Genomic DNA, 72089 nt, shown 5'->3' with positions numbered 1-72089 from the left:
TGAATGCGCAATGCATGATAATTAAATTTTCATAATGTAACTATGATATGAAAACGATTTATTTTGAAGAATATATATGCAAGTGATGTGAATGCATGATTTGTGAAAATATGGTTGAGATAACAAGAAGTTTTTCCATAGTTTGCAAAGATATTTTTTGTCTACTCTTATCCATCTTATTAAAAATTATTTAGCAAAGAAAAACAATAATGTTGACATTGGCTCTTTTTCTTGTTCCTTTTCTTTTGCTTTTGCTTTTTTTTTTAATGTATGCCTTCACTTGATAAGAGATATACACATTAAGGTTATTTCTCAACCATATTAGGTTTGGTGCGGAGTTATTTTTGTTAGATGTATATGATATGCTAGCTTAGAAAACTATAAAAGTAATTCATAACATTGTACATCTTGCTTGATTAAACTGCTTCATAAACTCAACATTGTAACTGACAAGAAGGCCGGATACAAGAAAACGAATTTAACATTAGGAGCAATGGAGGGTGAAAATCATGATTTTGCAATAAAGCTTGATGATGAATAAAAGTTAGCAGGCTCCCTTTTTAAAGAAAAGGAAACCAATAGTTCATGGATATTTTGTCAAATCTTTAGAACAATAAGAGATTGAATTTTTTTTTAATTGAAGTTTGGGGTAAGAGATTATAATAAAATGAATAGAAGAGTAGTAGTGATCCAATTTCTTTCGACAAATAACTTTGAGAATTAGTTGCGTGACTCCCCAAGAGTTTATCTCATGTACCTCACTCATTTAAGCTTAACTAGAGACATTTGATGAAATCATCTTTCTAGCCACATGTTATTCTTCGCGGAAATGTTGTTGCAATCCACTTTTGAATTTAAAAGACCGTCTTTTTAGTCTTAGCTCGAAGTGTAGTTTTTCGCATGAATCCACTTCTTGAATGTAAATGACCGCTCCTTTTAGCCTTCAATTTCAAAATGAAGTTATTTATGGAATGTTGTCTAACAACCCACTTTGTGCAGGGAATGACCCTCGAAATTGAAAGGTTTCGAGTGTGAGAAATGGGGCCTTCTTAGTTTGAAGACGATCTTTGTTTCAAAGTTTTGTATAATGTAGTTACAATTTTTCCTCGATGTAGCATTGCTTGACTTTGCCCCAGTTTGAAGATTTGTAAAGAGGACCTTGAAGCCTTTGAAACTGGTGTTGTTGATCTATGTTGATTGCCCCAGTCATTGAACTAAAGCATTGTCATGACCTTAGACAAACTTTTTTTTTCTTTTTTTTTTTGGCCAAACACAACCTTTTTTACAAACAAAACATGGTGAAATCACATATAAAAAACTTGACCACAAGTCGCCTTTTGCAACCCTGACCATTATTTCTTTGCCAATGCTGCTTCAGTATCATGATCAAACTGATACCAAGTAAAACTCATCAAAGGAGACTAATATCTTGAGACTATTTGTCAGGTCGCTAACTTCCAAATTCTCAAAATTATTATCTTTGGTCTTGGAATCACTTTTTACTCAAAATAAAAGAACAAACGAAGGATTACGCTTGAATAACAAGACGAAAGAGAGTCGGGAAGAAAATTTTATATATGAATAACATGCAGTCAAAATAGGGAGATGTTTGTACAATTACATAAAGGGATCGGATCCCGCAGCAGAAGCGCGTGAACGCGTGTGCTTCGAACTTGTTTTAGAATTACAACAAAGAAAAGACATAAGCATGAGTAAAGGAAGTTAGTGATACATACCTTTGAAGACACCTCTTCAATGTAGACACCAACGTCACTACAAAGTCTTCCTCACTATCCTCTGGATATTAAGAACTCGATTTGTGGGAACCATCTTATAATTGAAAAAAAAAATTGAGATATCGAGAGATAGATTTTCTCGTTAAAGTTTCGGAAACTCTATTAACCGACGTTCGTTCGACCGAAAAAGAAATGGGAGAACCTCCCTTTATAGGGAATGAGTGACGGGGAAGTCACCGCTTCCCCACTCAATTCCCCACTTCCCACCTTAAGGTGGGAAGTGGGAAAACCTCCCCAATTTCCACCACATCCCATTTTCTTTTTCCTTTTTTTTTTCTTTTTTTCTTTTCATTTATTTTAATTAAAACAATTTTAATTAAAATAATAATTAATTAAATCTAATTTAATTAATTATAAAAAAAATTATTAATTTAATTTAACCAAATTAATATATCACATTAATTTAATTAAATCATATTTAATTAAATTAAAGTTAAATTAATCAACTATATTAGAACCAAATTCTAATATTTATCTCTCTCATAATTTTGAATCCAATTCAAAATTAACTTTATATTATAATGTATCAATATACATTATATTAATTGCATTTCATACAATTAACTTTAATTCCCTTTAATTAAATTGAACAATTCAAATTCTTTTCAAGACTAAATGTTCTAAATATCCTTTACAAGTTAGCAAGGGGACCTAATGGACCTATAGATCAGAAGCTCCAATGATACTAGATTAATTGATTAAACTCATTAACCAAATTAATCAACATTTGTTAACTGTCAACCACTCCATTAAAGATCCACAGATGCACTCTTCTCAGTATAGAATATATTAATTATTTTGTGGTTCGGTCTTATACAAACTCATTGTATAGGATACCTTCATCGTATGACTCCACACGAACGACCTGGATCAAGTCATTTGTAACTATTACAAAGTGGACCGTATCCATAGTGTTACCAAGATAAGGTATCCAACTTTATCCATATACTATAGACCCTTTAGGTTACTACTGGAATATTATCCACCTGTATATCGAATATATACTGTATATATATACACTGTATATATATACACTGTATATCTGTTATATACTGTTCCAGTTACATGACATAGCCTCGGATGTTAGTTTATTCGATTTGGGTTCATGCAATTCTAAGAGAAACATCAATAACAACTTTATTGAATGAATATTTGTTTTGTGTTTACAAACAACGAGTTTAAGGCATAAAACCCAATACTACAAGTACCAATTCATGAAACAGTAAATCATAAGAATCCAATGTTATTTTATTACCTTCAAAGTTCTCAAAGTAACACTAGGTAGATAATTTTGGACGTTTACCACACAATTAGATGTGGCAGGCTTAGCAAAAGGCTTTTATGGTAAGTAAACATATATTGATATTCATCACAAAAATTATATGTGACAGACTGAGCAAAGGATTTTTGCAGTAAATGGTCAACTCTCAATGTTGACCATATTTACCATTTATCATTAGGTTAGGGTCAAGGTAGATTATACTCAAAGCAGGCGAGGCTCAAGGTTTTATAGGGAGTGAGTAATTTTTGGTACTCACCTCAAAAAGCATGTTTGCCCCATCATGGAAATTTAGTAGTTTACTAGTTTACACATAAGAAGGAATATGGAGGTCACATAAAGCTGCTTTGAGTTAGGGTTTAGCCTGAGAATAAAACTTGGTAAAATTGTTGGGTTTTGAAAAAAATTATATCTCATTGAGGACCTTAAAGACATTCACAATTTTTTCATTTTTTTTTCATTTTTCACAACTTTTTTATTTTATTTTTTTTCACTTCTTTTTTCATTTTCTCCAAATGACTTACAATGATTGTTTTACGACTCTTGCTAAAGTATTAACTAACAAGAATGATAAGGATAGACCTTACAAAATTATTATTGAAAATCTCAAAATATGTAATTTCGATTTTATCAAAAGGATTTAAAAAAAAAAAATTTTTAACAAATGATATGATATACAGTGATGTATGAATGAATGAATGTATGACTTTGATTTTGACTTTTTTCTTTTAAGAAAAATAGCTCAATTTCCACATACTCGCATTCTTTTGACAAGTACTTAGCTAAAACATGTAATTTCGATTTTATCAAGAGGATTTTTAAAGAAAACATTTTTTGTTTTTTTTTTTTAACAAATGATATGATATGCAGTGATGTATGAATGAATGAATGTATGACTTTGATTTTAACTTTTTTCTTTTAAGAAAAATAGCTCAATTTTCACATACTCGCATTCTTTTGACAAGTACTTAGCTAAATCATGGGTGAGTAAAATTTCATTTTTAACATTAGCAAGCGATGAGTCGTTTGCTATCTTTCAATCTTGGCAATCCTAAAGATGGCTTCAAAGAAGAAATAAATTTTATTGACAATGGGAAAATATTAAATCCACATAGATTCTCATAGTTTGTAAACTTACTACTTCATGTATGGACCATCTTCTTTTGAAAACCTAAGTCATCCTGCCTTCATTATAACTTGCACTTTAGCTTTAGTGAAGTACAGTTCTCAGTTGAATGATCTACAGCTCATGCATGGTAATCACAGCGAACTTGCGGGTCGTACCACTTTGGATAAGGCGGTTGCAATGGTTCTACGGGTACAGGAGCTAATAAATGACTTTGAAATAATTGGGATAACAGCTCAGTATAGGATATTGGGATTTGATGAAAGCTCTCTCACTTTAACTGCCTTCGACAATTATGATTGTCTGATAATGTTGGCAATCTTAGTTGTGGGTCATACTACAAGCCAACAAGTTTTTAGGTACGGTAGAAGGATTGTATATCGCAGATCTTTGTTGGTGTCTCCACTTGTGCTTCGAAATTACTGTCTGGACTTTATTTTTCCTTTTAATAAAGCTTCTATTATTTTTAGGATGTGGCTCTTTATCAATTAAAGGCACTAGCAGTTGTTCGGCTGCATCTCTCCATCTTTGAGCATATTCTTTTCCTGGTCCTTTCTTTTCCATTCCCTGCTGAGCATGTGTCATACCTATGTCGTGCTTGTATTGATTTAGAAAGGAAATTTCTTCAGTTTCTTCAACATTCCTATTGGTAACATTATTTTTCCTTTTACCTAGTAAATTATTTGAGTCATTTGATATTTGTCCATCTTGGAATGTAAATTCAACTTGACAGATTGTAGGAGCTTGTTGATCTTCCTTGGAAAGCTGAGCTTCATGTGACGAATTATGTTGCGGGAAGCCCACTGCTGTCTGACAAATAGGTGGGTCCACCCTAGGTGATGAATTAATATGAGGTTCGACTAAATTTGAGAAATGTCCCAAACTGTAACACTATTCTTTAAGACATTGAAAATTTCTGTGACTTGCCCCTGGATCTTGTTGATGTCTTGTCTCATCTTCTTTATCTCTACATTATGCACCTCTATGACCTATTCTTAAATATCGTCTCTTATTTTCTTTAGCTCGGCCTTCAATTCTTCCATGACTCGTTCGTGGATTTCATTTCTAATTTTCTTTAGCTCAGCGTTGAGTTCTTCCATGTTATGCTGCTTTATGTATATTGTATATAAATAATAGTAAATATGTGGTAATTGAGCTATTTTTTCTAAGAGTTCGTGTTAATTATGATGTAATGGAGAATGCACATATTTTGATTTTTTTAAGATAGAAATTGATATGCATGAGACGATGTGATGCAAATGTTGGATCACAAATTAGGAGGAACTTTAAATGATTATGTGAAACAATACCTACAAAAATATTGCTTTTTTTTTAATATATATACTTGGACATATGAAATGATGCATGAGAACGATAAATTTTTAAATTTATGATATAGACATGTAAAATGATGCACGCAAAAGATACATTTTTTTTTTAATTTATGTTATGGATATGTAGAATGATGTATATTGCAAAAGATAGATATTTTTTTAATTTACGCTATGGACATGGAGGATGATGCATGAGAAGAATAGGTTTTTTTTTAGTTTATTTTCTTTGAGAAGAAAAAAAATTTATCTAAATATGCTACAAATTGCTCCAAGATAAATTAGTACGTTATAAATGCATGCAGATGTAATGGTAGACTACCCTAAGAGAGGGAAGCATGAATATGTACATAAAATTAAACTCTAGGGTTATAAAGTCGAACTCCTAAGTTTTCAAGAGAAGTGAATAAATTTGAAAGTTTTTGCGTGCCTACTATAGGAACATTCATAACCCCTTTGAAAGGCAACACTTCTATACAAAACTTAAACAAATAGCTAGGAAGAAATAAGGTAAATGATTTTTTATTCTTTTTTTTATTTAAAAAAAAAGTGGTTCATTTAAAACCTTATAGTTAAAACTCTAAATTGACCCTAATTTTTTATTTTCTTAAAATAAAGAATATGTCATGAACAACATAACAATTCACATAAAATGTAATATGAATATGGTGTGAAGTTATGTACTAATGCATCCTAGAGGATAATGACCCTCAAATCTTCCATATGCTTTGGCAGTATGGTCGACTTGAGTGGAGAATTTCAATGCTTTGGCAGTATGGTCGACTTGAGTGGAGAATTTCATGCACCTGCATGGGAACCAAATTCCACGAAGGTCTCACTACTCAGCCTCCGATATAATCCTAAAGGTAAAGTTCGGGTAGGAGACTTGTGAATGTGTGTGAGATGCAAAATAAAATCATAATACGATTAAATGGAAAAAAAACAACAAAAATGGATCCAAAACATATTACAATAGGATAATAAATGACAAAATAAATGGCTTGACTCTCTTAATATCCCAAGCGGAGTCGCCAAGTTGCCGCAACGTCATCGTGACGCGGAGCAACCGACGTCATCCCCTAAAGGGTCTCTTTCGAGATAAAGGTTTGGAGTCACCATCAATTATCTACGAGGTGTGATTGATCACCTATTTAAAAAAACAAGGTCTACGAAAAACAGATTGTTGGTTCAGGAGTCGACTGGGCTGAACGTAGGAAAGGTGTTAGTACCCTACAACACCCATTTGAAAATGGTACCATATTTTATCATAAGTTGTCCTATTATTTGGTCCAAAGAAAAATATTTTTTTTGTTTTATTTAAATGTCTCATACTTTATTACTTCATATTTACTATAAAATATGAACTAATAATTATAAGTGGCACGAAGACCATTAGAAAATTTTATCACCTCGGGAATATTGGAAAGTTCCAAATTTCGTCGTTGGAGTTTTAAAAATAATTATTTAGTAAAAGCAATGATAAAAAAAAATAATAATTTTACGTTTGAGGCATGCAAGGAATCGAACTTGAGTCATATTTATTAATATCCAAATCCCTTGTCAAGTGTCAACACCTTAGAATAACTTAAGTTTATTTTTTAGAACTTAAACTTTTATTTTTAAACTTTGTTAAAAAAAAACTCTAAACGAAATCTTTTATTTAAAATATTTATTTAGTAAAAAACAATGATAAAAAAATTAAATAAAAATAACTTTGTTATGAGGCAAGCAAAGATTTAGACTTGAGTCATAGATAATAACATTTATGTCCCTTACCACTATGTCAATACCCTAAGATGCAAACTTTGGTTTCTTTTAAAAATATAAACTTTTAATTTGTTTTTTTTTAAATAAAAAAACCTACGATTTTAACGAGATTCTTTAAAACAAAAACTTTTATTTCCTAATTTAACCAAAAAAAAAATCAAATTTACTTCAACCAAATTTTATTTGCTAAAAACTGATTTTTTATTAAGATTATTTTCAAAATCACAACCACCAAACTCGTTTAAAAAGATTTCAATATTCTATTTATAAAAACCAAACTTTGGTTTCTTTTAAAATTATAAAACTTTTAATTTGTTTTTTGAAAATAAAAAAATCTTATGAATTTAAAGAGATTCTTTAAAAGAAAACTTTTATTTCCTAATTTAACAAAAAAAAAATCAAATTTTCTTAAACCAAATTTTATTTGCTAAAAATTGATTTTTACTAAGATTTTTTTCAAAACCATAACCACCAAACTTGTTTAGAAAGATTTCAATCCTCTATTTATAAAAACTAAAATATCTTCAAATCCTATCTTTTTATTTCCTCCTTTTAAATCTCTGCAGAATATGATTCTTTTTTAAATTAAAACAAAACTCAATGTCATAAATAAAATAAAAAAGAGAGGGTGGAACATATGTTTCAAACATTAACCCAATGATGAAACTCAAACATAACTTAGTTGCAATCATGGTTCTTGTTTTCTTCAAGTTCATGCAAAATCTAACCAAGAAAATAAACGTAGTTAGCTAAGAAAAATTTGGTTCCACAGCATTTGAAGTAACAGTTGAATAAATAAATAAAATAGTTAACAAATTTATCGAACTTTTGTGAAATATGGGCATTCAAGTTTGTCACGCGAGAGTTAGCTCGTCTCACATTAAGACTACATCAAAACATAAAATCAGACATAAACCCATAAACAACATATAGAAGTATATTGTTCAATGTTACCTCCTATATTACAACTTCATCCTTCAACTACAACTTATAATTGTTGGGGGGAGGGGTGTCACTCATTATTTGCAATTCAGGGTATTTTAAATCAAACACGATAGTACATCTCAATTATACTAGTGAAACATATAATTCTTAACCTTATATGTATCGGTACCTGTTACACATTAGCAATCATCGACAATCTTGGAATATGACTTGACAAGTTAGAATTTAGCTCTCAAATATGAAAAATATACCCGACTATGGCAGTTAAAACAAATTCTAAACCATCTAAATTTTCACAAATACCAAAAAAAAATCACAAAATAAATTAACCATCATACTTCATGAATCAAAGTCTTAAAAACAATCAAAATTTCATTATCAAAGTTTTATTCAACACCCAAAGAACCATAGATCTTCCATAATCACAAACAAATAATTAACCTCTTGGGACCACAAATAATCCATATATCAAAATAGAACATATTCAATTCAAATATTCCATAAATACTTTCAAAATAAAAAATACGTATACAAGTTTAGAATATAAACAATCCAAAATAACTTAGAAATTCAGAACATACAAACTCACAAAAAATCAAAATACCCAAAAATTTAAAAGCAATAAACAGTGCGAAATACCGAGTAATTTTCAGACACAATCTCAAAAACTATGCTCACACACCTGATTCACTTACTGGCGATTCTTCTCGTCGTGGATTTGAATGTGTCGGATCTACTCGCACCTGCTCGCTGAATAGTCATCGGAGGAGCTCGTGCCACCACTGTTTGCTACTATTGTGTCCAACTGCCGTAGGGAGGAATGCTGTGACTGGGCTTTCGCGTTGTGGGTTTTGCGCGCCATTGGGTCTATCGTCGCGGTTCGTCTGGGCAATTAGATCTACAGGAGACGAGTTTTGTGCTATGTTCGTTGGGTTGCACCGCCACGCGATCTTCTGGCCATTGTTGGATGTTCGCCTGCCAGAGTGGAGCGAGATAGTGATAGTAGCGTTGGTGATTTATTAGAGAGAATAATATGAAGAAGAGGGGAAGAAGATTGAGATGGAGAAAAAGGGGGAGATGGCTGGATGGTATGAGAGAGGGGGCAAGAAGGAAGAAAATAGGGTTTTCTAGGTGGAGAGAGGGATTGAGGTAATTAAAAGTAAAAACAAAATGATTTTTTTTAATTAGAAATAAATTTTGCTAACGAGAAGACCCATCAATTCTTTCTTTTGTCATGGTACATCTAAATCTAACAGATTTAATTTATAAAACATTACAATCCATTTTTAATTTTTTAATTATTTAATTTTATATTTAAAAAAAATATATTTAATTTTAAATTAAATTAGTAAAAGAAAATTTATTGTAAATAAATAATGGATAATAATATCAAATAAAGTGTAAAGATTTTTTAAAACTTCAATATAAAAATAAAATTGATTGATATTAAATAAAATGATATAGAGTAGAACTAAAACTATTTTAAGCAAGTACTCAAAAAAAACTATTTTAAATAATATAATACAGTTTTAAATTAATTATCAATATATTAATTTATTTTGTATTCAAAATATATATATATATATCATCTTATTCTAGTAATATCTTATGTCTGATTTCGATTTCAGATAAAAGTAAACAACTTGATTTTCGATTTCGATTTCAATTTTAATTTCAAACAAACAATGTTAACATCAAAAAACAATTGACATTGTCTTAAACAAACCAAAATAACTCAAAATAACCACATAACACATGAAAAACTCACAAAATCCATAAACATAAATATCTAAATAAAGAAACTGAGTATTTCGAAAATGGGAAACAAGTGTGTGAAGCCTTGCATAATATTTTTTAAGATTCATCGAAATTTTATGACCTTTCGTGACGTTAAAAAATCATTATAAAGTACCAAAAATCCACTATATGTAAATATGGCAATCGGAAGTCCTTTTGCACCAAAAATGGTCAACACATTTCGTGACGGTTAGAGAAACGTACTTTTTGACGACCATTTCGTAATGGTCAGAGAAATGTCACGAAAAGTCAAAAATTCGGAAAACTCCGTCATTTCCTACAAAAAACGCACCTCAACCTAAACGTTAAGAAAAACCAACTTTTTTTACGACCATTTTGTGACGGTTAGAGAAACATCACGAAAAGTCAAAAATTCGGAGCACTCCGTCATTTCCCACCAAAAACGCTCCTCAACTTAAACGTCACGAAAAACCACTTTTTGACGACCATTTCGTGACGATTAGAGAAACGTCACGAAAAGTCAAAAATTCGGAACACTCCATCATTTCCCACAAAAAACGTGCCTCAACCTTAAAACATCACGAAAAACCAACTTTTTGCCGACCATTTCATGACAGTTCAAATACGTCACGAAAGGTAAAAAGAACCCGGAAATCTCCGTTTTTCCCTCCAAAAATGCATATTTTACCTTTCGTGACGTTTTTTTTAATAATCTTCAACAATATTTTACTGTTTATAAGCGTACAAAAACTCAAAATTCTAGTAGTGGTCAAGCTTGGAGAAAAAGAAAAAGTCAAACCGGGAGAAAAAGAAAAAAAATGATTTACTTGTGCACTTTTCAAAAAGAAAAAAAAATTATCTTTTAAAACTGTTTTATTTACCTTAAAAAAAAAAGAAAACTCCCTAATTTTAAAACAAAATCTATTGATTAAAATCTTTTCTTTTCAAGAACTTATTTATAACATATTTTAAAATGTTTTGCTTTTTATTTTGAAAGGTTTTATTTCTTCAAAACAAACCTTTAAGAAAAAAAAACATTTTATTAAAAAGAAGTATATGTATTGGATTTCGCTGTACCGTTGGGTTCTGCCACCAAAATGCAAAGTTAGTCGATCTGGGTTCACTAGAGTTGGTGTTGGAGGTCATCGAGATCATTTTAATGTAAGTCGTCGGATCTGCTACTCATCGTTTGGTTGGTTTTCAAAGGAGGATGAATGAGAAATGAAAAAAAAAAGGATGACTATGGAAGAGAATAGTGGGATTTGAGGGAGAGAGAAAATGGTGGCCATGGGAGGAAAATTTTGATAAGAGAAACAAAGATAAAAAAAATATATCTCTTTTACTTCTATTATGTGTCTGTCTGTATTCCCCTCTTCCCCTCTTTACGTGCTCTGTGTGTGTGCGCCCGAAGGATAAAAAAGTCACGTGGCTTTGACGATAAAAATAGGGAAGGGAGAATGACATGTTACTTGGAAAAAATAAAAGGAGATAAAAAAAGAGAAAAAAAATCTTTTCATAATGTTTTTTAAAAATAAAATCTTAATTTTACAATAATAATAATAAAAAAAACCAAATTCTTTTCGAAACAGAATCTACTTTTAATATTTAATTTAATTAAAACTTGACATTAAAATTTATGTTATTTTTAACTATAAACTTATGTTATTATTAATCAAGTAATTAAAAATTAAACTTAACAAAAAAATAATAATTAAAAATGAGCCGATCCAAATACGGTGCATCTATATTATTTGTTATATTTGTAAACAAAATTCTGGCTTGAGATTGCATGAATTCAAGATTGAGATTTATCCCATTTAATTTCATTCGACCCAACTATATATAAAACAAACTTGGCCTAGCTCATGCGAAATTTATGCAATCTCAATTGAGATTCAGGCCCGAGAATTGTTCTTATTTAATTTCAACAAACCCAAATTAGAAAAAGGTTGAGATTGCATGAATCCCAACCAAGATTTTTGCAATTTCACCTAGATTCAAGTTTGAGATTTATGTCAATTTTGATTTCAAGAACCCAAACAAGAAAAATCGATCGAAATTCAAGCCCGAGTCCAGATTTACACAATCTCAACGGGATTCAAATTCGAGATTTATGATCATTTTAAATTCAACTAACCCAAATAAAAAAGATTATGTGAGATTAAGGGCGATCTATTTCGATCCCCATATTAATTGTAAATTATTCTTTGGTTTCGTCAAAACACGATCGACTCCCATTTTTCCAACTGTGAAATATCTCTTCCATTTTTTTTTTTTAACGGAAACTTAAGAAATTAGAAGAAAGCGACGAAAATAAAAAAGAAAGTAGAAAAATAATATAAACAAAATAAAAGAGAAGAAGGAAAATTAAGAAAAAAAGGGTATAATAGTCCTGTCATCTAGCTTGAAATTTAAAAAATGCTTTACGATGGATCATAAAAAGATTTTTTGAAAATCTAGGTCATTTAAATAGGTTGAAAACTTTTTTAGGTCATATGTGTTAGTTTCCTCGAGAGTCCTTCGCATTCTCCTTCACAAGTTAAAATACATTTTAAAGATATCAAACATTCTCGTCCAACGCCTCCATCGAAACCACCTCATTCTTCCTTCCTCTCGACGGCCGATAAAAGTGATCCCTGCATTTCAATTAACCCTCTTTTGGAATTGAAAATCTTCAAGAAGGAACAAACCCCAACATTTCCCCAACCCCGACCTTCCATACCTTCCGGAACAAACAACTTTGAACGCTTTCCTTTCTTTACTTCCACTACGATTACACAACACTCTCCCCTAAATGTTAACCTCCAGTTGAAACCAATAAAGCACTCCAATTTCGATCTTGACCCAACCACCTCGAAGCAGTTCTTAACCCTTGCTATCAAACTCAAAGATTTGCCCCTATACAATTCCTCTATCACAATCTTCTTACCACTATCGTCCAGCTGAAAAATAAACCTTTTCCTCACCACCCTCATTTAGAGGGGTAAGCTATTATCCACCCTCATAAACCCTGAGAACACCTTCTAAAATTACGTGGTCTACATACTTTAATATTTTAGTTGCAGAAAATGATGACTCTGAGAAGGGACAAAAAGGCAAAACCCGAGTGAAGCGAGACACAGTTAATAAATAAATAAAATAAATATATATATCATAAATTAATATAATAAACATACATAAAAAATGTCAAAACTATAAAAGATTTTTTTTATTATTTTTTATTTTTTAATAAATAAGGAAAGAGTAAAACATCAAATAAAAGAGAGAAAATAAGTGATTAAAGGAAAAAATGAAAAGAATTAGAGACGAGCGGCAGACTTATTGAATTGATTTGAAGAAATAAAAGAAAGAAGCAGAGGCGAATCCCCTCGAGAGGTCTGAGACCGCAAACAAGGAAGAAGTGGCCGGCGAACACGGAGGCGTTTGCAAAGGAAGAGTCGCCGGCGAAGGATGGAGGTGATGGCAGTGAAGAATGCTTGAAGACGAAGGAGCAGACGACGAACAAGGATGGGTATCGATTTTTAGGGTTCTGTCGTTGTTTTGTAGAATTTGGGAGTTTTCTAAATTGTTAAAAAAAGAAATACCCGAAACTCATCGCTTCAACTTTTACGAGTCATTCAATCCCAAAATTTCACACCAACGTTGGAAAAAAACTCTGCATTTTTTTGGATCATGAGGAGAACTAACCGCTGCATACATACTTTATATTTTGGTTGCAGATGACGATGACTATGAGGATGCTGGTGGTGGCAATCGATTCTTGGGGTTTATGTTTGGAAATGTGGATAATTCTGGTGATCTTGATGCTGATTATCTCGACGAGGTAATAATTTTGCTTCTCGGTGGCATTTTTGTAGAATTAGATTTGTTACAGGACAAACGTATGTAAGCTACGAACTGATTCTAGTAGAAGATTGCTGCACCATAGATTTGGACAAATATAGTTGATATCTTCCACATATGATTTTTGGCAGTCCGAAAATTCTGGATAAAGACTCAACTTGTTACACTTGAAATGATATATTTTTTTTTCAATAATTTGAACTTTCATCTTATTTTCACTTCCTTCTGATCAATATCATATTAATAATGCTGAGGGTATAATGTTGTGTTTTAGGATGCTAAGGAACATCTTGATGCATTGGCTGATAAGCTGGGTTCAACTTTGACAGATATCGATGTAAGAAAACTTTTATGATCCTGAATATTATATTGTTTTCATTTGGTTTTGGGGTCTCCTTATGTAGCTTTTTAGTTTGTATATAATCTCTCATTTCTCCTCGATAACATACATGATACAAATACTATATCTATTTGCGTTTGATAAGTTCTTACTCCCTTCCTACCTTTTTCTTTGATACCTGAAAATTTTCAAATTTTTCAGTTGTCAACGAAGTCAGCAAAAACACCATCGGACGCTGTTGAACCAGGTGAAGTTGTATTCATGTGAAAATTTACCTAGTAGTCTTCCCGAGTTTTGTTTTTGTGTTTATGCCTTTATTTCAAATACATTTTTTTGACACTATTACATGCACAATTTTATGATCATTAGAATGAAAGTTATTTATTTATTTATTTTTAAAACAAGAAAGAACTTTTCATTGATATAGATATATGAAAAGGAGAAAAAGTTCAAGGATACAAACTCCCGAAAGAGTGAGAGAAAGAAAAAATGTGAAAGAGAACAGAAAAGAGTCTCAACAAGGAGCAAGCATTACAGAGAAAATAAGAACAATAAAAATCAAAGACCATGACATAAGAGACCAAAAAGCTTCATAGATGAATCTTGAATCATAAGAGAAACCAAAGCCCTTCAATCAACAAATCTTGACCGCCAAAGGAATTGAAAATCTACTTGGACGAAGTGGGAATTGAAGGTGGAGAATCTTCTAAATCAATCTTCTATTCCTTCAAATAATATTTAGTAATCTGAAACATCTTTTCGAGATAAGAGACATAAAGGCGAGCTTTTTCTTCACGAATTCTGGCTAACCCTTCTTTCTGAGAAGTGATATAATCATCCAATTGAGAAGGAGGCACACTAAAAAGTAACTTGAGAGTTAAGAGAGAAGAAGGCCTACTTCCAAAGTAACAAAGATTGTGGATCGAACTAGAAGATTTGGAAGGGAGTAGAAGAGAACCCAAAGGAATTGCCGTGAAAGAAGGCTGTGAATTCAAAAAGACGAAAGTCTCAACACCAAATAGAAGCCATTAAATAACTGAACTGAGAAGAACAGCAGTCAACCATCTACTTTTTCTAAAAGGGTCTTCAATTTCAAAGGCCCAAAACTTTGTGGTGACCCTTCGAATACTGAGAAAAAACCAGATATTCTAAAATCAATATTCCACCTATCAGGAATATTGATGTTCCCACCTATCAGGAACATCAATATTCCACCAAAATCGAAGGGAAGATTTGAAAGACGGGTGAGAGAGCACATATTCTAAAACCTAGGGGCAAGGACTCTAGTTAGGAGAACCAGAATCCAGACAGATTGGCCATGGTTGAAAGTGACCCTAGGACCTAGGACATGATTAACAGTCAAGAAAGAGTCCATCCTCGACTTGTTTGACCTGCAAATAATAGAACAGTTTGGGATACTATAAGTTTTGGGGTTATGTTTTGGTCCTTGAGAATGTAATAATTACCTAATTGCTACTAGAGGTCCTAGGATAATATTCCTGTGTGTGTTTTTACTCCTGGTTTAGTCTTATATGAGGATTTAAAAGACAGAAGTATAGAAGCTTCACCTTGAGTACTTCATCTTGATGATGTATATTTTATTATTTAGTTCATTCTGGTTTCTTATGCAAGAATTAAGTAATAATTTTAAACTTCATGCTAGATAGTTACAATCCACTAAGACAAATGATTTTTCTTGGCCAACCTGATGTAACCTAGGGTCTATTTAAATATTTGAGTCTTTATTCAACACCGAACTTAAAATAATCTTTGTAAAGCATGACACCCCATCTTATAGGCTATCTGCTGACTAACTGAACCAATTAGTAACCATACTAATTAAGACACTAACGGTAAGCTACTTACCTAATCAAATAAGTGGCATACTAGGGCAACATGGACTCTTAAAACCCCTAATCAGTAACAGGTGAACAGCTCACGCTATATCATATCCATGGGGCAGCATTCAAGCATATAGGATTATATAGTCTTGGTGTATGTTTTAAGTATGCTGTTCACCTGTACACTGCCATTGTTATCTGACTTTCTTTGATTGGGCTGGTGGGTTTTGTTTGGGTATTTGTGTTCTCAGACTATGATGCAAAGGCTGAAGACGCAGTTGATTATGAAGATATTGATGAAGAGTACGATGGTCCAGAGATTGAAGCTGCTGGTGAGGAAGATCATTTATTGCCAAAAAAGGAATATTTTTCTACTGAAGTTTCTTTGGCTACGCTGGAGCCCACAGTTTCTGTATTTGATGATGAAGACTATGATGAGGACTTTGAAAAGGTGCATGATGTTATAAATAGCAGTGTCGAAGCTCGAACTACCCATGCGTCAGGTATAGTATCTCTCATCAGTCTCTACATTATTGCTAACATACTTTAACCTGCTACTGAAGAAGCATCCCATGCAGCTAGAAGTTTTCTAATTGTGTTCTTTTTGGTTTTCACGATGGTTTTCTCTTTCCTTTTTTTTTTCTCTTTCAATTTTCTTTATTACAGAATGGATTTTGAGTTGAGTTAACTAGTTGTACATTTGCCGTGCCTGGTACTTTGTCTTTCCATTGGTGGGAGTTTTTTTAGTACAATTATCATTTTCTTATTTTACAAGATTGGATTATAACTTACAAAAGCTAAATCTTTGTTTACTCTTTAAGATTGTCCTATTTCTTATGCTATTTTCTCCCAAAATTTTTTTTCTGTGATGAAAGGGTATTTTATGGTATTCATATAAATAGAAAGGCTTTTTTGGTGAGCTTTTCTGGAATATATAGTCAATTTTGAATTATGAAGTTGGGTGTGTGTTTCTTCTTTGGAATGGTAAGTAGTAATGGTGTTTATAGCATTTGCATTAACAGTTATATGGTTGAATGAATTTGGTGAAAGTGCCATAAACTTCTTAGTGGTTCTAGTTTCTTTCTTAAGGGTTTAATAGATCAACTTTTAGTAGATTACAGTCATGAAAATTTGACAATCTCTCACCAATAAGCCTTTCAAAATGTTGTGTATACTGTATAGGCATTCTTCATAGTCTCAATGAAAGTAGGTCTTTCATCCAATAAAAAATGTTCCGTAGTTTGCGATGAGCTCAGTGCCATATTAACCATGTTAGAAATATGAGTTCAGTGCATATTATGGCAGATAAGGAAGGATGACGATCCTTGATTGGTTAATAAGGCTTTCCTCTACAAAGGCCATCGGGTAGCCATTTTAAAACAATTGGATGCTATTAAGGCTAGATCCTTATATCAATTCGGGAATGGTAATATTGCTAGCTTCTGGCATAATTTTGTTTGGCGGGAAAGCTGTCTCCCATATGCTGTCCAATATTGCCCTCTCCACCAGAGAGGACAAATGGATTTAGGAATGCAATCCATCAAAGAGCTTCTCGGTTAAATCTATGGTCAAAGAGCTGATTAACAAGTTGACTCCCATTCAGTGTTATTGAGGCGCACTCGGGTGCTCGCCTCAGGCAAGAGGCGAGGTGATTTTGCCTAGGTGCGCCTTGCAAGGTGCCCAAGGCGAGCGCCAATCGGGCGCTCACCTTAGTGCGCCTCGATGTGCCTCTCGCCTGAGGCTAGGCGATTGCCTTATTGAAGCGAGGCGATCTGCTTTATTTTATTTATTTTTAATGTGTTTTTTTTTTTAAAAGAACCTTTCTCCCTTGCGAAATACCTCAGTCCACAAACCCTAATCATTCTCTCTGCCTCTCGACATTCACCTTCACTACCCTCAATCTCCGGCCATCGCTCGCTCCCGTCTCCAACTAAACTTATTAAATTTAGTTGTTTTATGCATCTGGTTGACATTTATTATGACACTATTTTGGTATTAATTTTTTAAACTATGTTTACTATATAAATTTATGCATTATATATAAATTTTATTTATTTATTAAGGTGTGCCTCGCTTCACTCGGGCGTCGCCTTTGTATCGCCTCTCGCCTCAAGATGATCAAAGGGCTTGTCGCCTTGAGGTGTGCCTTACGCCTCGAAAAACCACACTTTTATTTTTTGTTGTTGGGAACTTAGCCATGCGTCCATCATCACACTAGACGTTGTGCAAAGGAGGCTCCCAAACATGGACATCTCTCATATGGCTGTATCGTGTGTAGTAAAAGTGCAGAGCCATTCATGAATCACGATAAACTCAACATCCTCCTTAATGCTTTTTTTGGTTGGTCATGGGTTTAACTTATCAAAGCTTTCTTGAAATCTTTTTTTGTTTGTTTGTTGATATCTGTGAGTGTCCGGGCCAGCTTTATTACGCGCACCTGGACTAATCTCACGGGGCAACTGCCTGATCGTACAACATTTTGTGCCGGGAAACGCATAGGAATTACTAATTTCTAAGATAGGTGTTCTTGAAATCTGTTTTTGCAAAGGCTCTTAGTTATTGTAAATCCTTTTAATATCCTTCTAAAAATTTTGATGTAGTTAAGTAGCTGCTTCATAGCTTTTCTTGTTTATTAGCTACTGTTATAGCTTTTATTTTAGTAGCTTTACTTTTACTGCACAGTAACAATAGTTACTCATGTAATTCTTATGCTTGAAACCTCTATAAATAGGTTTCAGCGTTTTAATGAAGAGGCATTGAATCATTTCTTAAAAACCTTGTGAGGTACTGCATCAAATTGGTATTAGAGCACCAAGATTCTTGGGCTCTTTTTTGACATGGCAAGCAAGAAAGCTCCCACCAATGTCGTCGTAGGAGACTCTTCTCTTGTCAAGAAAGAGGCGGATCAAACCACTGCCCTCTCACCACGAGCCACAACCAAACGTTTGCCTTCGATTGAAGGAGCTATGGAAGATATCAAAAGGAATGTAGGTGAGATATGACAACTTTTGAATAAGATAGCTTGGCGACTCGAAGATTCAAACTTGCAACAAAATGAATCAAGAATGGATCAAGAAGAACAACAAAGAGGACAGGGTATTAAAATTCTTCAACACCAACGGAGAAGATTTCAAGAACCTGTTTTTGCACCAAGAATTCTACAAGAACTGCAAGCTAATCGGCAAGAATCCAATCGAAATCCTTTGTTAAGGAGAGATGAAATACATCTAGATTCTTCAATTAACCATCATGGGATGACTTAAATGGTCAATGAGGGCCAATGTTAATAGCAAAGGACTTAAAGGGAATGAGTTCAAATCATGGTGGCTACCTATCTAGGATTTAATATCCTACAAGTTATCTTGTCAGCCAAATGTAGTAGGGTCAGGCGGTTGGCCCGTGATTAGTGGTGGTGTGCGCAAGCTGGTCCGGACACACGGATTTCATAAAAAAAAAATAATCTAGATTCTTCAAGTGAGGAAGATGAGATCCTTAATTTGGGAGAAGATAGACAATTGATTAGATCCAACCAGCAGCAATTTTATGATACAAAAGACATTAATCTTCATCAAGAACAACAAAAGCAACCTATATTAACAACAAGACAACACCAGGAATAGGGGAACCAGTCCACAGAAAATATTATGAATTTTCTCCACCACGATAGATCTTGCATTCAAGAATCCAACTTTTCTAGCAAAGAAGAAGAGTTTTTCTATGGGTTTGTTGTAGATTATTTTGATGACCCTAAAGAAGATTCTCATAGGAGTGAAAAGATTGAAGGAGATGAAGGTTCTCCTATTGAACTTCAAGAACATGGCAAGTAGACTTCAAGAATGTAGATCCAAGAAGGAGAAAGATTCAATGTGTGGGAAAGTTGAGAACCAAACTCATTCGGCCAAGACAATTTCTAGTTATTCCAAGAAAATTTTGAGAAGTATTGGGATGAAGAATAAAGTGGGAAGTTTTGAGAAGGATCCCAAGGAAAAGAATGTTGATGATTTGGAACACACTTGTATCAAAAAACTATTGCATCTGGGATTTAATTCAGTTTGGTCACTTTATCGTTGTTTTGATGAGTTAAAAAAGACATTTTCGGTTGGAGTATTTTTTTAACCACAAGAAGAAGCAAGTTTCTAGTTTGAGGATTGTTCACCGCCTTCTAACTTCACTGCTTTTAAACTCAAGGACGAGTTTCATTTTGGGGTCGGGGAAATTGATGTAGTTAAGTAGCTGCTTCATAGCTTTTCTCGTTTATTAGCTACTGTTATAGCTTTTATTTTAGTAGCTTTACTTGTACTGCACAGTAACAATAGTTACTCATGTGAGGTGCTGAATCATTTCTATAAATAGGTTTCAGCCTTTTAAGGAAGAGGCATTGAATCATTTCTTAAAAAACCTTGTGAGGTGCTGCATCAAGTTTCCTCATCTCCGAGTCCAGTCCCTTGATTTGGTCCCTGTGGTTTTTGGGTGCACTGCTTTTTTCCATATCCTTTTTTATTTTTTTTTATTTTAAGAAACAAACTTTTCATTATAGATGATTTGGAAGAAAAATGTTCAAGGATACAAACTCCCAAAGGAAGTGAAAAAGGAAAATAGAGCTAAATAAAAAACAAATACCAAACGAGCAAAAGGAAAAGGGTCTAGAATGAGCAAAAGGATATAATAAATCTATCTTTCCTGAAAGGTTATTAACAATAATGCCCTATTGTGGTACCTCATGTTGATGATTCAGACTCGGCAATCGCGGTAAGGAAAAGGGTCTAAAGGTGTACCACACACCCTATTGGGAAATATGTGTCATATGATGGTTTATCGAAGTATTATCGAGCTTATTGTTGATTGTGTTCAAGTATCAGCCAACATCCATGAAACTCTTAAGCATCCTAGTAAGAGAAAAGCAGTCCAACATGAGATCGACACACTTGAAAAAATGGCAGATGGGTAGTGACAAATTTGCCCAGTGGGATGCAAGTGGATTTTAACTCTAAAGTATAAGAGAAATGGGAGCATTGAAAGATTGAAGGCTAGACTTGTTTCTCGAGGATTCACTCAATCCTATGGGATTACTACTAGGAAACATTTACTTTGGTAACTAAACTCAACACTATAAGGATAATCTTATCTCTAGCTGCCAATCTTGATTGGGGTCTTCAATAGTTAGACAGTAAAAATGCCTTCTTGAATGGCAATTTCAATTTGGAAGAAGAGGATTACATGGATATTCCTCCTTGTTGTACGGGGAACTTTAATCCCACATAGGTATGCAAGCTTAAGAAATTGCTCTACAGATTGAAGTAGTCTCCTTGTGTATGGTTCAGTAGTTTTGCAACTTTTATTAGAGCCTTAGATATTCTCGGTGCCAATTAGATCATACTTTGTTCGTCGAAAGGAGATTAGAAACTCAAATTGCTCTCTTAATAGTATATGTTGATGATATTATTCTTTTAGGAGATGATGAAACAAAATTGCAGATGTTAAAGAATCACTTTTCCCAATAATTTAAGGTCAAGGATGTAGGGGTTCTCAAATATTTCTAGGTACGGAGGTTGCTCAGTCTCATAAAGGTTCTTTTTGTCTCGCAAAGAAAATTTGTGCTATATCTTCTTGAAGAAACTGACATGCTTGGGTGCAACCAACTGATTCTCCTGTGGTCTCATGAGCAAAACTTGGCAACTTTAGTATAAGTAAAGTAGCTGGAGTAGTTATAAGTTAGGTTGTTAGCTCACAACTTAGCTTTAAATGATCATTGTAAAAAAGCAAGGGTCCTTTAGGGTTGAGCTGGTAGAGCTTGCTTTTGGAGTATGTGGAAGGAAAGAAATCAAAGAGTGTTCAATGACACTTCTCACCTTTTTGAAAATTTTTGTAAAAATTTACAAATTAATACGGCCTCTTGGTGCCTTACTTACAGGAGATTTTTTTTTGTAATTACAGTCAAGCTTCTCTTTCACGAGATCGGCAAGCTGTAATGTGGTAGCTTTTTTGGTTAGGGCCTCCTCGGCCCTCGCCCGTAGGTTGTTCTCCCCTTTTTGGTTATTATTTATATTATATTTTGTCTCTTATCAAAAAAATAAAATAAAAGACCGTTCGTGAAAACAACCAGCAGTGGCAGTTCTCCCTTAACCCAATAAAATAGGGGATTGTATGATATTTTCAGATGATGAATAATAATTGAACTTTTCTCTATTTGAGTCTTCACCATGGACTCAATCACGAGCGCATGTCAATTCACAGGAATAAATACCAATGCCTTTTCGGGCGGCTCAACTATCTTTCTCATACATTTCCAGTCTACATAAAAGCTGTCCAGGTTACTGTTTGTTTGTATAAGGTAATCTTGTAAAATGGAGAAGTCAAAGGCATTTGTGGTTGCAAGAAGTAGTGCTGAGGCAAAATTTACAACTTTGGCTCATGGCATGTGTGAGGGCATATGGTTCAAAAGAGTCTTAAAGGGAGTTGGAAAAAGGATATATATATATATATATATTTTTTTTTTTTTTATGAGAAACAATGCTTTCATTGATAAAAATGAAAATAGTTACAAAAGAACAACATAGGCATACAAAAAGACAGCCCAAAAAGAGCTCGCCCCCTACAGAAAAGGACTCCAATCCAAAAGAATGAGGCCTAACTGATGACCTTAGTGATCGAACCCCATAAGGAAGTATTATATCTAATAAGTTCCCAAACATAATCCTCCGATCTCTCCACCCCCTAAACAGTCTATTGTTCCTCTCTAACCAAATACCCCATAAAATAGTCAGAAAACAAGCCTGCCACAAAAATGGAAAAGGGATATTTATCACCAATACAAATGATGTATGATTGTTTCAATCAAGTTGCAATAAGGATTGCAAAGAATCCAATTCATCATGATAGGATAAAATATGTTGAAATTGATTGACACTTTATCTTAGAAAATGTCCCTAATGAAGTGGTTCAACTCAATTATGTAGCTACAAAGCAACAGATGACAGATATTCTCTCTAAGCGATTACCAAGACCTAACTTTGAGGATCTAAATAACAAGTCTGGTTTATGATATATACAAACAACCCATCTTGAGGAGTGTTTAAAATGTGTGTTAAATTAGGGCATTCTTGTCAATAACCTTTTGGAAAGTTAGATTTATTATATCTTTTTAATTAGATTATTTTGCTTGCCTTTCCCTTTTTTATTTATCAAGGTGCAATCTGTAGTAGTAAATAATAACGTGAAAATAAATTTTCTCCCGAAAGCAACACTTATGTAGTTAATTATCACATTCTTGTAGCAAACCCTTTACTCATGTTTAGGGAAAAAAATGTTTGTGGTTTTTTCAGGTTATAAGTTGTAAGAGAAACAGAGTAATCAAGTTTAAATTACTTATTTAGTTTTCTTATGAATGTTATAGTTTCTTTCTTTTATTCATTTTCTCTGCCAACATTAAGTATTGATATTTGACTTATTTACCATGACTCTTCCAGATGAGAAAGGTGAGTGCCTTGAGGTGGCTTATGAAGGAGAAAAATCTGTTGCAGATGATGATATACAATCTGCTTCTCTCAATAATGAAGTTATAACCAGTAGTGCAGAAGAATTGCTCGAGGTCTGTTTATGTTTATCTTATATTTGATTTTTGCATTTTATATATGTTTGCTAAACGTGTATTAATTTCTTGACGTTTCTAATGTTACTGGATTTTGTCGTGTTATCTTTTTTCTTTTATCGTTCTCTGGATGAATTTTGTGAAAGCTTTCTTTTGGAACACTTGACAAGAAAGGAATATCGAAACTTTCAGAGACAAGGAGCGATCTTTTGATATATATATATATATATATATATTTTGAAGCATACTCTTACTAGTTGTATCTTGGTGTAAATGCTCCCCTTTTCATCATTATTGCTTTTCTAATCTTTTATCCAATTGGATACTTATTTTATAACTCCTTTTTCATGGGAATCTCCCCTTTTGTAATTTAATCTCATCGATAAATTGTTTCTCATAAAAAAAAAAAAAGAAACTTTTTGTGACTAGAAACTTAGTTTATTGATTTTTTGTGTCACCTTGAACTATCATATCTTAACCTGATGTACATTGTGAAAGAGAAGTGTGGTAAGTGTACCTAAGAAATCTAAATTGTTCAACTAGGTCACTTTATTTAAAGGTCAAAGTTCTTCGTGGGTTAGTTCTTCATGCAACATAATTTATAAAGCCATTGTGGTTCCTATGGAAAATTACTCGTAGAGTTACTGGCTTGTTTCAGACTTTGCATTGATACTGTCATGTTTAAAGCTACTGTTACCATGTTATGGTTCTCTTGTGTGGTCGTTAACAGGAGACACCTGAAGTACAGAAAAAACTACTGGACGAGAAAGCTCATACTCCCTTACCTGTATTGTGCATGGAAAATGGGATGGCGATCTTACAGTTTTCTGAAATTTTTGGTGTTCACGACAGTTTGAAGAAAAAGGAGAAGAGAGAATCTAGATATTGTACTCGTAGAGGTACTTGTCCTGAAATTATTATATGCGGCTTCCTATTTCAAGTCCTTTTGATCTCATTCCAAATTACAAATAGCATGGTTCTTTTACGTTAGCTGTTATAAATCTGTAATTGTTTTGTACAAAATCTGGAGCTACATCATGTGAAACAACAGGGTTTTACTATTAGCAATCTGGCCATCAACTGTTTTTCTGGATATCTATTATTTGCATTTTGCTTCAGCTTATGAATTTTTATTTCTTGTTATTTCTTCCCCATCTTTTCAGATAAATATAGGTCTGTGGATGTATCTGATATTGTTGAAGAGGATGAAGAGGCATTCTTACATGGCTTCAGTCAAGGTGTATCGTGTGTGAAACCAGCATCTGTCGTAAAAGATGATACTACTATGTTTAATCTGGATGACCCAGAATTTACTAAATTTGGTGTAGTGCAAGGGGTTGATGTAATGGCTGCAAGAGTGGACTGGCGTCAAAAAGACAATTGTTGTGGTGCAGAACCCATGAAACAAGTCTTTGCAGAAAATATTTCCATTGGATCAAATTCATTATTGTTTAAAAAATTTTACCCCCTTGATCAGCAAAATTGGGAAGAGGGGATTTTGTGGGATAATTCTCCGGTCTTAAGTAAGAACTCTGCTGGTAGTTGTGAGGTATCTGGATCTGATCTGGAAGATTCAGTTAGTAGTGATGTGGAACAACAAGTTTCTATTCAGATAGTTCGATCAGAGCACCATATAGATCCAAATGACAGGAGACAGAGGCTTTCCCAGCACGACCTTCCATTACTGGAGCCTTTTGGCTCAAGGAAATTTTCAGGGCCAGAAGAACCTTTCTCACCAGAAATGATTTATCATCCTCAAATGTTGAGACTAGAATCCTGGAAGGATGTGGACGGATCCTGCCAATCAGAGGGTACGAGGGAAAATTTTTCAGAGGAGCATCAAAGCAATGCTATAAGATGCTTTAGTAAATTTTCCCCAAAGAACAGAAGAATGTTGGAAGGTTCTTGGTTAGACAAAGTATTATGGGAATCAGATGAACCCATTGAAAAACAAAAATTTATCTTTGATCTTGAAGATGAACATATGCTTTTTGAAATCTCAGATGAAAAGGAATCTAAATACATTCAGTTTCATGCTGGAGCTATGATTTTAACACGGTCATCAATGTCAGTCAATGGAAATTCTTTTGAGATATCTGGCAGTGGAGGTCAAGGTGGCTGGAGATTTGTTTCTAATGACAAACACTATTCCAATAGAAAAGCATCTCAGCAACTCAAATCAAATTCTAAAAAACGTTCTGTTCATGGTGTCAAAGTTTTCCATTCGAAACCTGCGATGATGTTGCAGACAATGAAGCTAAAGTTGAGCAAGTAAGACTAGTGAAATAGTATTTCTTCTAGAGATACCATGAATGTCTGCGTCTACTATTATAAACTAATCTCAGCTTGCTAACATTTGGTATTAGAATATGTAGGATATTTAATATCTTAAAGCAGGTAGTCACCATATTTTGAATTCATGGCCTTGAAAGACAGACGCTATTACAACTTGTCTGATCAATGGGGTTCACTCTACTGTAGCTTTTTTTTTTTTTTATTATAACTTTTTTTAATAACAAGAAACAACTAGAAAAACGTTCAATAAATAAAAGCTCCCAAAGGGATTGAAAATAAAAACTAACAACTAAAATTTAAAAGTAAAGAGCTCCAAGTATTTTTTTTTATGAGAAACCAAATTTTCATTGTGAAAAGAAGGATAGAGAACAAAAGAACAAACCAAGGGACTGCAGAAAAAATAGCCCAAAATAGCCTACGAGTAGTGGAGTCCCATAGCTACCATACAAAAAAAACCCAGCCTAAAATAATGATACGTAATGGATAATTACATAAGTCCTTAGAAGAGCCAAAGTACTAAAAATCTCCAAATATTACAAGAGCCGAAGTATTAAAAAAAACTTTGAAGAATGCCATGAAATCTAAATGTTGAATTGTTGAAATCTTTATGTTGTTAATTTGTTACTCTTTGGTTCTTTTTAGTTGGATTCTTATGAGAGCTCCTCGGCTTCCAACTATGTGATTGAATAAATCCACCTCAAGATGTTGCGGGTTGAGGGCTCCTTCTCCCTCCCTTTCTTCATATATATACGAAGAGGTGTTTTTTGTGTATGTATGTTTGTATATGTGTATGCATTGATATGCACATATGCGTCCATAGGTATTAACATGTTAGTCTGCTTGTGGTTTTAGTTGATCTGAATCATCTGATTAGTGTTTCTGAGAGGGGTTGAGGTGTCATTCTGCAAGGTTTCTAGGTGGAGAGAGATAGGCTGACTTAGTTTCATCTTTAGTTTTTTTATGACATGAGTGGTTTCTCCTTCGGCAAGGAAGAGTCCTTTGTTAATCTTAATTGCCTTTGTCTTCATTTGAGTTGATTTCTGGTTTGAAGATTAATAGAAGCAAATGTTTTGGCTTAGCAATTAACTCTGATCCCTCTAAGTTTGTCAGGTCGGCAACTTTGGTGGGATGTGAGGTAGGTTCCTTCCCTTTGTATCTGAGTCTTCTGGGTCTTCCCATAGGGCACTATCATAGATCTTTGTCGTTCTGGGCTCTTATTATGGAAAAGGTGCAAAAACGTCTTTCTTCGTGGAAAAAATATTTCTTATCCAAAGGGGAAGATTTTTCTTTGAACAAGAAATGATTTTTTTCATTGAAGAGATGGAAAGAAACAAGAGTTCAAATATACAAGCCCCAAAAAGGGGAAAACAAAAAGACCGAAAGCAAAATAAAACAATGATAAAGTTATCATGAGGAGGGGATAAATAAAGAACTCCCTATTCAAACACAACCTTTTGTAGAGAATAATCCGAAACACACTTGGAAAGAGCACACCATTACGACGCTTTAAGCCTAGCTGCTTCAAAACGATCCAACTAATGCCTCTGAGTACTATAAGGAACTGATTATGTTCCAACCATAGTTATGAGGTAATAGCCTTTATGATTTGGTCCATAATAAAGTTGGTCTTGGAGCCAAGGGAAGACCGATAATAAGCTGAAGAATATTATTCTGAGAATATTAGACCCATTGCAACTTGAAAATCCAGAAAAGATAAAACCAACAATATATAGCATATGAGTAACCAATGAAAACATGGTTATGTTGTTCTGGAGCTGTGGCCAAAAGAATCAGGTAGTGATTGTGTCAAGACTCAAGAGTCCTTACCTAGGTGTCTTGCCAATCCCCCCGCATGGACATCTTGTATGATAGCCTCCCAAAGAGAGGTATGAGGGATGCATAAGGCATTTCCCTTGAATAAGTATCCGTTTACCACATGGAAATCATTGTAAGCCGTATGTGTACTACATTGGTGCCATATGTCATGAAAGTCTGCCACCCTTGTAAATGTTAGGGAGATGGTTAAATGCAATGATTTTACCTTTTAGAAGTGTTGAGAGACTTTCTTTTCTACTCAGTGCAACAGCAGCCTTGTTAGTAATTCCAGATTTATGTTTAATAACAAAATCGAACTGTTGGAGAAAAGATAACCAACGAGCATGCACACGACTTGTGGTTTTTTGAGTGTGCAGAAACTTGAGTGGCAAATGGTCAGTGAATAAAACAAACTCCTTGCTCAAAGGATAGAGTTCCCATTGTTTGTTTCAAATCTGTAACCAAGGAATATAGCTCTGGCTCATATGTACTCCATTTTTGTCTAGAAGGGTTGAGTTTTTAACTAGAGTACTCTATAGGGTGATTGTTTTGGGACAGCACTACACCTATCCCTTTACCGGAAGCATCAACTGCTACCTCAAAAGGTTGGTTAAAGTCAGGTAATGCAAGGACAGGGGTATGGCTTAATTTAGTTTTTATAAGATGAAAGCTCTCGGCCTGGCTTTGGTCCCATGAAAAGTGGCCCTTATTTAAGCAATTTGTCAAAGGAGCAACAAGAGAATTGCAGTCCTTGATGAACTTTCGACTGAAGGAAGCAAGACCAAGGAAACATTGAACATCCTTTACTGTTTTTGGTTCTGTACAATCGGAAATGGCATTAATCTTTATAGGATCCATTTTAACCTCATTATGATCAATAATAAACCCTAAAAAGGAAGTTTTGGCTGCCACAAATAGGTGCTCTGATACCAATTGATGCAGCCTTGCACAATTGAATTTTGATAATAACTCAATAGCCCTTTATTAACGAGGCTGAAACCTATTTAGAGAGGTTTCAACTTTAATTGTAGAAGAGTGACTAGAGTTACAGTGCAGTAAATGCAAATCCAACTTAAACAAATCTTACAGGTAAGCTATTTAAATGATAAAGGCTATTTAACGGCATCTAACTACATCAATTTTTGTCAATGGAGGAAAGGAAACAAGTTGTCTTGAGAGGGATTTTACCGAAAAGACACCTGAAAGCTCAAGACTCCATCTTCTCTGGTAATCGTTAGTATCAATTTTCACAGCTTCTAACTCAAATAAAAGAGAGCTAACTAGTTGATTTCATCTTCCTTCAAAAATCTTCTAAAATGATCTTCCATGAGAGACAAGATAAGTCCCACAAATCTGAAAACCGGGCCATCGAAATTCAGTGACACTTTAAAAAGAAGTCGCCAAAAGTATATTCTCTTAAGAAGATCTACACAGACATTAAGAAGATAGATACACGCTAAAAGTATATTCTCTTACCATTCCAAATTTTGAAGGAAGCATAATTCTCCACACTCTTCCATGATTTGGAAATGTTGTGCCAAGGGCTGTGGGGGCTAGAATTTCTGTTTCCAGAAGAATGCCATTCAAAAGAATCAATACCATGGATGCTGACAATTACTTACCGGAGTTGGATTCAAAGATAAACCTCTAGCTCCAGTTGGCCAATAATGCTATATTCCTGGATTTTAAACCATCAATTCCTAAACCACCATTGGATCTCGTCTTTTGCTGATAGGGAGATGTTGGATCTCGTGGCCTTATTGTCCTTGGTGGGAGACTTTGTTGTTTGTCCGGGTAGCAGGGTTTCTTGTCTTTGGTCTCCTAATTCTTCTGAATGGTTTTCTTGTAAATCCTTCTTCATGGCAGATCCTTTCCCCTCTTATTGCTCCATTTTTTCTTCACTGTAGAAGGTTAAGATACCAAAGAATATCAGATTTTTTGTGTGGGATGCAGTGTTGAATTTTTTCTTTCATTGTAGGGGATCAGTAGAGAATCTCGATCATCTCCTTTTGTCTTGCCACGGTGCTTTCTTGGTTTGGGATTGTTTGTTTCAGGCTTTTGGGGTTTGCTTTGTTTTCTCTAGAGAGTGTAGGTTGGAGGAGGTTATCCTTCACTCTCTCTTTTGGGTTTAGGGGCGATTTTTGTGGTGCATCAGTTTTTTTGGCTGTTCTTCGGGGTATGTGAAGTAGAAACAACCAATTTTTAAAGGATCGAGAGAACTTTTGAGTAGGTTTGGACCCTTGCTCATTCATTCACTTTTCTCTTTTTGGTTCAGTTCAGTGTCTATAAATTTTTGTAATTACGTCTTAAAATTGATCTTGTTAGACTGAAGTCCTTTATTTTAGTTTGACCCATTTTGTTGTCTTTTAGTATACATTCTTCTCAGTGAAAGCATGATTTTTCATATATATATATATAATATGTAAAATATAGAATGTGGAAAAAGGGTGCTTTTGAGGAAAAGTACTGTCTTAGGGCATCCCGTTGAGACATCAGTTCTAATAAGGCAACTCTTGTTCGATTATATTATTACTTTTTTGAAAGACGTTATATGGAGCTTGATTGAGTTATAGCTTGCAATACATTATTTTTCCTGCAAAGATTGGTGCAATATGATATATTTTGTTATTTATGTGCTTAGTATTGCTTATGAGTAACAGATATTTAGTTATTCTTTTTAGATAAAAAGAAATCATATGATAAAAAGGAAGAATGTTCAGAATGGAAGGACCAGAAAGTCTCACAAAACCACAATAAAATTTGATGAATATCTTTCAATATACATGTGAAATTTGTTTTATCTTTTTGATCATGGCTATATTTCATCAAAAGCAATCTCTACTCCACCGATGTGTTCTTGTCTACCTTTTTGCAGCAAAGAGCTAGCTAATTTTCATCGGCCTAAAGCTTCATGGTATCCCCATGATAACGAGATGGCTGTCAGAGAGCTACAGAAGTTGCCTACTCAAGGACCAATGAAGATTATTCTGAAAAGTTTAGGAGGCAAAGGCAGCAAACTTTTTGTGGACTCTGAGGAGACTGTTTCGGCTCTCATGGCCAAAGCTTCAAAGAAGCTAGGTTATCAAATTTTCTTTTTTGGGTATTTTTCACAAGTTTATCCTTTCTATTTGTGTAATGTACATGCTATGCTGTATGATGACTTGTTTTCTCTCTTCGTTACTACTAAATTATGTCAAGGGGTTAAATTTTTTTATTGTTTTTTTTGATCTCCTGGTTAGATATGAAGTCATCTGAAATAGTGAAAGTATTTTATTCTGGAAAAGAGCTTGAACGAGAAAAATCTTTAGCTGCCCAAAATGTGCAACCAAATTCCTTACTTCATCTTGTTCGTTCGAAAATATTTGTAATGCCATGGACACAACATTTACGTGGTGATAGTAAATCCGTGAGATCTCCTGGGGCATTCAAAAAGAAATCTGATCTTTCTGTGAAAGACGGACATGTGTTTTTGATGGAGTAAGTATAGTGTTCTCCTCTTGTATAATATTGATGCTTCACAACATGTTGATTCTTGGACTTTCTGTATTCATTGTTGTTTCATTTATCTAGGTATTGTTCTGCTTAGTTCTTGCTCAGAGTTGAACTTTGTGGTGCATTGGCAATAGTCATCGGATTTATTGTTTGTTTATTGGCATGGTGTTAAATGAATAAGTATATCCTTTGCAAGCTAAAGGCCAGTTGCCAATCCTGTAAATATTATACTAGTTTATCCCCTCAATTAAGAGAGAGAAGGAAATGTCCCCTACAAATTAAAAATCCCATAGCAATCGATTGAAATGAATTGAAAATACTTCTTTTTTATTTTTAATTTTATTTGGTAAATGGGGGTTTTTATTTTTGGCATTTTAATGTAATTTTGAGGATTCTGTTCAGAATCCTTAATTGATGTCTGATTCTTTTACTATGGCAACTTTTCAATCATCCATCAAAAGTTCTAGTTCCTTTTATGAAAACAAAATTGAATTGAACCTTAAATGTCATTGATGTTTCTGATGGCCATCTATGCTTCCATGGATAATGCTTATACTGTCTGCTTTAGATAGGCAACAAATACTTTTCGGCCTGATTCATAAAATACTTCAATTAGAATGATTGTCTGAACTTCTAACGACCTACAGAATAATGTGAATCGGAATGTTTTGGTAGTTCATGTTTCTGGATGGAGTATGATTTAGCTTTTTTTTTGGTTTAAGAAACAATTTCACTGATGTGTGAAATTACAAAAGGAGTGTGACCCCAAAAACCAAAGGAGTTACATGAAACTTCTCCAATTGGTCAAAAGAGAAACCATACTATAAGAGTAAAAAAGTGGAGATGCTTTGCACCAAGACATAGCAAGAAAAATGATGATGTCAAAGAGTTGAGTGAAAGGGAGCTCTTTTTCTATGAAGCGTCTATGGTTTTCTTCATTCTAAAATGTCCAGGAAAAAAGCTCAAAGGATGTGTTTTTAGATGGTCGCCTTCTCTTTCTTGAAAGGATGGTCCACAAGAACATATAAGAGTAAATTTGTGATATCAATAGGTAAGCCACTTTCCAATCGGATGCTAGTAAAATCTCATTCCAGAACAATGTTGCAAGGGAGCACGTGAGGAAGAGGTGAGGCTGTGATTCTCCATGTCTTTTACAAAGGATGAACCATTGGGGATAAATGGCAAAACACGGAAGCTTCCCTGTAATCTATCATGGGAGTTGATGGCCTTGTGTGAAAGCTCCCATATGAAGAATTTAATCTTTTTTTGGGGTAGATTTCACCCCATATAGCTTTGGCAAGGGGGGAAGGGATGAGGTATTCCTTTGTGACCAAGTCAGTTAGGAGGGATTTGATAGAGAATAATCCATTGCTGTCTAGGGGTCATAACCAAGAGTCTTCTCCCAAAGTGAGTCGGACAGGTGAAAGCTGGTTGGAGGGTATAACCCATTCATCAATTTCACCATCCTTGAGATGTCTCTTAAAGCCCAAGTCCCAAAAGCCAAGTTCTTTGTTCCATATGTCCTTCACAGATTCTGTTTTTCTAAGAGAAACAGAGTGGAGTTGAGGGAAGATTGTCGTCAAGGGGGAACCGAGCAGCCAAGCATCAGACCAAAAAGATGTAGAAGCCCCATTTCTAACTTGTGAAGTTGTACGATCATGTATGATATGCCAATGCTTATAAATATTCTTCCATGGGCCACGTGCATGTTTGATGGATTTGGATCTGGGTTTGGTATTAAAGGATTTGGAAGAATATTTGGCCTCAATAACTCGTCTCTACAGAGCTGTTTTTCCCCTTGATATCGCCAAATCGATTTTGCAAGTAAAGGTCTATTCTTGTCTCGCATCCTATGTAGACCGAGAGCACCTTGCTCCATGGGCAGGAGAAGTTATCCCATTTGACAAGGTGTGATGATGGAAGACTCAGAGCTGCCCCTCCAAAAGTAATTCTTGAAAAGTTTCTCGATTGCTAAATCAACCTTGTTTGGCGTGGCAAATAAAGAAAGGTAGTAAATGGGGAGGTTTGATAAAGTGGCTGGGATGAGAGCGTGTCTACCACCTTTAGAAATATAGGAGTGTCATGATTGTAGTCGTCTCTCAATTTTCTCAAGAACATGGGCCCAAAAAGCTGCTGCATTTGGATTAGCATTTAATGGAAGACCAAGGTATGTGTTCAGGTTAATGTTAAGTCTCGATGCCTCTTCGAACTCCTTTATAATGGTGAAAGGATTCCGAATAGATTCATCGTCGTCAATGGAGAAGAGTATGGCAATGAATCTTGTCCCAACTCAACCCCTTTGATAAAATTTGTGGTTGCTGCTTGTGTCAAAAGGCGGCTAAGGCAATCAACTACCATGATGAATAGGAAGGGTGAGAGTGGGTCCCTTGTCTAAGCCCTCGAGAGGCTATAATTTTATCTCTAGGCCTCCCGTTGATGATGATAGAATAGTATGATTTATTTATAAAACTTGAAAATGAACATAATGGGTAAGACTCAATGAGACCTACTGGAAATTTTATAAATAAAATCTCAAGCAAGGTAGGAACTCTTTATTTTAAATATTATTAAATTAAAATAATATTGATGCATTAAAGTATTCTTCATTTCTTTACCTCAAAAAAAAAAAAAGAATCTTCATTTATCATAAAAAAATTGATGCCATCAGAGACTTTTTTTTTTAAAATCTTTTTTACAAGAAATGAACTTTTGTATCGATATATGAAAAGGAACAGTAATTGTTTAAAGATACAAACCACAAAGGGATGAAATGCACAAATGAAATAAAAGATAAGTTCAAATACAAGATATTAGATAAATAAGTACAAATAAACCAGCCAACGGACAATTAAGGTAAACCGTAGACAAAAAGTTAATTGTCTGTTTGATAACCATTTAAAATTTTAGTTTTCCATGTTAAGTTTTGTTTGGACTTTTTGTTTTTTGCCAATTTTCCACAGAGTAATGTTTTATCTTTTTTTTTTTTTTTTTTTTTTTCTTTATCACTTATCTGATCATTTTTAAATGGGTATATGACTATTTTCTTATTTTTCTTATGAGTGTTATCCATTGGGTATCCCTGAGAGTCAAAAAGGGAAAATATTGCTGCTTTTTTAACATACAAGTTGGTAATGTAATGGCCAGATGTTACTTTTGATACCAAAAATCTATCAAACAACTAGTGAGTCGGCTTCTCGCCCAAAAGGAAATTTCTTCAAGCTTCAATGATTCGAATATCTCATTATACTTTCTGGAATTGAACAAGGACCAGGGAGATTTTTGTAAAGAGAAGAGAAGAATCCCACAATTTCTTCAAGCTTTCTGTACTTTCTTATGATAAAAGAAAAAAGTGAAATTACTACTTATATGTTTACCATTCACAGTTTACCTATTATCTCATCTTTGTAGGTATTGTGAAGAAAGGCCTTTACTTTTGGGCAACATTGGAATGGGGGCAAGATTGTGCACTTATTACCAAAAATCATCCCCTGATGATCAAACTGGTGCATTATTGCGAAATGGGGGTGATAGCTTAGGGCATGTCATTGTCCTTGAACCTTCTGATAAATCTCCTTACATTGGAGATATAAAAGGTGGCTCAGTACAGGCATCTCTTGAAACAAACATGTACAGGTCACCTATATTCCCCCATAAGGTGCCAATGACTGACTATATATTGGTTCGTTCTGCAAAGGGGAAGCTTTCCCTCAGACGTATTGACAGAAATTTTGCAGTTGGCCAGCAGGTTGGTTGTTTTAAATTTGTCTATCTGGATGTGCTTTATCTTATTAACTTAATTTTTTTCTTATTTTAAACTTAATTTTTTTCTTATTTTAATTTTATCAGACTTTTTCTCTAATATTTGCTTGATTTCATACTTTAATGGCTGGATTTGATGATTTGATTGTTGGCTCTATTTACATAGATATTTACTCTTAAATGTTTTTGGATATTTATATGCCTTTTCTTAAGTACGGAAAGGATGAACTTTCTTGGAACTTTTTGGTTTAAGTACAATCTTATATATTTTCAATCTGATATTGTACATGGACAGAATATACAGTCGAGTGAAAGGTTCTTATCCGCTTGCAATTAAGTTGTTCCTTTCAATCAGGAATTGCATTTTAGTCAGTGTTATTGAGGCGCACTCGGGCGCTCGCCTCAAGCGAGAGGCGAGGCGATTTCACCTAGGTGCGCCTTGCAAGGTGCTCAAGTGAGTGCCTCGGCGAGCCTCGGTGCGCTTTTGCGCGCCTCTCTCCTGAGGCCGGGCGAGACGATCTGCCTTATTATTATTGTTTTTTTAATTTTTAATGTGTTTTTTATTAACAGAATCCTTCTCCCTCGTGAAATACCTCAGTCTACAAACCCTAATCATTCTCTCTGCCTCTCGATATTCACCTTCACCACCCTCAATCTCCGGCCATCGCCCGCTCCCGTCTCTGACCATCGCTGTTGCCGCTCCCGTCTCCAACTAAACTTATTGAATTTGGTTGTTTTATGTATCTTGTTGACATTTACTATGACACTATTTTGGTATTTATTTTTTAAACTATGTTTACTATATAAATTTATGCACTATATATATAATTTTTATTTATTTATTAAGGTGTGCCTCGCTTCACTCGGACATCGCCTTTGTATCGCCTCTCGCCTCAAGGCGGTCAAAGGGCTTGTTGCCTTGCTCCTTGAAAACATTGATTTTAGTTTCTGTCGGGGCTCAAAAAAGAGGCGGGTTGGAATTTTTGGAAATGATGAATGAGTTTCAGTCTATTTATAAGGATATAGTTGCTTCTTCTAAGGAGATTCAAAATGATAATAAAGTGCCCAACTCTTCGGTTTTGGACACGGGGAGGAATTTTTCGATTAATACAGTTGTGGCTCCTTAAAAGGATTTTTGGATTAAAAAAGATAAGGAAGTAGTGGTATTGGATTTTCAATTAATTTTTGTAATTACAAGGCTTCATTCTTTTGAAGATTGGAAGTTAATTTCTGAAATTTGAAAAAAAGAAGTTTCAGGGAGCTGTTTGATTGAATTTATTTTCAGCTGATAAAGCTCAACTAAAAATGAGTGATTGCTAGGATATTGAGGTTAAGAGATAATTAATTATTGGCAAAAGTTTGGTGGTATTTACATCAATATCAAAAAATGGTGTGCTAAAATCATGGAAAGGTTGAGTTGGTTGGGAGCAGCTCACCTTCTCTCGGTGGTGCTACAAGGAAAGTTCCTTCGTAATTGTAGCCTTTCTATGATTATTCAAGATTGGAGAACCATTCTTATTTACTTTTGGGAGGGAGTCTTCTCATCCCCTGCCTTAGGTTGTTTTGTTTTCTTTATAAAAGAGTTGGCTGGGAGCTATGGAGCTTACCTTTCTTTAGGCATGCGGCTATAGGCAAACACTCCTTGGACGAGCATGCCCAAGACATTTTGTCCCACTTAATCGGTTGACGTTTCTATCAATTGAAGCAACTTGAAGTTGTCGATCTTCATCTTCTAAGCCTTGAGGTCTTCAACTCGTTCCCAACTGATCTCTCGATCGGGAAGGTTTTCCCACTTGACAAGAAAGTCTGAAGTCTACAAGTCGCGTTTCCCACCTTTCTAACTCTATTTGCTAGTATTTCTTTTGCTTCCTTGTCTTCTTTCGGCTTCAGGTCGATGACAGCACATAACAACATTCCGCCCCTCACTTATTGATTAGGATACTAGGGTTTCAAGTTATTCACATGGGTTACGGGGTGAATCTTCATCCATGAGGGTAACACCGCCCTATAAGTGATGTTCCCAACTTTCTTGAGAACTTTGAGATCCTTTGTACTTTTTGACTAGTCTCTGATTTATGCGGCCTTGAAAAGGATCTCTTCTGGTCTCAACTTGATAAGGACTTAGTCACCTATCCAGAACTCGAGAAGGTGATGCTTGCAATCTGCCCACTCCTTCATATGTTTGGAGGTTTTTTCTTAGTAGGCTTGGGCAATCTGATGTAATCAGTTAGTTTATATTCTGTTTTAGTTGGTTAGTTAGGTATAAACAACCTTCTGTTAGTTATCTTTTAGTTAATTCCCTGTTAGTTATGGCTAGGTGCTTATAAAAGCCAGCCATCTCTGTAATCAGGCTGATCTTGATTAGAATTTCAGTTTTCTCTAATTGGTTTACACCAAATTGGTTTCAGAGCCCTAAACAATTCTTAGGATCCAGTGTTTTCAAGGCGCAAGGCGCACCTCAAGGCGACAAGCCCTTCCATCGCCTCAAGGCGAGAGGTGATAAAAAGGCGACACCTGAGTGAAGCGAGGCGCACTACATAAAATGTTAAATAAATAATATTTATTAATAATTTATATGTAAAATAAATAAATATTCAATTTTAAAATGTGAAAATTAAAATAATAATAATATTTTAAATAAAAAATTAACTTAAAATAATTGATAAAAATAGAAATATTCGGAACAAAGAAAAAATAAGTAGAGAGAGAATTGTATTTGAAATAAGCTGCAAAAGAATTAAATAGAAATAGTTGTATTTATTGCAAACAGCTGTATTTATAGTAAACAGCTGTGTTCATGACCATGGGAAATAGGTGACAGCTAACTTATCATGCAAGCACATAGAAAAGTGAGCTGCCTTCCACCTTTCCGTTTTTTGAAAGGACTCTTCTCCTCAGACTTTTCTTCTTCAACTTCTTTCTTCAACATGTTCTGCAACTTCTTTCGTCAACATGTTCTGCTTCAGTTTTTCTTCTTCCTCCAAGTATACCATCTCTCCCTTATCATCTCCTATGGTTCTATTTTTGTCCTCTCTTCATCTTTTGTTTATTTTCATTATGAGGTGGGTTTTTATCAAGTTAAAATGATTTAAAATTAAAAAAAAAAGATATATGCGTCCGCCTTCAACCAGGCGCTCGCCTCGCCATAAGACAAGGGCGCGCCAAGGCACAGTGAGGGACGCCAAGGCGAGCGCCCGGTTGAAGGTGGTCGCCTTGGCACCACTCAAGGCACACCCAGGCGAAATCGCCTCGCCCCTCACCTTAGGCGCTCGCCTGGGTGCGCCTCGAAAACACTGTTAGGACCTGATAGCGGGAAAGAACATAGCAGCTTCCGGCAAAGGGTCTGCGGTGGACCCTTCTATAGCGCAAACTCTATCCCCTAATACAACCACTAATCGCTTGCTGTTAGTTCGAGAGAATGTGCAGAATATCCACACGTTACTAAAGAGCGTGTGTAGGCAACTGAAACGAAATTCGGTTGAACAAGAGCGACTTCGACTTGATAGGGGTAATTGAGGTAACACAGGCTGTGGGGAACAACATCAAGAACGTCCAAAAATAGATCCCGTACTCCAGTTGTTGCGATGTATGTGGAAGATCGCGGACGGAGGAATCAAGACTTGCAGATAAGAGTCCAATATTTAGATTCTTCCGGAGAGGAAGATATCTTTTTTCGGGAAAACCGTCGGTTTGATAGAGATGACCACCAAAACAAGGGCGGTGTTCGAATGTATTACCGAATGAAGATCGATTTACCTACTTTTAATGGGAAGATGGATGTGGAAGCATTCTTGGATTGGATAAAGAATGTCGGAAATTTTTTCGACTATACCAACACTCTAGATGATAAAAAGGTTGCTTGGTCGCCTTCAAATGCAATCTAGCGATTCCGCATGGTTGGGCCAGCTGGGAATCAATCGGCGACGTCTGGGAAAGCGACCTATCCGCAGCTGGCCGAGGATATTACGCCTCAGTTAGTTTATATTCTGTTTTCGTTGGTTGGTTAGGTATAAACAACCTTCTGTTAGTTATCTTTTAGTTAATTCCCTGTTAGTTATGGCTAGGTGCTTATAAAAGCCAGCCATCTCTATAATCAGAGGCAGATCTTGAATTAAAATTTCAGTTTTCTCTAACTGGTTTACACCACAATCTCTGTCGTTTGCCCGTGAAATTATCGGTAAGGAAGTGATTAGTTTCTTTACGAATCTATGCTCTTCATACGTTGGTCTCAGGTTTGCCCTAGAAGGTGTTGGGTGGAAGCCTCTTTCTGGTGGGATGAAGGATTATGAAGAGGAAATTCATAGTGATCACGAGTCTTGGTAATTTGAAGTCGCAAGTCCCGATGAAATGACAATGGAATTTTTTTTAAAATCTTGGAACATGTTGGAAAAAGATTTAGTAGCGCCAGGTGTTCCAAGATATATATATATATATATATATATATATTTTGATTTTTTTAAAAAGGGGATCATAAATAAATGTACAAACAAGACCTACATTTGCCTTATTCCAAAAAAGATGAAGGCCAATACAGTGAGCGAGTTTCAAACTATTAGCCTAACTGCGTCTCTATACAAAACCATGGCAGATTACTTTGTAAAGGGAATCGGCTTCCCCATGTTCACTGTTGAAAGAGATGCAAGGAGGGACTTATAGGAAAAGTCTTTGAAGCATCTGGAGGCCATTCCCGTCCATCTCTGCCTCCACTGATCCGAAGTATTGAGATAGAATTCGAAAGAATTGCCCAGTCTAAATCTCATCATCTCTCAAATTCCTAGTAGGTTTAGGTCCGTGAGCTAGTCGCTCAAATCCAAGCCTCAACAATGGTGATATTCAGATTAGTATTCAGCTTAAAGAGCTTCAGAAAGTTTGTGTTGAGAGGGCCTTGGTCCATCCAAAATCTTTCAAAAATTTGAGAGAATTACCATCACCAATTTTGCATGTAGCTTTGCTTTGGATAGTTGTGATTTCTTTTGATATGTGAAACCAAGGCACTTTGGAGGATATATGGCAGGAACTAATAGGCGAAGACATATTTATATGATCCTTGTACTTCTCTTGGATAGCCTTGCACCAGAGAGCATTTTTTTCAGCGGTGAATTTCCACAGGAAGAGCTTTCAATGTTCTTGATCCAAGGCAGGAATCCAAAATAGAGACACAAAATAGGTTGGAAGATTTGAAAGGGTTTATTGGATTAGAGTTAAACGACCCCTTTAGAGATGAAGGTGGATTTATTTTTTTATTTTTTTGGTAAGATTTAAGAAACAATTATTTCATCGAGGGTATGAAATATCCAAAAGCATGATGGCTAATTAAAAAAGCCTTCCAATTAGGGGCAAGGGCATTTAGAGAGTAGCTATTGAAAGGTGAATAAAAATATTTACACCATCCAAGAGCTAAAACAATAACCCTATAAAAAAACCTCAAAAGGGAGAGTTCGAGAGATGTAGCGTTGAAGATTCTTTTGTTTCTTTCTAACCAAAGGCTCCAAAAAATTGCCCTGATGAAATGTTCCCATAGAATTCCTCCTTCCTTATTAAAAGGATGAGCAGTCAACAAAGAGCTAAGAGGGATGGAGGGACTATTGTGTAATGCCGTATGCCATCCGAAAGTCTCGAGCATTCTGTTCCTAAACAAAGAGCTAAGACCGTCTAAAGGCGAATTTCCTATTGCAAAATAGAAAAAGGATGTGGAACTTCTATTGGGAAGGTAACTCGAAGGCTCCCTTGAAACATTTAGTCCAATGGAAAATTTCTTCCTCTCCATTGGAGGCAGGTGGCTTGGGGATTGGTGGTATACAACAGAAAAATAGGGCTTTGTTAGCCAAGTGGGAATGGCGTCTTTGTAATGAACCTTTCTCTCTCTGAAGAAAGGTGATTGTAAGATTTATGGATCGGACTCCTTTGGTTGGAAGACTTTGGAGAAGCGGTCAAGTTGTTCTCGTAGTCTTTGGATCAATATTGCTAAGCAATGGGACAAAGTGGAACATTTTTGTTCCTTTATAGTGGGTAACGACAAGCATATCGTTTTTTGGTCTCATGTTTGGCTTGGAGATAGAGCTTTGAAGGACAAATTTCCATCTCTTTACCGAATCTCTTCTAATCCAACAGGTTCGGTCTTTCATCATTGGGATTCAGCCACTCAATCTTGGAAAATTGAAACTAGACCTTTTCTAAAGGAAGTGGAAGTAGGAGCATTACGGAGTTGCTGTCCTCCCTCAGCCACATTTCATTGATTTCTAAAGATGATCAACAAAGATGGTCGGCCGGCCTTTTCACGGTTAGTTCCTTGTGCACAACCCGTCGTTCCTCCTCAATCTTTTCACAAGATTTGTTCAAAGCCATTTGGAAGTCTAAAAGCCCATAGAAGGTCAACATTCTCACTTGGATTTTGTTCCAAGGAAAGGTAAAGACAGCCAACATCCTCCAAAAGAAGATCCATAGTATGGCCTTGTCACCTTCCATGTGCATATTGTGCAAGAATTGTGATAAACAGCAGTCTCACGTCTTCTTCCATTGCCCTTTCTACAAGAATTGTTGGGAGCTTCTATTCAATTCTCTCTCTTTACAGTTGGTGTTTGATCATGCTGTTCCAAACAACATTGCCCAACTACTCAGTATATCAGGTTTAAATTATAAAGCTTGGTTATTATGGGCAAACGGTGTCAAAGCCTTAGTTTCTGAACTATGGTTTCAACAAAATCAGTGTCTCTTTGAAAACAAAAACAAGTCTCCGAAAGAATGCTACAGTATTGCAAAGTTGAAAGCTTCCCATTGGTGTTCTCTTGATGCTTCTTTTTCTAGTTATTCCCCTAATATGATTTGCTGTAATTGAGAGACCTTTTTAAATCCCTTTTAAGTTTTTTCTCCCTTTTGTTTCTTGTTTTCTTGCTGTTTTTTTTAAAGTTTTTCTTTTTCACTCCCTTGGGAGTTTGTATCTTTGAACAATATTGCAAAATTTTCTCTCAACTCTTTCCAGAATTGGCTACGAGAAGTGAAGGGATTTGTGGAATAACAAGATAAGTGGCTGGACATGAGTCCATTTTGCAGCATGCTGACTAGAAGAGTTTCTAGGTCAGGAACAGAAAAATTTATACCCAGCCGCTCACTTTTACCATAGTTCATATTTAGTCAAAGGCCTCTTCAAAATTTTTGATGACGTTGAACAGATTGGTGATGGCCTTTCAAATGAGGAGAAGAGAAGGTTGTCGTCAGTGAATTGCTGGTGGTTGAGGCACAAGGAAGAATTGTTCAAAGAGAAACCTTTAATATTGACCTGATTTGTGCTGTGAGAAAGTAACCGGCTGAGGCTATCTCTATCTACTACCAAAATGAAGAGAAAAAGATGGGTCTCCTTGTCCAAGGCCTCTCGACGCGATGACTTTACCTCAAGGTTTACCATTGATTATCATGGAATAGTTTGCGCTAGATACACATCCAGAGATCCAATTCCTCCAACGATCTCCAAAGCCCTTAGCTTTTAGAACAGAATCTAAATAGTTGCAATCTACCTCAAATACCTTTTCTAAATCAAGCTTTGCAACCACCCCTGCCTTTTTCTTGAAAGACCATTCTTCAATTAGCTCATTTGCAATGAGGGAGGTTTCTGTAATTTGTCTTTCACTGACAAAGCCGAAATAGTGAATGGGAGCACTCCTTTGGAATGAGACAAATGTAAGTCTCATTAAGCTTTGCATTGGTAAAACCATTCTCAAAAAGATCATGGATCAAAGTCAAAACGTCTTGCTTGATTGTGTTCCATGATTTTTTCAAATAGTAAAAGGTAAAACTGTCTGGTATTGGTTTTGTTGTTGTCCAGAGAAGAGGCAGCTTGGTATACTTGGTTGGTATCCGGCTTCACCTGGTAGATCTCTGCTTCAGTTAATTATTCTTCTACTTGCTTAGCTTGCTCTTGGTGGATGGCTGCCAATCCAAATTAGAGGGAATGAACCTCTTGTTCTTATCTTTAGTGTAGAGCTGATCATTGAAATCCAGGAATTCTTTTTCCATGTCTTTCTGTTAACAAACTATTGTCATCTCTAGATAGGATTTGGTAAATATAAGTGAGTGTTTTGTCTCATTCCTTAAACCATCTCAGCTTGCATCTTTGTCTCCAAAATACTCTCATTGGCAGCAAGGTCCATTAACCGAGGCTTGACATTGTCTGACTTTCCTCTGATCTAGGGTGAAGCCCATTCCTTTCTTGTCTATCAAGATCTACCAGCTGAGTTTTCGATTTATTTTGCTAAGTAGCTAAGGCTTTAACATTCAGCTTGCTTCAGTTCTTCAAAATAAACTTTAGGCCTTTGAGTTTCTCCCTAAAACCGAAAATCGTGCCCTGGCCAACCTTTCATTGGATTTTGCTTCCACCAGGAGTCAACTATGGGGGAAAGGACTATGGCTTAGACACATTTTCTCCAAGGGGAAGGTGGTGGTCCCCATTTGATGTTGCCAAAAATGAGAGATAAGGGGTAGTGGACAGAGATAATTCTCTCCGGCCTCTATAGGTGGCCCATCCCAAGTTTTGGAGCAATTCTATTGGTGATCAGAAATCTCTCCAAAAATGAAAGAGTGGGCTGGTATTTGAAACTTTACCAAGTGAAGCAACAATTTATAAGAGGGATATCTAACGAACTGTGAGAGGAGATGAATTTATTGAATTTTCTCATGCTTGTTGAGTCTGCCTGTGATTTTTGCCATTTCCATCCGGTAACATTGAAATTTCCACCCAACTAAGTATTGAAGTTCAGCTAGTCGTTTCTAGCGATGCACCAACCTTGGAGGGTAATAAATACCAGAAAACCAAAAAGAAAACCCATTGGCATTAAGATATTGAGGGAAAGAGAGAGGGCACCTTTTATCACATTGATCTGAAAGAGATGGTCATTCCCCTCTTCTGTGACTTTGGAAGCTTTTCAAGTGATTACTGTTTGAAGCTTTAAGTGTTTATTCAAATCCTTTGTTTTTATTGAAAGGAAATGAAGAGTTAGAGGCTTTTTCTACGTCAAAGAAAAGCATTGGAGAAGACTTTCCTTTGGTTTACAAGAGTAGAAGACTTTCCTTCGACAATTAACAAGGATATTTTGCTAATGCATTGGGTTCTTTCTCAAAGAGTGAAAGTCTATTCCTTTTTGATGATTAACGGTCTTTTTCTATTGATGTCATAAGCTCTAACGTGCTTTTTCTTTGACAGCTTCTTCTCCTTCGTTTGGAGCCATGGGTGGCTCCAGGGGTTTTAGTTTTCTTCTAGATTATTTCATTGTGGAGTTTGCTTTTGGTTTGTTTCAGTGGAGCCTTGTGGTTTCTTGGTACTGCTGTCTCTAGATCCTTCAGTTTGATGGCTCGTTATTTTTGAATTTCTTCAGTTGATCATGTTCTTATTTTGTTTTTTGTTTTTTTATCTCTTTTACTTTTCCATCTCACCCCTCGAGTTTGTTTTCTAAACATTTCCTTTTCATATTATCAATGAAAAACTGTTTCTAGTTAAAGAAAAATGGTATTCTATGCAGGAGCCGTTGATGGAGGTGTTTTCTCCTGGAACAAAGTCTCTTCAAATGTTTATGATGAATAGATTAACTTTATATATATTTCGTGAATTCCTTGCTGCTGAAAAGCGTAGAAGACTTCCTTACATTCGTGTTGATGAACTACCTTCTCAGTTTCCGTATCTGTCTGAGACTGTGATTAGGAAGAAATTGAAGGAATATGCTCTTCAACAGGTTAGTTAATAATTTTTTTACAAGTATAATTGTAAGCTCTATTTGAACAAACGGACTACCCTGTTTTGTTCTTTAAGATGTTTTAGTTTTACTTCAAGATTATCTTTCATTATCGACTTCATTACATTTGCACTGACCTCATATACAAATCTACAGAAAAGTTCTAATGGACAAACCATTTTGATTAAGAAGCGTAATGCAAGTATTTCTTTGAAGAAAGATGCTGTGACACCCGAGGATGTAAGTATCATAAGTCCCTTATCATTAGTTCTCTTTAAATAAACTAGACATTTTAATTCTCCTGCATTGTTCGTGTTGTTAAGGAAAATGCGTACCTATCTCTTTCATTGCTGTATTTATTTACTTCTGCTCTGCATATGAAAGAAAAATTTTATATTTTGACTGTATGTCTTTGAACAACTGGGATCTTCCCCGAAGTTGCAAGGTGTTGAAAACGGTATTCCAATTAGCTATAAAGGAAGATAAATTGTGATTAAAGCTTACTAAAGATCCATCTCATTAGTAAGGAGTAACAGATATCACTTGACAAAGTATTGCACTCCAAAACAACATTAGTCTCAGCCCTTCTTTTACTTTTCAGCCAAAGTAATTTCTTAAAGCCCAAATCAAATTCATGTTTTGATTTGCCACTTCCGAAGTTAGTAAAACAAAATATCATATTATAGAGCTCATTTTAAATATCCATAGATCACTTGCCACATCAGATTTTTGTTACTCTCGCCTAATGACAGGGACATGGGATAAACTTTAATAAAATGATAGGGACAAGATGAAATATTTAAAAGGATAGAGACAATTGGCCAAGAATTTAAATTTAATCTTTTATTTATTACTTGGTCTGTTGGTCATTGTTTGAAGTGATATTTGTAATTGGGTGGTGGGTTAGGTGCTGGCTTTGTTTTTCGTTGTCTTGGGCTTCAGTGGTTCTTTGGTCTTTGCGGTTACACTTCTGGGATAATTTTGTTTATTGTTTTTCACTTGGGGATTCTTATTTTATTGTTTCATAATATCAATGAAAATTTTTGTTTCTTGTTACAAAAAGACAACTTTTCTCATATTATGATACAAATTTTTCATTCATCTTTCAAAAGAAATCTCTCTTTCCCTTGTTTCTTTTACTACATGATTTAGAGTTATGTAGTCGAGCAGAGGGTGCAAAGCAAACTGTTCCTTTGCCTTGTACTATATGATTTAGGATTCTTGAGGAGCTTGAAAGAATAGGAGAATAACGAAATAATTGTCACAGCCAGTCTGCAAGACTTGAGTTGACAACGACAAGGACAGGCATAGACTAATTCTTGTCCAGATTTGAGATACCTCTCACTACGTACCGTTTCTTTTTTTTTTTTTTTAACATGATACGAACTTTTCATTGATTAATGAAAAGAAACAAAATTGTTCAAAGAGAATCACAATAGAATCACAATAGAATCAACAAAAGTTAAAACACTGACTAGGGGGAGTTATAAATGCCTCCCAATTCATACATAGCATCCCAGGAGAGTGTTAGGCCCCCAATTACAAAGACATATTCTAGGAGGGGTAAGTTTGGAAATAACCTAAGGGGTATTATGGGTAATGCCTAGGGAGAGTTCTAACGGGCAGGAGAGAGAACGTATGTACCAATTTTGTGGGGAGGGAGGTAGGTATAAGGGGAGTGCGCTCATTTGAGTGGGGGGACTGTTTTTGGCTTGTACCTTATGTAGTAGGAAGGGAGGAGAGATACCCACCCTCTCGAATCGGTGGGGTAGCTTGTAATCGCCTTCGGGCTATTTTCTATATTCGAATAGTAATCGGAGAAGGAGGTCGATACCTACAGAGAGTAAGAGGAAAAGGTATCGGAAAGAACACAACATTGTTTTGCAAAGACGATGATAATATGTTGGCTGTATTGTTTGACACAATTAAAGCCTTTGAATGGCTCTCGGGATTGAAAGTAAATTGGGAGAAATCTTCTTTAAGTGGAGTCAACATGAATACTCAGAAAATTCAGAGGATGGCTTCTAAATTTTGTTGCAAAGCTGAAAAACTTCCGTTGATTTATTTGGGAATGCCATTGGGGGGAAATCCAAAGCATGACAATTTTTGGAGTCCCATTCTTGACAAGACAACAAAGAAGCTAGATCGATGGAAGAGATATCAACTTTCGAGAGGTGGAAGGTTGACCCTTTGTCAATCGGTTCTTGAACATCTACCATTATATTACTTTTCTCTATTCAAGGTTCCTATGTGAATTTGCAAAATAATGGAGAAAAGTGTTCGATCCTTTCTTTGGGGAGATTCTTTGAAAGGTTCAGTAAATCACTTAGTGAGGTGGGACATATCTTCTTTAGATCGAGAGGAAGGTTGCCTTGGGATAGGGAATTTTACTAAAAGAAACCGAGCTTTGCTTGCCAAGTGGGGGTGGCGGTTCAGTGTTGAATCTTCAAGTTTGTGGAGGCTGGTGGTGGCTAGTATTCATGATTCTGATTTTGGTGATTGGTGCACTTTGACTAAGTTGACAGGTTCAGGTAGAAGCCCATGGAGGAATATATCCAAGGTATGGAAGCAAGTGGAATCATTTTCCCATTTAAAAATCGGGAATGGCAAAAGGTGTCTGTTTTGGCATCATCGATGGATGGGAGATTTTTCGCTTAAAGATAGATTTCCAGCTATCTTTAGGATCTCTTCTAATCCGTCCATTGTAGTTGCGGATGCTTGGGATAACACTGGCTATTCTTGGAGGCTGTCAACTAGGCGATCATTGAAGGATAATGAAGTTATTGAATTGGCAAATCTTTTATCCTTGCTTTCTTCAACCTCCATCACTGATTCAGAAGATCATCGAGTATGAAGTTTAGAAGCTCCGGGTTTACTTTCAGTTCGATCGTTGAGCAAATTCCGGCATTCGGTTTCTAATTTTCCTAAAGAAGTACTACCTATTCTATGGAACTCTTTTTGACCAAAGAGAGTTAATTGCATGGTTTGGATTCTTCTAATGGGCAAAGTTAACACTTCAGAGACACTACAAAAGAAAATGTCCAATTCTTTGATGCAGCCATCATGTTGTTTACTGTGCAAAGCAAGTGGGGAAACCCAAAGGCATGTCTTCTTCTCATGTAGCTATGCAGTGGTCTGTTGGAGAAAATTCCTATTAAGTTTCATGGTTGTGGGATATGGAGGTGCCTCAAATCATTTTTCAGCTTTTCAATGGGCGCAAGCAAGCTCTAAAACTAATCTGCTTTGGGCTTTTGGAATAAAAGCTCTTCTTTACGAATTGTGGTTTGAGAGAAATCAACGAATATTTGAAGGCAAGAATCGATCTCCTATGGAGTGTTTCTCAATCGCCAAATTCAAAGCCTCCCAATGGTGTGCTCGTTCCGATCTCTTCTCTTCTTATTCTCCTAGTATGCTTTGTATGAATTGGGAGGCTCTTATAACTCCCCTTTAAGGAGGTTTCTTTAAGTTTATGGTTTTTATTTCTTCTAATGCTTACTTTTATTTATTTCCTGTATCTTCACTCCTATGGTAGTTTGTATCTTTGAACAATTTTGTTCATTTTCATTTATCAATGAAAAGTTCGTATCGTGTTAAAAAAAAAGTGATGCCGAAATAAGCTCCGATTGCCATTCCCTACTTTGACATGGGAAAACGACTCCACCTCTTGCCAAGCTTTCAAAATATTATGCCAAGGACTTCGACCCGATCCGACTAACTTAGGCAATGTGCACCAACCTCCATAATCCAATCCATAAATGCTAGCCACCACTGATCGCCAAAGAGATGAAGTTTCCACACCAAATCTCCAATCCCATTTTGCTAACAAGGCTTTATTCCTTTTGGAGAGATTTCCAATACCCAGACCTCCGACTTCTCTAGCATGAGAAGTTATATCCCACCTTACTAAATGATTCATCGAGCCTTTTGATGAGTCTCCCCAAAGGAAAAAGTGTATACTTTTCTCCCAGTGCTTAAAAATTCTCACCGGAGCTTGAAAAATAGAGAAATAGTATAAGGGAAGATGTTCTAGAACCGATTGACATAAAGTCAACCTACCTCCCTTCGAAAGTTGATACCATTGCATCTATCTAATTTCTTGAAAATCTTGTCTTGAATGGGGCTCCAAAAAGCTTCATGCTTAGGATTGCCCCCAGTGGAGAAGGGCTTTAAGCCTGTAGCAGAAACCACAGTTCGGAGAAAACGATTCTTATCCTCAGATTCCTGATAGGTTCATTTCGAATATGACCTTGTTTAAGTGAAGATCGAAGAGATCTTAATTTGGAGGAAATCAAATAACCGGCGAATGATCATTTGAAAATTTGGTTTCAATTAGACTTGCACAATCTTTCGAAGATAACCAAGAGTTGAAGAACCGAAAAGGACACGGTCCCCAACACGAATCCCCTGCATCCAGAAAAATGGGAAAGTGATCGGAAGTGATCCGGTTTGCTCTAAAGACCCTGGACTTGTTAAACAGAGAAATCCAATCCTGAGAGAGAGAATCTGTCAGTCAACGAATGAACGCTGTCATTCCCCCCATCTTCGACCAAGTGAAGCCTCCATTTGAGAGAGGTATTTCAACCATCTCTACATTCTCAATCATAGTACTGAAGGTCTTCATAGCGTTTGAAATTCTTCCACCAGAGGATCTATCACCAATCCATTGAGTAACATTAAAATACCCTCCATTACACAAGAATTTTTCGACGAGCCCCTTAATATCCCTGAGCGCTTGCCAGAGGAACTCTTTCTTTATAATTCATCGGCCCATAGACATTTGTCGCACACAAGTTCTGCAAGTTAGAAAAAGAACACAGAATTCTTAACGAAAAAACTCCATGATGAACCTCCTGCAATCGAATTTTACTCTCATCCCATATTGTGATCACCCCACCAGATTTGCCAACAGAGTCTATGTGAGACCAACTGGCATCCATTGAATTCCATAGAGATTTTACAATAATATCATCTATATTTTGTAATTTCGTTTCTTGCAGGAGAACAATATCTGGACCATGCTTCTGAATAAACCTTTTAATCTTCAACTGTTTATTATAATCACCAAGACCACAGACGTTCCAAGACAGGATTTTTATTGGGATTTAATAGATGGAGCAGGTGTGAGACCAACTGTTTTGGAGAAGGTAGGAATAGAAGAATCCGTGGGATCTTTGAGGTGTGCAAGCCGAGAATCATTAAAAGTATCTTCTTTCGATTGAGATGATTGATCATGCGAAGATCCTGGTAAAGTGAACGAAGGGCCACCTCCAAACCAAAAAGATTAATAAAATCTTCACCCTAGGAAATTTCCTCTGAATTACATCTCTGATTAGCGGGAGAAGTGGAGAAGGGGTGACATCAGAACTACTTATGCTGACATTGAATTCCTTTTCATTTTCTGAAAAAATATCATTTGGAATTGGATTCATCAAAGCATTAAATGAATAAATCACACCTGACTTTAATGAATCAGTGTTGGGCCCATCATTCGGAATTGGCCCATCAACAATATGTACCGTTTCTAAGCACCACAAGAATTAACCAAAAGAGGAGATATTTGTTGAGAAGGTCCTTCAAGAATTCTGAGGAAATTCCATGTCTTGAATTAAAAATAAGCTAAAGAACCCTTCATCCCTTCGGAGGGGAATATTATTCTTCATAAAAGTCCTTAGTCAAAGGTCAAGAAAGGCACCCTTTGAAGGAGAAGAAAAGTAGTTCATTTCTATTCCCACCCTTGTAGCTGACCAGGGAGGTTTGAAATTATGAGTCTCATCTCTTCTGAAGACGGGTCTGCTTGGATCCTCCTCACCAAAGAAACTGGATTGATTTTTGTTTGCTTAGCTTTCTCTCAAGGGTTTGGTAAAAAATGTTGCAGGCTATAATTGGAATTTGGTCTTTAGAACCTTCAGGCTGTTTTACCATGGTTTCCATTCGTAAGTCCCCTTCAGACGAAGCTATGCCACCAGATTTATTTAATGCCATTTGGAAGACCAAGTGTCCTAAAAAGGTTTGTTTTTCCACCTAGATCCTTCTATACGGAAAGGTGAATATAGCTGAAGTTCTTCAAAGGAAGATGCCTGGTTCTAATCTTATGCCATCCTTCTGTCCTCTATGTCATTCTAGTGGAGAAAGTATGATCCACATCTTTTTCCAATGTCCTTTTGCATTGCGCTGTTGGGAATTACTTTTTGAGGAATTCAATTTGTCTTGGGCATTTGACAACATAACAGCAAGGAATGTCCTTTAGCTTCTACGGGGGCCCCCTTTGAATTCTAAAGCCAACCTTCTTTGGATTAATGCCATTAAGACCGTTCTTTATGAGATTTGGTTTGAAAGGAACTCTAGAGTCTTCGAAGAGAAGAGTCGATCATGAACAATGTGCTTCAGTATAGCTAAGTACAAAGCTTCCCAATGTGTTATCTCTCTAATTTGTTTACTCAAAGTTTTAAAAAGATCACCCAGGCGCACGCCTAGGCGTTGGGTGCGGTTAGAGCGCCTTGCCTTGCATGGGCGAGGCGAGACTAGTGAGGCGTGCTTGAAGCGGAGAAGCTCATGAAGCGTGGTTCATGGGCTTATTTGAAACAATTAAAATAATAATAATAATAATTATAAGATCCTAAACACAGAAACCATTGTGTCTAGGGGGTATTTGTTTTAAAAAAATATAAGCTGCTACTGCAAGGTTTTAATATTTTATTTTTTTGGAATTTGGAAAGTCAAAGAATCTCAACAGTCACCACTCACCACGATTCGTTCGCTCCCCACGTCCTTTCCTCTTCATTCTTCTTTTCCTTCGTATGCATGAAAGAAAATGAACTAAATATTTAGTTGGTAACTACTAGTAGTTTATAGATATATTACTAGAACAATCTCTAAATTGAGATTCTATTTCCAAATCTGCTAATAAACTCATTCAAAACCTTGAAAACATGAAATACAACTCTATTACCAAATGTACTATTAGTAAAATCAGTTTTAAATTCAGCGTATTACTGGATACATGTAGGTTTATCTCTTCAGCATATTGTTAATGGCAAACTCCCAGTCAAAATACTTTGTTCAGAAGATATCTTTGTAATTCACAATCAAGGGCCGTTATTTAACTAAATGATTATAAGTGAATCACCCAAATGTACTGGAGAGAAGCATTGATTCAATCTTAATTACTGAACTGGCAGTATATATTTCTTATTAAGGCTTGAAGTGTTCCATTAATCCATCCAGAAAAGTTGTAGAAAATATTGCACTGATTGTTAGTTTCCGAACCTTATAGAATTTGAATTAGTAGTCTTCAATTTACGGTAGATACCTCAAAAAGATGGACTCTTACTGATACAGGAGAATTTTGACAAGTAACTTTGAGGGGAGAGAGGGAAAATAGATTGCCTTCATGCTCTTCAATTGTTGTGGTGAACAGTTGGGAAGATTGCTCATATGATGTTAGTTGAAGCGTGCGTAGTTGTGTTGCACATCACTTTATTTTTTCCCTGCTTTTCAATCTGTGATTTATTCTATTTAGTTTTCTTAAAGCATTTCTGAATCTAGTGTTATGATCATAGCATAGGCTTACAAGATCAAAATGTTAGATGTCATTCTAGTGCATATGGTACATATTGTTGTATCATTCTATTGTTCATTGTTATATTGCCGTCATATTATATGTTAGGTATGCAAGTATGAAAGCATGCAAGCTGGTCTGTACCGCCTTAAACATTTGGGAATTACTGAGGTCCATCCCTCCGCAATTTCATCTGCAATGAGTAGACTTCCTGATGAAGCTATTACTCTGGCTGCTGCATCTCATATTGAAAGAGAGTTGCAGATAACTCCCTGGAACTTGAGTAGCAATTTTGTTGCTTGTACGACCCAGGTAAAAAATCTTTACTTATCTCCATTATAAGAAGAGTCTCAATGGTTCGTATGTGTAATCCTCCTACTGTTTTTTTTGTTTTATATTTTGTTTGTGAAAGAAAAGCGTATGATAAACTGGCATAGAAAAGCAACAGCTCAAACGACTATTTTCCAAGGGGTAAAAAATAAGGGTTGACATCACTTGATACTTTATAGGTTGATAATACATGTTGATTTGTTGATGTCTTCTATAAATGAACTGATCTTAAGTTGTCTTTGATAAGTTTGTTTCAATAAGTATTTCTCATCTTCCCTAAGAAAAGAAAAATTTTAATGGATTCTTATCACTTAAGCTACATTTTGAATTCTAAGATGGATAAATAATGGGCTTCATACGGTAGAAGCAAGTGAATAAGTTCTCAAAAAAAAAAAAAAACAAAAGAAGCAAATGGATCAAGGAAGATGGATAAACTGGCATAGAAAAGCAACAGCTCAAACGACTATTTTCCAAGGGGTAAAAAATAAGGGTTGACATCACTTGATACTTTATAGGTTGATAATGCATGTTGATTTGTTGATGTCTTCTATAAATGAACTGATCTTAAGTTGTCTTTGATAAGTTTGTTTCAATAAGTATTTCTCATCTTCCCTAAGAAAAGAAAAATTTTAATGGATTCTTATCACTTAAGCTACATTTTGAATTCTAAGATGGATAAATAATGGGCTTCATACGGTAGAAGCAAGTGAATAAGTTCTCAAAAAAAAAAAAAAAAAAACAAAGAAGCAAATGGATCAAGGAAGATGATATGATGAATTTCTGCTAATTTACAACCTTATTCTCCAACTCCCCAACCGAAACAACAAAAAAAGGGAAAAGAAAATATAGAGCGGTTGGAAATTACAGGTGTTGGTGATCCATCTGGCCGTGGACTTGGTTTCAGTTATGTTCGTTCAGTTCCAAAAGCACCTATTTCTAATGCATCTTTGAAGAAAAAAGCAGCTTCTAGTCGAGGAAGCTCTGCAGTTACAGGAACAGATGCTGACCTACGTAGGTTGAGCATGGATGCCGCAAAAGAGGTACCTTCTCATCTATTGAAAGATCGTGTTCAGCTTTATTCTGTCTTGTGAGAGTACTTTCATGTTCCACCTGAGAATTCTATGGTAGATAAAGAACTCTTTAAGAATGGAGGTGTACCAAAAAATCATCTCTTTAGCCTTTTGTATTTTATGTATGCACACTCTTAATTACATACATTATTTGTGATTAAATGATTACGTCAATTTCTTTATACTCATTCTCTGCTTTATCCTGTTATTTTCACCTTTGGTTATGGAGTCGGAAGTTTCTCTTTTAGCTATATGTTCAGAAGTAGCTTTGGCATTGTTTCCTTGTTCAAATTAAAATTACGAAGAGAGAAAGAGTGAAATTGTGGAAGTTGGAAAATATATAAGAAACAGAAGGAAAGGGGGCGGAAAAATAAAATTGGGGGGAGAGAATAGAAGAAGCAGAAGAAAATGGGAGGGGATAGAGAATAGAAGAAGCGGAGGAAAATGGAAGGGGGAAAATACAAGAAATAAAGAATAATGTTTTCCAGGTAAGCAATAAAAATAGATAATTAGTTTTTCAATGTCACCCAACATAAGTAATGAAATAGTTTCAGTCAGCTTTTCACTACGATAGCTAACAAAAACCTAATTACCTTAAATCTTCGCCTTGTTTAATATTTCAGGTTCTTCTCAAGTTTGATGTATCTGAGGAACAGATCGCAAAACTGACCAGATGGCACCGAATTGCTATGATACGCAGGCTTTCAAGTGAGCAAGCGGCTTCTGGGGTGCAAGTTGATCCAACAACCATCAGCAAGTATGCACGTGGCCAGCGAATGTCCTTTCTGCAACTGCAGCGTCAGACGAGGGAAAAGTGTCAAGAAATTTGGGAGCGGCAAATTCAGAGTCTTTCAACCTCAGATGGTGCTGAGAATGAGAGTGACTCTGAAGGAAATAGTGACCTGGATTCCTTTGCTGGAGATTTAGAAAATTTGCTGGATGCTGAGGAATTTGAAGATGAAGTTGATACATTTGAGATCCGACATGAAAAGACTGATGGGGTCAAGGGTCTTAAAATGAGGAGACGTCCATCCATTGCTCAAACAGAAGAGGAAATTGAAGATGAAGTGGCTGAAGCTACAGAGTTGTGCAGGTTGCTGATGGACGGTATGGATAACTCTTGTATAGTGATTTATTAAAAATTTATGTGAGATGTATTTGTTTTGCATGATAAGCTTCTAGAATATTCTGTCATGGAAAATTTTACATACTTGCTTATCTTGGCTGTGGTTTCTCTGTATCATTCTTGCTTATCATTGATGGAATGGTTATTTTTTTGGTGATAAATGAGTGTTTTATCAGCATTGTTGGCAATAATATCATTTAAATATTGACATCTTGTTCCTTTGAATTTTATAAACTTTTCCAAAGTTTTCGGTGATATTAACATTTTATGTGTATCATTGACATTTCCGTAGAATCTTATTAAAAACCTCTTCACTTAAGTCAATATTCTCATCCTCTATTGATCCACTTTATGAAAAGGAGGGAAAAGTGTAGATGTAGCTTTTATAAAGTTCAACTTCATTTTAAAAAAGACGTGGAGTTCCTTCCCATTGTTCTAGTAAGAAGTTTTACTTCCAAACTAAATTAGTAAGTTTTGTATCTACTTTTGCCTGGTTAGTCATATATTTTCTCTGGGCATGGCATACATCAGTGGTGAAAACTTGGGAGATTCCAAGCGCTCATAAGTTGAATGCATCCGATCCCACCTATCATCGAAACTTTATTACTCCTAAAATAGCATACTTGTTTTGGAGTTAAAGATGGGAGGATTCATACCCTTATGTAGCATTAACGTGGAATATTTTTGGCAGATGAGGCTGAGAGGAGGAGGAAGAAGAAGAAGAATAAAGTCATGGGAGAAGCAATATTGGTGCCAGGCCTACAAGCTAGTTTCGGTCATGAGATTCCTCAGCAGACCAGGCATCTTGTTAGTATTGCCCAACCTGATATAGCCTATACTTCTAAAGAAAATATAAGAGATCAAAAGGAGGTATTAATATATCATCATGTGCATTTTATTTTATTTCCTTGCCTTCTTAAACATGGAAGATTTTATTTCCTCACATCTAAAGTAGATTTATAGATAATTAGTGCCATGTGACATGATGGCAGGTGGAAAGTATTATTAATAGAAAAGACAAGTCTGGAAAGTTCAAACCCATGAAGAAAAATTATAGTTCAGAGATGAGCCTACTCAATAAGAAACTGAAGATATCAGGAGACAAAGTCAAGGTGAGTTAGTTGATTCTTCTTTATATTTTTATCTGTAGGTGGGACAATGGGATTTACTTGTTTCTCTTACTGTTTTTATATTCTGCAGATATTCTAGTTTTCAAACTAATAAAAATAGGCCTAACCTTAGCCTAAGTTATAGGGTTTATCCTTAATTATGGGGATAACTTTTAATTCACATCCTTGGTGGTTTTCCCATTGCGGGATACAATTTATGGTAGAATCAGTTCTTTTCTTGGTTCATCGTGGATAGGTTTTGAGCAACTTTAGAAACCTGTAGCCACACTTTTCCCAACCTTCATCAGTAGAATTGATCTAGTTTTCATTGCTGAATACTGAGGCTCTCATTTCGTTCACTAGCATGATTTACATAACTTTTTCTATCTACCAAATACTAATAGTACTGATGTAGCATATTATCAATGTTTTAAAAATCGTAAGGCGGGTTTGAGGCTTTTTCTCATGAAGAGGTGAGGCGTAAGTAAAAAAATGATAGGAATGTAAAATTTTGTATTATTAATATGATAGTGTTCATATAGAAGTATGAAATACATCATTTAGAACTAAAAATTAATTCTAAAAAATTTGTAAAATAAAAAGGAATAATATTAAAAAACAAAAAGGAAAAACATGGAGAAAAGAAAAATTAGAAAAAACACATGAAAAAACACATCAATTACTTTTATTAGAAGTTAGAACGGAAAACTTTACTTAACCAAAGTTAAAAAACTTGTAAAATATTTCGATGTAATAATTGTTGAAAATTTTGTAATCCATATAACAGTAGAAATAAGGAAGGCTGGCAGTTGGGCTGGCAGTTGTATCACATAAAAGAAAGAGAAAACAAAACAGACAAAAAAAAAAATTGGTTGCTTTCCACCACCGTAAAACAAGCCAGTAGCACAAAGGAAAAGAAAGTTAAGCAATAAATGAGTCAAATACTGTCAAAAGCCACCGGATGAAGTCTTTTTGTATAATTCCACCATTGGAGCTTAAGGCTTACGCCTTTCAAGCCTCAGAGGCATAAGCACGCCTCCATCTTTAGAGGCGGAAGCCTCATTTTATGTTGCACCGGCGTAAGCCTTGAGGCACCTCAAGTCCGCCTCGCCTCAAGGCGCGCCTCAAACGATTTTTAAAACATTGCATATTATGTGTTTAACTGGGGTTGTATTGTAATTTTGTTTAAGTTGGTTGATTCTGTTAACGAGTTTAGTTCGATTAGTGGGATTAACTTCCTTTAGGTGGAAATGGATTAACACTCTATTTATAGAGAAGTTAATCCCACTACTGGACGGTTAATGAATACATATAAGACAAATAATGAATGTGTGACATTTTGATGCTTGGCTCTTCAAACAATTTTTAAACAATTAAACTCGAGTGATAAATATTTTAATTTTTTTTTATTTATTGGACATACTGAAATTTCACAATCAAACCCTGGTTAGAACCTTGAGGAAAAACCATTAACATTCCAAATACGAAGTTCGCACAGTAGTTACCCAAGTAGATAGTTACCTAAATGGTTCGTGCTAGGGCTCAGGATGGTACATAATTTTTTTAAAAGAAGGATCATATTCTTTACGAGAGGTATCAAGTTTTTTGTCAAGTAGAAGTTTTAATAAATTTTTACAAATTTAGTATCTACAATAATCTCAGTCCAAGGTTTAGACTATAGTCCGCTGATCCAATACTGGAGAACTACCTGATAAAGGTCGTAGCTAGAGCCAAGAAAATGGAAAAGGGTGCTTAACCTTACCATAGAAGTGTTTAACCTGAAAAAATTATCCTCGGATAATTCATATCAATTTTGGAATAAGGATTGGACAATGAAGAAGCGTTTGAAGGGGTGACTTGACAATTTATAGGCAAGGGCGTAGAGGAAATAGTTCCTACCAAGCAAAGCCTTTAATGAAACCAGAAAGGGTAACTTTCTCCAAGTGGCGACTCAGCCAATCCCTGGCTTGAATCCAAGTCCTTTACCAATGGAGCCGCCCTCTTGGGGTCAATGATCATTCCACTATTTGTTTTAAAGGCTCTAGAATTTAGGATTAGAATTTAGGATTAGACAGCCATATTTTCTAGAACAGAAAGGGGCAGGCCGCCCAGATGAGATAGCTAATTTCAAGAAGAGGACGAGAAAGTGGTCTACTGGTCTGAGGTTAGGCCTTGAAAGCTCGCAAACTTTGGATTGCTGGAGCTTGTCCTCCCAATCAAGGGTGATCGTAAATCTATCTGTGGGTGGGAGAGGATCACATTATTTCTAAGGTTTGACTTAGTGAAATGGTCATTTTGAATAGGGATGTCACTAAACTTTTCATCATTTGGTTTCGCAACATTAATACCACCTAGCAGCCAAAAATGACAGCAAAACCTTTCCAATTCATTCACCTCTTGCTAGAGTACTTTCGGCCATGACTTGAGGGAGGACATAGATATCAGAGAAAGCCACTAATAGAAGCCCATCTTTCAACTCCAGATTAATAGAGGGAACTACCTTCCACCACCTCTAAGGCTTTCGTAGCTAGATCATCCCAAAGGAGAAGAATGACCCTAAAGGAGATCTAGGGCATCCTGGGAGGCCAATTCAATTATTTTAAAACTTCAGATTGACTTGGTAAGCTTGTTTTCTGTACACTTGAGTTTGGGCTTAAAGAGAACGACAACATCAGGACTAATAAGGAGGATAAGATTTTTAATTATGGCTCTTTTGTCGGGGGAACCTATCCGGAACATATCTTCCTATAGAATTAAAGACTGGAATGTTGCTCAGAACAACCTTTCTCGTTAATAGAAGAGGTTATATTTCTGAGCTCTCTATTCCCTTTGGATATTTTGTCTTAACTAGGATTTCCTAGTAATTTGCATTAAGGAAAAGTCATCGTCCTTAAGGCCATCTTGCTACGCCTGTTTGGGGATGTAGCCTCTCCTAGTGTTGAAGATCTGTGTCTTTCTTTGACTTGGGCAACCCTCATTCGGCTCTGGGGTTAGACTGACCCTCTTTTTTGGAATCATCTTAAATTGTAGGATAAAGAGGATGAAAAGCTTCTTGAGACTTGACTAATACTGGTGGAGATTCCCTTGCTGTTTCAATGTTAGAAGTTTGATCGGCCCACTTTTTCTTTGATAACAAAGGCCTGAGGGTAGAAGCTTGAACATTTAGCCTCAAAGAGAGGGCAATAGTAAGATATACTTTTGCCTGACAGTGAACCAACTGTTGGAGTGGATTAGGAATTTCCTTTTTCTTTAGATTCATGCTTTTAGGCTGGAGATGTGCTTTCTAAGTGTGATGTAGTCTTTGGAGGTAAAGATGGATTGTCTCTGCTTTTTAATTGATCTTTATTACTTTGGCTTTTAATAATAGGCTTTGAAATAGGGTTGAGGAACGGAACTGATTACAGCTCAACGTTGCAGCCTGTCAAAAAGAAACAATTTGAGTATTGAGTAGGTTGAGCATTCAAGTATTTCAGAGCCCAAGAGGGAGGATGATCGGTCCACTGGCATTGGCTTTTCCTTTTCTTTTTCTATCATAGACTTCTGAAATAAATCTCGTGAGTCCAAGTATCAGTTACGATTCCGTGCATCCCATATCTTTGTCAGAGAGGCTGTAAAAGGCTGAGTTTTACATGGGTTTGGGCTGGCCAGACCATCCTTCCCCCCTAAAGCTATTTTAGGCATGACGCCATGTTGAATTCTTTTATAACGAGCCATTTGCTGTGGGAGTTTACATGATGATTCAATTAGCAATTTACTATAAGCACAAACGAAAATAGATCAATTCTGATGAGTAACTTATTGATCTTCCAGCCGATTTCAATATTAGCCCACCTTTAATGTATCTGATTTTTATATTTATCATCCACCAGGCATTTTTTCTTTAGGTTATCAACATGGGATCAGTTCCTATATTTTGAGTAGGGGTGTGATGAGAGCGGAGGAAAATGAGAAAGCAAACCAAACGAAAAGGAGCTGAACCAGTCAGTTTAGTCCCTTTTAAAAAATTTACTTTCCTCGGTTTGTCTTTTTAAAAGGCCACTATTTTCGGTTTTGGTTTCGTTTTTTTTTTTCCTTAAATAGGAAACAAAAAGTGAATAAAACTGAAATAATTATAAAAATTTTAAAATGAAAAATACCTCCAACCCAAGCAACCCTCCTTTGTCCCCATATCCCAAGCTCGGCCCACCCAATTTTTAAGTCGTGACTTGTGAAATCCTCTCTTTACTGCTCTCTCCCTTCAGCACTCCCTCTGACTGACCCTCTCTTTTCCCGTCTATGCTGAAAACTCCTCTCCAAACCTATGGTGGCTGCTCAAAATGCTTCATTCCTTCCTTCTCTCGACCACCTACCGAACTCACTATAACTAGTTCAAACTGAACTGGTTTGAACCAAGCAAAGCCAGTTTGAACTGAACCAGTTTTGGGGAAAAGATGGTTTTCTCGATTTAGCTTTACCAAGGTACTATAGTTTTAATTTTGGCTAGAACCGTGCACAACCCCGGTTTTTGGGGTCTGTAAAAATGAACCAAAGATGTCTTTTTGTTAGTCAGCTTGAGTTGTAGTAGTTGGACTAGGGAGTTGGTTTTAACTGTCAGATTTTAAAAGGATAGTTTGCTACTGTATTATTCTGCGAAGTTTCATTATAATACCAATTGTTGAATTTTTCTGAACCACATGTGCGTCAGTCTTGGATCATTTCTAATGTAAAATACATATTTCATGCCAATATGATACATGCTTATCTAATGTGCCAAATTAGTTGTAGTTTAATAAGGAAAAAGCAATCGCTCTCATCATCATTTATATTATGTAATTTTTTGGTAAAAAGTAGTAGCTTAAATTCTTGTATCTTCCTGTTTAATTTGTTTCTGCTCTATCTCTCTTTTTTTGTTTTTGTTTTGTTTTTACATTAATCGTTAGTTTTGGTGATGGGAGTTTTGGTGACGGGAGGGATTAGGCTGGGAATAAGGTTGATACTGGTGGTTTTTTCATCATTACTTTGATATGCTAGTCGAACCACATTAATTTAACCTCTTCTTGATCAGAATTTCAAGGAGAAGAAATCAGCTCGAGAAAGCTTCGTGTGTGGAAAGTGTGGTCAGGTACGTGAAGTATTTAGTTTAAAATTTCCATCCTTAACTGAAGTCATTATTATCGTTAAATGTTTGGCAACTAAAGTAAAATCCAAAAATAAATATTTTTTTAAATAATGAGCTGACAATTTTTGTCGGCATAGAAATAGGTCATCACATGTAAGTATTTTTCTTCTGAACCCTCAATATGATAACCTTTTTGGACTTCTTTTACCCTCAGTTTGGACACATGCGGACAAACAAGAACTGCCCCAAGTATGGAGAAGATATGGAAACACCGGAGACAACAGATCAAGAAAAAGTATCTATAAAGTTGAATACCGTGGACCCATCAAGCCAATCCCATCAGAAAGCTCACACTAAGAAGGTTACACCTAAAACCATCACAAAAATTTCTACAACTGAGACATTTGAAGGTGAAAAATCTACATTGATGGCAAAAATGCTTCCAGTCAAATTCAAATGCAGCTCGAGTGAGAAGCTTTCTGACAATCTTAGTCCTGGAGTGCCGCAGACTTCCGACTTGCCATTCAATTCTGACAATGAAACTGGAAAATCTGTTGTCAAGGTTAACAAGATCACGTTTTCTAAGAAGAGAAATGAAGACATTCAGTTTGAATCTCATAAACCCTCAATTGTGATACGACCTCCTGATGCTAAAAAAGTTTATGCTGAAGCTCATAAGCCCTCCATTGTAATAAGACCACCAACAAGTATTGATAGAGACAGAATGGAATTTCCCAGACGCTCGGCCACCGTAGTAAGGTCACCAGCTGAAACAAAAAGAGAGAAGCTTAACAAAAAACTCATAATCAAAAGGCCAAAAGAGGTTATTGATTTGGATCAGATGGGTTTTGATGCGAGTGCTGGTATGCAATACAGGAAGACTAAAAGAATAGTTGAGCTGTCGAGTTTCGAAAATCATACAAGGCCTGGAAGCATGAGTTCAGCTGAGTCTGGAAAAAAGAAAGTTAGAGAAGATCAAATATGGTGGGAAAAGCAAGAGAGGCAGAAAAATGAAGAGAGACTAAGAGAAGAGAAGGCGAGGAGGGTTTACAAGGAAGAAATGAGGATGCGGGATGAACAAGAGAAGTTAGCAGAGATTAGAAGATTTGAAGCCAGCATTAGAAGTGATAAGGAGGAAGAAGAACGTATAAAAGCAAAGAAGAAGAAGAAGAAACGAATCCCGGAAATAATGGATGACTATATGGAGGACCCCAGATCAAGACAAAGGATTCCAGAACGAGATCGCGTTGTGAAAAGGAAGCCTATTGAGTTGGGAAGACATGGTGCAGAGCACGCATCATCGACAAAGCGCCGTAGAGGGGGAGAGGTATTTTTGTGCTTTGTATGATTTTCCTCTACCCTCGTGCGATTCACATAACTACATTCATCTACAACTCTGGTAATTTTTTATTGCAGGTCGGTTTGTCGAATATTTTGGAGCGGATTGTGGAGGCCCTCAAAGACAACTTCGAAATTTCTTATCTCTTTTTAAAACCAGTGTCCAAGAAGGAGGCTCCTGACTACCTCGATATCATAGAGCGTCCAATGGATCTTTCTACCATCAGAGAGAAGGTTAGAAAGTTGGAATACAAGACCAGGGACGAGTTCAGAACTGACGTATGGCAGATAATGTATAATGCTCACATGTATAATGATGGGCGCAACCCAGGTATTCCTCCCCTAGCAGACAAGCTTTTGATGCATTGTGACAATCTATTAAACGAAAATGACGATGAATTGACTGAAGCCGAAATCGGAATCGAGTATAGGGATTCATAGGGGTGGAGTACTTTTCGGATTGAGCCTTTTGTGTAGTATATACATGTAGTCTAGTGTAGTGGGGCAGACCCCTCATCTCCATGGCAAGTAACTTAACATATAGCGTTCAGTTTAGGAAAGGTGGTAGCAATTCGTCGAAGAGAGTTAAGGGTAAGAAGGCAGGTGTAGAACACGACCTTGCCCAATTGAATGTTTTGCCAAAAAGATTAAAGAGAGATTTGAGGGTTAGAACTTGTTGATTAACCAGCGTTTCATAGCGTATAGCCATGTATATAAAACCCGAGTTGAAAATTTTTTGGGGTTCAATAGAAATGTATTTTATTGTCACCATAGTGATGTCCATACGAATGTATGTAAAACCTGAGTTGAAACTTCTGTTTGGGGATTAATATTAATGTATTTTGTTTCCCCCAAAGTTGCTATTGACACATTTTATACCTAAGGTCAAGTGGTTTGTGTTTTCAGTAATTGACTGTAGAGGCAAGAAAAGAAAATAGGAAATATATTTTTAGTTGGCTGAACTTTGAATTAATTCTTGAAGAAAATAGATGGAGCCCTATTTTCCAATTATATTGACATTCTATATCATGTATCTGTTCCTACGGAGGAAAATAGCATCTATTTTTGTAAACGTGTCAGAAAAATGGTATCTATGTTCCTATATGTATGTCGCGAAAATGGTATCTATGTTCCTATGTATTTTGGGAAAATGGTATCTATGTTGGAAAATTGGGCAGGGCCATTATGAAATGTGGCATTCTACTCATTTTTATGATTTGTAAACATTTGCTGACAATCATCTAATAAATCAAATGACGATTATGTTATTTCACTATTTTAGATAAATTTTTACTTTCCCTCTATTTTCTATTTTTCATTTGAATATGATTTTCTCTCCCCTTCTGTTCTTTTCGTTCTTCATCCTCTTCTCTCTCTCATCTTTCTTCGTGTTCCTTTTCTCTCTTCTCTCTCCCGCAAACTTTCTTTATCTTCAACGAAGAAATGAAAGAAATCATCTCGTTTTTTTCGCCATTCGAAGACCTTGTTCACAATCTAGATCGAAAAAGAGGAGGTTGTTTTTTTCGCCTCACTTTTTCCTCTCTTGTTCTTTCTACAACCATTCCTCATTGATTTTTTATTCAATTTTTTGTTTTCCAACAAAATTAGAAACGCCTACACACGAGTAGGTCCATTCGGTTTTGTCTCAAAAAATCATAAATGCATATACACAAGTCTTAAGAGTAGATTTGAAAATAAGTGCAGAAAAAGTTGTGATCTCGCTCTCGCTTTGAGAATCAATTCCCAAATCAACAAAAGTTCTCCATATCTTAATATTCCAATGATAAAATTCACGCAAATCTTTTCAAAGTAAATTCTCTCTCTCTTTCTCGCTCTATTTTTTCTTTGATTTTTTGTATACAATATATGTTACTAAAATGAGAAAACGAGAGGAGAGAGAAAACGAGAGAGGAGAGAGAGAGCGAGAAAGAGAACGAGAGGAAGAGGAGAGAATTTTCTTTGATTTTTTTTTAATCCCCCGTTTTTTCTTTTTCTTTTCTTTTTCTTTGATTTTTTTATTTATTTATTTTTAATCCTTTATTTCTGTTTTTTCTTTTTCTTTTTTCTTTCAGTTTTTTCTTGTTTTTTTAGTATCAATATATTTATGTGGAGCATTTAAGTTGGTTACCGTGAATTTTTTTCCTTTTTTGAAAAGATTTGCGTGTATTGGAATACTAAGATATGGGAGAATTTTTGTTGATTTGGTAATTGATGCTCAAATTAAAAAGATTATCATTTCAATTTAGGAAACTCATTTCAAAACTTTTGTAAGAGAGAGTAGATACGTAATCTAAATTTGACTCCTCAATTTTGGAAATGTTTGAAATGAGTTTTCAATGTTTTCAAAACTAAAATCTTTTTAATTTGAGAATCAATTACTAATTCAGCAAATTAACAAAAATCCTCTCCTATCTTAATCTTCCAATAACAAAATTACGCAAATCTTTTCAAAAAAGTAAAAACAAATCCACGCAATTCAACAATGCTAAACATAAATGCATAGGTATTAAAAAAAAATTGAAACTATGTAGAAATATTTTGTAAAATTAAAAAAAGTTTGAAAAGATAATTTTGAAAATATTTTTAAATTCGCAAAAAAGAAAAAGAAAAAGAAAAATTGCAATCCCGGACAAATCCCAGACTGACTGCGATCCCGGACTCAGTCCGGGATTTGTCCAGGATTTCACTTTTTTTTTTACTCGCTTTTCTCTTCTCTTTCTTTCTTTTCTCTCTCTCTCCTTTTTTTCTCCTCTCTCTTCTCTTCCTCTTCTCTCTTTTTCTTTCTCTTTGTTATCATTTTCTCTCTTCTCTCTCATTCTTTCTTCAATCTCGTTTGATTTTTCCATAATATGAGTATTTTTCAATTAGAAAAAAATGAAGTTTCTTATATTGTACGTAACCAAAATAGCTTACTTTGTTGGTCAAAGAATACTCAAAAGTTTTTTGAAAAAAAAAATAAGCAGAGGAGAAAGAGATTTTTCCTTGATTCATGCGAAACGGAAAAAAAAAATGAAACATAGGAGAGAGGTAGAGAAAAATCTAAAAAGTCTGTTCATTTTAATTTTAAGAAAATTTGAAGAAAGAGAAAGTTTGAAATCCATAAATTCTAAAAATTTTGAAGAAAATAAAGGAGAAGTTTGAATTCGTAAAAATCTAAAAAATTTGAAAAGATAGAAGAAGAGAGAGAAGGTAGAAGAACCACCGAGAGAGATGAGGGAGAGAGAAGAAGATGAAGAATGAAGAGGGAGAATGAGAGAGAAAATATTCCATCTATGTTCTTATATGTATATTCAGAAAAATGGTATGCAACTCAATGCAACCTATAATTTGAGATTGTGTTTCAGAGGTTGAAAATTTTTAAGAGAATTACTTTCTTTAAATTGGTATTTTTAAAAATGAAATTTGATCGTCTTGATTTTGCCACTTAATTCATATGTTTGAACTTTTGGGAAAAAAAAGAGGAAAAATACTCATTTATTTACACGTTCAAGGCCATACGTTTCATACATCTTCAAAATGATTACTTACCACTTTAAAAGTGTTTTTAAAAAATAAAAAATCAAAACTGAGAACCAAACTTTCATTTCTTATTTTTGGTTTTTGGATTTTTATTATTTAAAAAACAGGGTTGAAATCGTGGATAAATTTTAAAAATTCATTTCTATTTTTCAAAATTTCACTTCAACACATTCTCTTACGGACTTGTCTTTTTTTCTTCCTTTAAAGTTTTTTTCCCTTTTAAAATTTCTTTCTAAAAATATTCTCTCTGAAATTTTTATCTTTCAATTGTTTTTTTTTAGAAGATTTTTTTTTCTATCTATATATTATATTTATTTTTCACTTTTCTCACTCTTAACATTTTAATATTCTTTCCAAGATTTCCTTTTAAATTTCTCTAACTAATATACTCTCTTTTAATCTTTTTCTCCCCCTTAATCTCAAATTTACTTTCTAACTTCAATCGAAAAAATTCTCCCTAGCGTCTTGGGGCAACTTGACATATGACCAAAAAAGTTAGAAAAATAAGCAAAATAGCAACAAGGTTTGAGTTTTTCAAATATATTATTTTTTTTTTGCAAAAAAACGAAGGCCCACGTTCTAAATTACAAGTATACCCTGCAGGTCCGAACCAACAATAAATTACTTCTGATTGACTTCTTATATATTAATGATTAACAGATATACTCCTGATATATATGTGATATATGTTTCATATACATCTAATATGAAATTGATTTACTTTTGATATAACTGTGATATATAATATTATAGGTGATATAGAACTGATTGACTTCTGATATACTATTGATTTACTTATGATATATTAATGATTGACAGATATACTCCTGATATATATGTGATATATGTTTGATATACATATGATATGAAATTGATTTACTTCTGATATAACTATGATATATACCAATTATTTCGAACAGATTACCTCTAATATGTTTTCTGATATACTACTAATATATGAAATAATTTTTTTCAGATAAAAGCAATGGTACAAACACGAAAAATGAAATAAAAAAACATTGTCGAAAATGTTGATGTCGTTCGTCCCAAAAGACAACATAAACCAACGCCAAAAATGTTGTCTATAGAAAAATGGAAAACTTTAAAGATATTATCTCCGAAGACACGACAATCACCAAGAACGAAGATTGATGTCCCAAGCTTTTACCTAAAGATTATAGAATGAAACTTACGCTTTTCTAGACTATTGGAGCTTGAGGACATTCCTCTTGCAAAACGAACCTGAGATCATCTATCATGAGAATAGTGTTTAGGTTTGACTTCCATTGTTTGTAATTTTCGCCATTAAGTCTTTGCGCGGCTAAGAGTGCAATAATAGAAGTAGACATGCTGAAAGTAAAAACAAATCTATATTAGTTTCATGCATTAGACTTTTAAACCCAATCTAAATTTTAGCAAAAGTAATTAAGCACCCTAACAAAATTGTTTTGCAACGACGCTTCAGTGATTTGGAGCAACAGCCACCGTAGGGCGGACAGGTACTCCTTCACTAAATTGAGACATTCTCAACTAAATTTTACACCAGAATAACTCTTATTCCTATAAATTTTAGTCATCGTTTATTTGGTCAGGAAATTGCTAACTAACTTAACAACTCCTCCTAAGTGTTACCCAACATTTTCGGACCTCAGAGATCCACCCCAATAATCCTGTCGTAGGGAAGGAAAATATTGGAGCAAAACCTAAGAGACTCCTATCCATTTTTGGAGTTTGCCTTGATTTTGATTTCCATACAATGAACCCTCCGTAGGGATGGTCGCTCCAGGACGACACGCAGGTCATGTATGAAACCTCACGGTGCAAACCAATGGCGGAGACCGCAGGATGTGTTGTCACACGTCCTTCTCCCACTTACTATGAACACTATCTCCATTCACCTCGATATTGAACCATGCAAATACCTTCCGTAGGGAGGCCGCGCCCAGGGCGACACGAGGCCGAGCATGGAACTCACAGCGTGAATTTAAAGGAGAACGTGAGAGAGAGTAAAGTATGTTATATATACTTTGTATATCAAATATATATGCTGTATATTACATATTCTCTTTTGCTCCCACTTAGTATTCTAAGACTAGGGTATATTACTTAGATAAATCCCGGCTAAGTGAAATTAACTAAGTGTATTTTTAGTCGGCCCAATATAACTATTATATCGGAAGTTGTACAATAATGTTTTAGTTCGTTAAACACTTTAGTAAACCAACGACATTATTGCTTGTATATAAAATATTGACTAATTTAACCCCCAGGTCGGTTCCCAGGTAGAGGTGTTCCCTTACGGTCAGCTTAAATACCTCAACCTAGACAGAACCTTCCTTAGACAGGGTTCCCTTATAGACAACATTTTATATTTAGATTTTAATTTATATCTACCACATTTTATAACTCTTATAAAATTTTAAGAAATTAAAACTATAAACATGCATTGAAAGCATACATTAATATAACAATTATATTATCCAAAATAATGTCATGCTCAATGCAACTTTATTTTCATCTAATTAATACAACACTTATATTAATTATGAAAATAAAACATGCATACATACATTATAACATTTATAACTATATGATGCATGACCATACATACATACTATATATCAAACATACATATTATGCATGTAACCTACGGTGGGATTTTAAAAATTATATGGCATACAATATGCTATATGATTTTAATTAAAATATACATTCATAATGCATAAAAGAATTAAATAGCAAAGTTGGAACGGTTTTTGGCACCTTAAGAAAAAGAAATAATAAAAAAATAAGAAAACCGACTGCATCCGCCCTCGAACCACGAACCGGAGCCTCGAAACCGCGTCGAAAACACCTGGGATAGCGCCTCGGCGCCTAAGGGAAGCGCCGCGGCGCCCTGGCATGGCGCCATGGCGCTGCACAGCGCCGCGGCGCTACAGTGCAGCGTCGTGGCGCTGTGTGCTATCCCGCAGCGCCATGGCACTGTCTGTGCAGTCTGCTTCGTCTTCTTCGCTGTTTTTTGCAATTTTCGCTCAATCCGACGCCACGAACGACTTTCGAGCGACCCGGACTTACAAAAACAATACAGAAACTAAATGCCCACAACAGCGGGCCCTTACATGATCAAATCACGAAGAAACACGCTATCTAAATGCCAAAAACCGGAAATTTTCTAACCCGCAAACCCATATTTCGAAAATATGAAATCACCCACCAAACTCAACGATTTTGATCCCAAAAAATCAGAACTACAACCTGGCTTTGATACCAATTGAAGGGATGTGAATCCTGGAGCGGAAACGGATTTTCGTTGCTGATTTTCGGGATACAAATTCGAATTTTACAGAAGAAAAATACAGGGGAAATTCGAACCTTTGAAGAACGTTTCTTCAGTAAGTTCCCCTCGAACACCACCACCGGATCTTCCTTGCTATCCTTTTGGGTCTCGTGATCGTGCTTGTGGTAGCACCTTGATAGAAGAGAGGGAGAGTTTGAGAGAAATTTTTTAGAGAAAACCAAAAACTGGGCGTTCTTCTTCTGTCTTATGTTTTGCAGAACTGCAAAAACAAAACAGCAGCAGTGACGCTAACCTCCCACTCCCGTGCAATTTTGCAGGGGAGTTTAATATTATTAATATTAATAATATTAATAATATATATATATATTAATAATATATATATATATATATATTTATATAATATATATATAAAATTAATTAATCAAATTAATTAATATAATTAATTATTAATCCAATTAATAATTAATAAATATATATATACATAAATAATTAACACTTAATTATTTATTATAAAATTAGAATCATATTCTAAAACATTTCTCTCGTATAACCTATAGTTTTAATGTGCATCTCATGCACATTATTTTTAACCTATAGTTTTAATATGAATCTTATTCATATTAATTTTATTTGAATCTCATTCAAATAATATATCTCATAATATATAGTTTTAATTTACAATTAACTATATATTATAATGTATCAATATACATATAATCCCTTAAGTAATTTGAACAATTCAAATTCTTCCAAAAATTTGATCCTCGTTTTACCCGTTATAAGCTAGCAAGGGGACCTAATGGACCTACAGATCTGAAGCTCCAACGATGCAAGATTAATCGGTCAAACTCATTGACCGAGTTAATCTAGATTCGTTAACTACGGGTCATTCCACTAAAAACCCGCAGTTGCACTCTTCTCACTGCAGATGTTTTCGTGTCCATGGATATACGACCATTACTCCTTCACGAGTGTTCGTAACTCAAGTTGGGTCAACTTACCGTTTTACCCCTGAGTTACTTCTTACTCCTTAAACACCACTGCTCCTCTAATGAACAACCCGGTTATGGTCCAACCAATAACCGTAAGTCCCTCTCGGCCAATGAGAGGGTGGGGCCTCTTGTTCAAGTCCCAGAGTCAGCATTTAAGGGAACACTCATCTACTCCCCTAAAGTCGGGGAGGAGTGAATTCCATCTTGTGAAGTTATGTTTCCAGCTCCCCACTCGGTCTCGTCCCCAAAATGGTAGGAATGTTGAGTCGGCAACTCGGGCCACTCTCACCCATACAGATCAAAGAACGATCCCTCACGGGCAGGAGTCCATAACTCACTCAGGATTGAGAATGAGTTGCCTGGTCATCCTAAGAAATGGCAATCTATTAGTTAACGGTGTTACATCTAAAGATTGCCTATTTCGCGGTCCGGTCTTATAGAAACTCATTGTATAGGATACCCCCACTCGCATGTCTCCACACGAACGACCTGGATCGAGTCGTCTGTAACCTTTACAGAGCGGGCCGTATCTATAGTGTTGCCAGGATAAGGTACCCAGCCTTATCCATATACTATAGACCCTTTAGGTTATTCACGGGATATTATCCATGCATATATAAGGGGTATATCAAATATATACCCCGTATATCAACTATATACCCAGTATATATACTGTCCCGATTACATCAAAAATAACCTTGGATGTTTAGTTTATTGGATTTTGGACAATGCAAAACTATAATTCAACAACAAATTTATTGAATAAAACTTTATTAAATAGACATTTGTTTTTACAAAATACAAACTACGAGTTTAGGGCAACACACCCAACACTACAAACACTCAACTTGCTCCTAAGAGCTTGAAAACGGGCCACACTAAAGGACTTAGTGAAGATATCTGCTATTTGCTCCTCCGAACTGCAATGCACCAGCTGAACTTCTCCTTTCTTGTGCATCTCTCTAAGAACATAATACTTGATCTTAAAGTACTTGGTCCTTCCATGAAAAACCAGATTAAATGAAATGGCTAGAGTGGCTTGATTATCCACAAACACCTTTATACTCTCTTCTTACTTTAAATGCAAATCACGCATCAACTTCTTCAACTAAACAACTTGGCTGACTGTTGTTGTTGCTGCAATGAACTCAGTTTCTGCAGTTGACTGAGCCACTATATCTTGTTTTTTTTAACACCATGAGAAACACCCTGAGCCAAAAGTGAAACAATAGCTAGAAATGCTCTTCATATCATCTAATGACCCAGCCCAATCACTATCTGAGTAACCCTGCAACTCAAAATTTTCTTTACTGAATTTGATCCCAAAAGACAGTGTGCCTTTAAGATATCTCAAAACTATCATTCTAGCAACCATATGATTCTTGCTTGCACAATGAAGAAATCTACATAAGACACCTACAGTGTACATGATGTCAGGTCTAGTAGATGTGAGATACATGAGACATCCAACTAGACTTTTGTACACATTCTCATCTACAGGTTTCTTTCCATCATCCTTTTGCAACTTCTCCTTCTGAATCATCAGAGTGTTCACACTCTTACACTCCTCCATATTAAACATCTTCAATATCTCTCTCATGTACTTCTTCTGGTAGAGAAACACTTCGGTCTGCCCTTGCTGAATCTCCATACCAAGGAAGTAATGCATCAGACCTAGATCGGTCATCTAGAACACTTTCATCATTTCTTGCTTGAACACCTCTATCTGAACATTATCGCTTACTGTCACCAGCAAGTCACCTACATAGAGAGATACAATCACAACAGTAGTACCTGATTTCTTCACATAGAGTGTGAATTCACTTAGACTATTCACAAAACCCAAGCTCAGCAAGTGATCATCTATCTTGCTGTACCATGCCCTAAGAGCTTGCTTCAACCCATAGAGGGCCTTCTTCAATAAATAAACCTTCTGCTTTTGTCATGGTGTAATGAA

The 72089-nt window shown here is 35.5% G+C and overlaps 1 protein-coding gene across 1 annotated transcript; it reads left to right on the top strand.

Annotated features, from left to right (window-relative positions):
* The first annotated feature begins 13292 nt into the window (after window positions 1–13292).
* Window positions 13293–63206, top strand: HAF01 (HAC13 protein (HAC13)). The gene is made up of 21 exons (XM_022299401.2): window positions 13293–13513; window positions 13722–13825; window positions 14120–14182; window positions 14387–14432; window positions 16278–16529; window positions 23493–23614; window positions 24345–24513; window positions 24778–25885; window positions 30600–30802; window positions 30964–31201; window positions 34625–34961; window positions 44485–44694; window positions 44851–44934; window positions 52361–52564; window positions 53416–53622; window positions 54276–54759; window positions 55470–55648; window positions 55771–55890; window positions 60932–60988; window positions 61200–62312; window positions 62402–63206. Exons 1-21 carry the CDS (start codon window positions 13510–13512, stop codon window positions 62762–62764), a joined length of 5667 nt encoding a protein of 1888 aa, XP_022155093.1. The 5' UTR covers window positions 13293–13509; the 3' UTR covers window positions 62765–63206.
* Window positions 63207–72089: the final 8883 nt, after the last annotated feature.

The sequence above is a fragment of the Momordica charantia genome (assembly GCF_013281855.1).
Source record: "Momordica charantia cultivar OHB3-1 chromosome 9 unlocalized genomic scaffold, Mcharantia_2.0 BLBB01000009.1, whole genome shotgun sequence".
In the NCBI taxonomy this organism is placed as follows: Eukaryota; Viridiplantae; Streptophyta; class Magnoliopsida; order Cucurbitales; family Cucurbitaceae; genus Momordica; species Momordica charantia.
Note: the sequence above shows the minus strand (reverse complement) of the source record. Positions and strands in the feature narration are given on the sequence as shown.

Coding starts and splice junctions, on each gene's coding strand:
- HAF01 (XM_022299401.2), top strand. Junction 30,803..30,963: donor CAAAGCTTCAAAGAAGCTAG/GTTATCAAATTT, acceptor TCTCCTGGTTAG/ATATGAAGTCATCTGAAATA. Junction 44,695..44,850: donor AGGAATATGCTCTTCAACAG/GTTAGTTAATAA, acceptor ACAAATCTACAG/AAAAGTTCTAATGGACAAAC.